General features: G+C 40.4%; 1 protein-coding gene, 1 long non-coding RNA gene, 1 other non-coding gene and 2 pseudogenes across 4 annotated transcripts; 2 read left to right on the top strand and 3 right to left on the bottom strand.

The window, feature by feature from the left end:
* Positions 1 to 28,932: 28,932 nt before the first annotated feature.
* On the bottom strand, positions 28,933 to 29,004 carry trnap-agg (transfer RNA proline (anticodon AGG)). Its single transcript has one exon. It is a non-coding gene; the product is annotated as a tRNA-Pro (tRNA).
* Positions 29,005 to 30,395: 1,391 nt separating this feature from the next.
* On the top strand, positions 30,396 to 34,599 carry LOC138205916 (zona pellucida sperm-binding protein 3-like; annotated as a pseudogene).
* Positions 34,600 to 34,649: 50 nt separating this feature from the next.
* On the bottom strand, positions 34,650 to 36,430 carry LOC138206249 (uncharacterized). The gene is made up of 3 exons (XR_011178925.1): positions 36,377 to 36,430; positions 35,783 to 35,922; positions 34,650 to 34,741 (listed from the first exon to the last, which is right to left on the bottom strand). It is a non-coding gene; the product is annotated as an uncharacterized lncRNA (long non-coding RNA).
* Positions 36,431 to 36,432: 2 nt separating this feature from the next.
* On the bottom strand, positions 36,433 to 38,607 carry LOC138205912 (piggyBac transposable element-derived protein 4-like; annotated as a pseudogene).
* Positions 38,608 to 43,330: 4,723 nt separating this feature from the next.
* LOC138205997 (ceramide kinase-like) lies at positions 43,331 to 61,810 on the top strand. Of its 2 annotated transcripts, XM_069162407.1 has the most exons (14): positions 43,331 to 43,667; positions 47,753 to 47,791; positions 49,737 to 49,874; positions 51,186 to 51,308; positions 51,404 to 51,529; positions 52,555 to 52,621; positions 52,786 to 52,931; positions 54,066 to 54,140; positions 54,317 to 54,469; positions 54,559 to 54,664; positions 54,893 to 54,972; positions 55,978 to 56,183; positions 56,306 to 56,526; positions 56,636 to 61,810. In XM_069162407.1, exons 1-14 carry the CDS (start codon positions 43,532 to 43,534, stop codon positions 56,721 to 56,723), a joined length of 1,704 nt encoding a protein of 567 aa, XP_069018508.1. In that variant the 5' UTR covers positions 43,331 to 43,531; the 3' UTR covers positions 56,724 to 61,810. The 2 variants fall into 2 exon arrangements, with proteins under 2 accessions (XP_069018508.1, XP_069018509.1); XM_069162408.1 differs by lacking the exon at positions 47,753 to 47,791.
* The last annotated feature ends 10,279 nt before the right edge of the window (positions 61,811 to 72,089 follow it).

The raw sequence follows: 72,089 nt of genomic DNA, 5'->3' as shown, positions 1-72,089 counted from the left end.
CCAGTCACCCGTCTGTCCATCCGTCCATCCGTCCATCTGTCTGTTCCGGTACCGGTACCCTGTTTCTGCTTCTAGTCTGTGCAATCAGTCAGTGCTCCCAATCTAGGCTGATTGCTGAAGTTAAGCAGGTTTGGGCCTGGTTAGTACTTGGATGGGAGACCACCTGGGAGTACCAGGTGCTGTAGAGCCACCAGTCAGAGCTGCCCGGTCACTCCTGTACCAGAGTCTGTTGCCGCTAGCTGTGGAGGACCTTGGGATTTCCCCAACCTGTCCCCCAGTGAGAGTCAATGGAGTTTCCCTGCTGACTTGGGAATCAGACATTGACTTTAGGTACCGGCCTGTGTTGAACAAAAAATACTGGTTTTGCACTATATCCTGCCTGTCACCTGAGTCTGTGTGCCTGTGATTGGTTCCAGAAACACCTCACCTCATAACATTAATTAGCACAGATTTTTTTTTTTTAGATGGTTTTCTGAACTTCAGCTGTCCACACTGATCCACTCAGGTTAATTATTGCACTTTGATCTGTAGTAAACAGAATCATAGGCACCATTTCCACTTCAAAATTTGAAGTGTCTCAGGTCCAGATAAAATCAATGTGTTATCTAACGTTTATTTTTTTACTCCTCTACTCACAAATTGGATCTGTCGCAGTTTGGTCTGGCGTTTTAGTGTTGGATTGGTCTTTTAGATAAATATGTCCAATATTCTGTGGTGCTTTAGTCCTGTTCATTTACAATATTCTTTAGCCCCATATGTTTGTATGGTATAATCTGGTATTATATTCTGGTTTGGTCCAGTAATCTCTGGTGTTTTTCTTTCTGGATTTAAGCAATAGTCTATGACTTTCGAGCCACAATTTAGTCCGATATGCTCCAATGATTTAGCCCCTCTTTTGCCTCACTGTCTCTGATGTTTAAACCCTGGATTAGTCCAGTATCTTGTAGCATCTAAATTCCTTGAACTGCAATACTACTGAAGTCAGGTTTCTGCTCTGAGGGGGTGGGCGTAGTGTCCTCAGAATTTTAGTCAGCTCGAGTCAGATTCACCACATTTAAATGTCCAATATTCTCCCATTTTTTTAATTTTTTTTTTATTATTCTTCTCTCACATTTAGTTATTCTTTCATATTTTAGCACTTTTTTGGCTGATATTTTTTGTTCTTAGCCTCACATTTGTTAAATTTTCTCTGGGGCTTAGCGTTGGATTTCTCCAATATTCTGTGGTTTATGGTCAGGATAGGTCTCTTCTTCACACATGCACACACTAACCCTTATCCTTCTGTCTATCTATTGATTAATGGCTTACAACCCACCCCTTCACTCCCCCTTTCTGATCCACTGTCTAACCCTTCTTCATTTGCAGCATTTGACCTTTGACCTTTTTATGGAGTCAGACCTCTTCTGTTCATTTTGTCCTCAATGAGACTCTGATCCCAGCAAACATTAACCCCTCCTTCAGACAAGGATGCATAGGTTAGTGGGATCACGAGCTTGTTAGTAGTATCATTTTGTCTTATAATCTGTGGTGACATTTATCATTACAGATGAAATGGACTGTGAAAAACACAGATGAAGAAAATACAGAAACACATCTGACAGTCCCTGGAGACAAATTAACACCAAAATGTTGATGCATGTTCAATTTGCCCTGGATTATCTCTCCAAATCACTGTGATCAATATCTGGCGAGGGTAAAGAATGTTTCACTAAACTCTACTCGAAGCCACAGAGACACTGTTTTCCTAAAACGTGGCTCTAAGTCCACTTGGCAGACATAAAGTGTTAAAATATGAAAGACACTTGCAGAAGAAAATTAAATTAATAGAAACTACATTGCCTGTTAGAAATACCTTTTTGTCAGCATTATTCCTGGCTTGTGGTATTGCTATGTCACTTTCTCAACCCCCCCCCCCCCCCCGTTGTCCTAGGGTCAAAATGACCCGCAGCTGTGTTCAACCAAGTTCTATTTTATTTTAATATTTTTTATTTTTATTTTTATAGGAGGCTGTGAAGGTTTCTTTAAAGAAGCTGTGGGTCATTTTGACTCTAGGACAATGGGAGGGATAAGAACGCTGTGGACGTAGGTGAATACACACTTCACTATGTCACCAGATATTCTATTTTATGTAATTTTATTATTTATAAGAGGAAATGAAGAGACTTCACAGCCGGCATGTGATGTTGGCTACCTCAGCCAAAAAGAGGACCATGGGCAGGTCGAAAATAATTGGGTGAACCTATGCACTTTTAACCAGTAATAATGCTAACATTAGTACTTAACAACAGGTCATGTAAATTAAATGTGACTTAACTAAGAAAATCGAATTTTATATTCAAACTATTCAGTACATATTCAACTTGTCAAAGCAGTATGCCAGGTTTGCTTTTTTCACGCATTCTGCAGTCAGCTTTTTATGAATGCAGAGATGCACTCCAGTCTTTTCCTTCTTTGAAATTTAAGTAGGTCTCAGTAAGCATCTGCGATTACGTTATTCCGTTGTACTTTTTTTGGTGAGTCTGCAGATTGAAATCCTGCAGATTTATCCATGAACAACCAATGAACTGCTCAGGTGGAATTTTGTGTGGCATTGCCATTTAACTCTGTCTCGAGTGAATGAAAGCAAGTGCAGCGTGTGTTCAATCGTCTCATCGTCTCACCTTGCTGTTTCTGAGCTGCGACTCGTCGTCGACACACAGAGGTGTGTCTAGACCATACGAGGTGTGTTTAGTCATGCATAGTGCATTTTCTGCTTCACATCACATATCTCCAACGGTGAACAGCTCAGAGGAGGTCTGACACTGGTTCTGCTAAACACATGGCAGTGGTGTCCATTCATAATACATCACAGCTGTCTGTTTGAGAATTCACGCAGGCTTGTTTCTGCTTTAACAGCTGGCGTGATGTCACAGCTTTCATTAAGCTGCTGGGGGCAAAACTGAGGCAGTTAGCAGAGGTCAGTACAAGTTTGACCAATCAGCTTCCATTATTCACGTTTGTAAGGAGAAAACCATGTCGTCTGCTCTCTGCCGTAATGTTGAATTTAACTTTTGGCTCATCTCCATGTCGGTTTTCTCTGCAGCCATCTCGTCTTCGCTGAGAGGAGGAAACGGAGAATACGAGTCGATTCCCACCATGGTCGAAGAAACATCAGGAGGGTTTGAGGAGTGAATCAGTCTTCAGGACGAATGTATATTCACAGGAATTACTGTTTCCAGGAACTTCCAGAACCCAATAATCGATCGCACGGGTTCCTCCAGCACAATGTGATTTGTAATTTTCCACAGCCGGGCCAAGGCCCATAAAGATTAAGCAAACATATCACAGTTGCCTCAAAATGACAACTGAATGTTGTCTTCTGCACAAATGGACCACCAAGCCTGGACAGAAGACTTTTTTCAGACCTCTCCAGAACCTAATTAATGCGGCGGTTCCTTCAGTGGAAACACAGTAAAGGGGAATTGTCTTCAGGACATGTTCAAAAGCCTGCCGACTTACATGTTTCTTTCAGTTATGTCTCATTTAGCAGATGAATTGTCAGGTCAGAGGTTTGTCCAATCACCTCCAAACCCATCCGCACCTCTGGCTCTTACTCCCTAATAGCCGCTAAGGATTTACAGCCTCTTCTTTCTGGATTGTGAATGCGATGGTGCATAGGGGATAATTTAGATGATGAATGAACAGTTTATTCTTGCAGGTGAGAGTTGTTGGGTGCAGGAGAAATGAGCAGGTGTGAATTTTATTAGCCAAAACGAACAAACAGGAGCATCTCCAAAGCGGCAAAGGTTGTGGTTTGCTCACGGTCAGCAGGAACTGACAGACAACGAAGGAACAAACCATGAACCAGCCACACAGTGTTGGTAGGTGTTGGAGTTTTGTGGAGTCCATACCTCTGTATAATAAACTCAACGGTTAATTGCTTTGCATAGTTTGAGGATGTTCATTCATTAGAATGGAAATAATCCTGACATCTATCTGAAAACAAGTTCATTGCATTTGTGTTCTGCGTTCTAAACTTTTCCTGCATCTGTGTCCTCAGTCTGGCTTGCAGTTACACCTCAGATTTGTTTAACCTGGTTGAACTTGGTCACCATGTACATACATGTAAAATAAGCTTGTTATGAATGTAGTTACATGCACTGAATGCTTTTTTTCCCCCTTAATTCTTCCTCTTCATGTCTTGTTTGATGTGGACGCTCATCTTATTGGCACTATTTTTTGTGAGAGTATGTTTTAATTTTGTTCAATGTTTTAGTGGCACAACATTCCATTAGGCAGGATTGTTTGTAATGTATTGGCTCATCAGTGTGTTGTCCCAGTTATCTCTTTAACTGTGTGGGCATGTGTCTTGTCTGCTATTTCTTTGTGGGGCTAACAACTTTTAAGTTTATAAAGTATAGTATAAAGTATTAGTGTAAAGTCAGTCTTTTACTTCTCCAACACCCAAGAGGTTTATTATTCATGTCATCTGTTTCACTGTTGATTTGTCTGTCACCTTTTCTTCCCACGAAATCCTCAGAAGTTTATTGATTATTATGGAATGCTCCAGTCATTGTATTTCCCGACCTGTCCACAAGGGCCACCTCGGTGAGGTTGCCACCTTTGTTCATCCCCGGATCTGTTCCTACCTCTAAACAGGGCTTTGACCAAGCACCAGCCAGCCGCAAAGTCACTCACTGGTTTGTGAACCACCGTTCTGAAGCCTTGAGTTTGGCATTTCAGCCGTCGACATCTTTGGAGCCAGAAGACACTATGCCTGCCACAGGAACATGACTGTACCACAGGCCTGTCAATCAAACAGATCCGCCCCCAAACATACCACTTTTTGAGGCCTAATGTCTAATTAATGACGGGATTATTTTCACCTGGGCAGCCAGAAGTCTAATAAAAAGGAGTAATTTTAGTTAATGAACCCATTAAAATGTGTAGAAAGGATGTCTTGATTTTGTATTTCATGTGGTTTTGCAGTTTAAGGCACTTCCGCGCTGGCCTCACTTTTCAGACCCCAAAGCTGCATCCACTTTTATGTACAGTCTATGGACAAGACACTCTGATTGGTCATTTCATGTTTACACACTGATGATTAATTAGGAAACCAAGTAGAGCCCTTTGAATCATCTATTGTTAGACAACCAAATATGCACATGTACACTGAAGTATCATCTGTACGATATAACAGCTGATGTTGATATGAAAGCGTTTCAGTGTATCTGATCTGTCACCATATCTGTACACGTCATCTCTGTCTTTGTCTCTCAGACTGAACACCTTTTTATTTCCTTTGACACACATCCTCATTAGTTCTTCATACCACAGTCCCGTTGGCAAGGTCAATGTTGTCACAGCATTGCTTTGCTGCCAAAATGATGCTGAGAATAATGAGGCCAATCTGAGCAACATCAGCAGCATTAGGCAAAAGAACAAAAATCGAGGAATCCAAGGATCCAAGGAACTTTTTCAGGAGGACAGCATGTTGGTTTTAGCAGTTTGAGTTTGAACTTGTGTATTTCACACAGTAACGTCTTATTGAACTCTTGGAGGAGGACAGTGTGTGTGGATTATGAAACCCAATGAATACTGAAAACTGTCTGGACCCATGACACCCTTTTTCCTTCTTTGTGTTGGAGAGAAAGATTTGTTGATCCCGCCTCAAGTTTCCTCTGGGTTTCTCTTTTTATTTCAGGTTTTCATTGACTTTCCTTTTGTCTTTGAATCTTCTCTCTGCAACTTCTCCTCTTCACCTGCTCTGGTTTCTGTCAGCCTGAATCATTTGATTAATTATTGATCAGTCAGATCAAGGTAGGTTGGCTTTTTTTTAAAACTGCTTTGAAACAAATAATTTCCTACCGTGAGAGGGGGCGATATCTCTGCCAACACCTGACGTGTGTCTGAATCATTATTCAAAGAAGAAGGTTTGCAACTTTTGACACAAAGTTATCCGGTCGGTTGCTGAAGGTAAATGCAGTTTGAACCTGCAGATCTGCTTCCTTCTCTTCAGCGGATGAACACTATATTTTTATGAACCCATGACAAACAGAACATCTACAGAACAAACTCATAGCTTAAATCATTTTGGTGCAAATTTTGGTAAGACAAAAACATTTTTGTCGAAGTTTGCATCAAACTTTTTGAAACTTTGTGTGGAATATTCCAGCGTGTCTACACAGGAGGCATTTCACTCACATCTTTTAAATGCATCATGACAGAAAAGTTTCTATTTTCATCAATAAAGCTGTCTAAGCAGAGCACACTATGTCTTACATTGGACTTCATGCATGTAACTGTGATTCAAAGCATTTATTTATGCTTTTTTAAAACACTTTTTAGGTAGTTGTGCGCTGCGTTGAAAATGTGAGTGGCCTGTCGGTAGTGTTCTTGAATGTACCCTCTGCAAACATTGATGAAGCAGAGGCTGTCTATAGTTGCATTGTGTTTCCCTGTGGTCTTTTTTTTTTGTCTTTTTAAAGTTGCTTTATGTGTCTTTATGTTCTACTTCTTTATTGTCTTTTTTTGTCAGTTAATGGTCAGTTTTTGGCCCATTTTTTTGTGTGTGTCTGTGGTCATTTTGTGCAAATCTGTGGTTGCTTTGAGTCTGTTTGTGGACATATTTCATCTCCTTCTGGTCTTTTTGTGTCTACTTGTTGTCAGTCCGTGTTACTTTGTGGCTATTTCCTTTCTCTTTTTTGTCATTTTGTGCTTCTTTGAGGTCATCTCATGTTTCTTTGAGTTTATGCTTCTTTGTAGTCATTTTATGTATTTTGTAATTTATTTTTTTATGTTGTTGTTTTGAGTCTCATTGTAGTCATTTCAAGGATCTTAAATGTGGGTTTATGCCTCTTTGTAGTCATTTTGTGTTACTTTGTGGTTGATCTGTCTTAGTCTATAGTTGCATTGTGTCTCTTTGTGGTATTTTTTTTGTCTCTTTTCAGTCGTTTTATGTCTCTTATGATTATGTTTTACTTTATTATCTTTTGGGTCTGTTTATGGTCAATTTCTTGCCTATTTGTTGTTGTTTTAATGTCTCCGTGGCTGTTTTTAGTGTCTGCGTGGCCATGTTAAGTCTCTTAGAGGTAATTTCATGGCTCTTTCCTGTTCGTTTGTGTTTCTTTCTGGTTGAATCAAACCTCTCTGAATCTTTGTGTCGCCTTGTTGCTGCTTTGAGTCTCTTTGTAGTCATGTTGCATATCTTAGTTGTCAACTTGTGTCTTTCTCGTCCTTTCCGGTCCTTGTGGCCAATTTGTGTCTCTTTCTGGTCATCTCATGCCTCTTTGAAGTAATTTTTAGTTTCGTTGTAGTTACTTTATGTCTTTGAGGCTGTTCCACGTCTCTAAGATTGTTTCAAGTCATTACAAAGAGCAAAATATGCCTGAAGAAGTCACTCGCATTTGTGCATTAAAATTAATGATTACAGTTAATATTCCACTCACTCTGGCTCACAGGATCAACTCTTCGCCCTCTGAGGTTTTCTGTGTTTAATAAACCAAACCGTCATTTATCATTTATCACACGCTGACGATAGAGCGGCTCCTGGTTGATGCATAAATTCAGACTCCTCCTCTGTAATCTGCTGATCTGCTTGAGTCAACTGTGCTAACAGCCTGAACAAACTCCAATAAACCTCTGAATTATTGATCAGGACCCCCTGTTTCCTCCTGTCAGCTGTAGTTTCCTCTGATATCAGATCAATATGTTTCAGACCACACATTTGCTCGGCAACAGCAGTGTTTAAACACAGCTTGGATGTTTGTCTCAGGGTTTAATCTCGGAAGGGTTTTCTTTTTCATTCTAGATGTTTACTCTGTGGATGCAGGTGCAAATCTACTGCTCCTTTACAAGAGGAAGAAACAGTTGCTGTCAAACTAATTTAACGTAAGACAAATATAAGGGTGCATGTTCTTCAGTTTAACATGATATTTCCATTTTCAATTACCTGGCTGGAGTGAAAGACATGGATGAAGACAATTGTCTACAAACTTTAAAAGTCTTACGTTTGTTTATTAAGTTTGTTTAAGTCCATTCACAAGTGTTGCCAGATGAAGATCCCCAATGAGTCTTACAGAATGGTCATTCAAGGCGGCTAATTTCTGTGTTTACTCAGACAATCACTTAAATGATTAAAGTAAAAATGAGGTTTTTTTTGGAAAATTGTTCAAAGCTTGTGCTTTTACCAAAAAAATAAATGTAAAAAAAATGAACTTGTGTCTCCCAAAAAACACATTCAGTAAAGCTATTCATATTGATTAGTAAGCTGTGTAGGCATATTTTCGTGCCAGTTTTTTTTTAACTTCACATCCTTCAAAACTTTCTTTTTTTTTTTTTTAATCTAAAACAACATTCTACTTAGATCCAACTTCCATTGTCTAATTTGTAATTTATTCTGTAAGGGTTGATTAAATGTAAATTGATGATGCAGTCATGGTAGTGTAGGATCTGAATTTGCTGTCAAAGAAGGAATTTGAGCAAAGCTAGTTAATGCTTTCCTCCCTTGAAGTTATATCTGTTACTAAAACACAACATATTTTATATTATTATATGTTTTTGAATGTGGGAGTCATTCCTATTTTCACAGGGTCGTATGATGCCCTGATTTATATTGCACATAATAGACAATATAGATATATAACGGAGAGGCAAGGCAGAAAGGTACATTATACAGTATAACATAGTCCTTCACAGGTTTACTGTTCACTTGTACAATTAAAAGGATGGGGCTGAGTGTTGGCAGGAGGTGCTGGAGATGTAGACAATATTCTCCTTCACGCATTGTCAAACTCCTCCATGATGAAACCTCTATGAGAGAGAACACAGAGGACGGTTGGTGGATTGATACCTTCAGTTATGTTTATTATGTGATTTCTTGCATCTAGCGGGCTGATCATGATCAAAACTACATGTCATTTTATTATCTGATGCCACTAAAGATCATCATGGGTTCATGAAAACTCATTTTAGCCACCTGTCTCTTATTGTTTCAGTCATGAGAGCTCATGGCGTTGACATGGATCAACTGGTAAATTGAGTCCTTTGCTTTAAGGCACAGTTTCCTCTTCCAGTACTGCAACACCGCAGATGTGCCTGCCATCCGCATGCCGTTTTTGTGCTTCTGTCCACCCTCGCTTGTGAATATAGGACCCCAAGATACTTACATACTATTTATTTTTACTTTTAGTACATAATTGAGCTACCCTTAAAAAGTATGTACTGTTGCATGTAATATGTATACAATTGGGACATACTACTTCATCATAAATATGACCCTTGAACTTTGACCCTCTTGGTCATATGCGTTGCAATCCATAGCGCGATATTTGGACTTGGAACGAGTACGCTTCTTTTTAATGCCTCTTCCTCTTTTTCTTCTTCTATTTGCAGGCGGAGCTCAGTTGATGTGACGTATCTTTCCCCACACAAAGGATTGTGGGTTAGAACAACTTCCAGAGTAGCATGCTGGCCTGAATACTGTGAAATACGAGTGGCTGTAGCAGGACATCCTGGTGCTTTTGGCACAATATGTTTAACATATAATGTATTGGGACATACTAAATCTTTTTTCTGGCATACTAAATAGTATGATAGTGTAGATATTGGAACGCAGGGGTCATTTTCACACAGACAACGATGGCAGCATGCAGTGCACTATGAGTACATGGATGGTGTACTCATAATGGTCAAATAGTTGAGTGTGAAACGCTGGAAACTTATCAGCCTTAACGTTTGCCATCTTGGCAACGTAGCAGAAGTGGAGAGACCACCAACCTATTTTTAAACTGCTGAAAAATGAAGCTGCAGCTGCTGCAGGGAACACTGGACTATAAAAATGGAAGTTGTACATGTCTACATACATGTTTTTTGTATTAAATTGAGCAAACAAAGCTGGCTGATATTTGGACAGGTTTAGGAGTCAAATATTGAGGTTGTCTTTTAGGGTAAATGCTACTGTGTGATTTATACGCTACCCGGTCAAAATTCACACACTGTTCATGTAAGTATACTAATAAGATGTAGTGTACTACATGTGAGTGTGCCCACATAAGTATCTCCAATTTAACAGCTTTGACATGACATCTAAGTAGCTAAAGTTAATTTAGCCAGTTTTTGTCACCTTAAGAATGAAATCTGTTGAATTCTACCTCATATTTAAGAAAACAGCAACATCAGATAAAGCAGTTATTGTTAATCTACTAAGAGTAAGCAACGTAGACACATGCAAGCGAGCTGCAGCAGTACAGCTAGTTAACCCTCACACCATGAAGGCAGTACGTCCTGGGATGTAAAGCTTGCTCATAATGGTATCATATGATTTTAAAGAAAAAAATGTGCTGCATCCTCCCACATGTTAGACTCTTCGTTGTGTCTTGAGTCAATATTTCATCATCATCTGTTTGATTCATGCTCTGCAATCTGGTTGGTGGTGACGGCTGACGTTAGTCTGCTCGCTGAAGAAACCCGACACCCTCTAAGGACGGGGTGTCGGAGAGATGAAGTGTCTGATGGGGTTTGTTGTGTCGCCGTCTGTGTTTACGCCTGTTAATGTCACATCAAACATCGATGAGACACAACGGATGATGGGAGGGGAAACAGCAGGGAAATAGAGTGCTCACTGCTCCATGATCAGCTGGAAATGAGAGCAGTACATGACCATTTCTTCACCCATCAGGGGTCAGTCAGGCGATATTTGATTGACAGGTCTTATTAAAAAAAAACATCTACATCCAGAAACAACTTTCCATCACATCCTGTGTCTTTACTGGGGAAAAACTTTTCGTCACAATTTGTCAAATGTCATCAGTGGATGTGAGTCACCTGATGTGTTCACGCCTCTTGGAGCTACGTCTTAGCCAATCACAGGCGTCCTGCTGGCAGGTTGTCAGCTGTCGTCATAATTTCAGACAGCAGGAAGAGTCACCTGCTGCCAAGATCGTGTGACACGGGGACAGACAGATAGACGTGCAGTGAATTTGGTTCTGACAAAGTCTTAACTGGAGAATGACACTGCTGTAAGGACATGGTGATGATGATGGTCAGCCAAGACACCTGCTGCAACCTGATTGGCTAAGAAAATAACTGATGTTTAAAACAAAAGTCAATCGATCAATAACTGAAAAATATCATTATTATCTATCATTAAAAAAATGTCCAGGTATTTTGTCATTCTTGAAACAGATCTAAAATGGGAATCAGAGGAGTGGAAGTACTAGTTTTAAAACATCCTCACCTAAAATTTCCAGCCAATTGCTTGAAAACTTTCCCCATAATTGTATTTCCTTCCCACTTATCTGAACAATAGTTAGTTTCCTTGGAATATCAAGTGCTTTTGTGACAAAAAAAAAAAAACCTTTGTTTCACCGATACAGATGCAGTAACTAAAATCCTTTGGTGTGATAACAGTCACATCTCTGCTGAGCAGGTTCTCTAGCAGATTTGGGTGTTGATATTGTGGCATTAAAGCTAACATTACTAAAGGAAAAATTATTTTAGAAATCAAAACTCCCCTGGATGTGAACTGTCAATGAAGTGATCTATAGTAACTGTGACCTGTAATTGTGTAAGACTGCACAGAAAGGACCAGGCCCGGATTCAAACCCAGAACCTTTTCACTGTGAGGCGACAATGCTAACCACTGTACCGCCCCCAAATGAACAACCTACAAATCTATAAATATAATACACTTTTATTCATTTTAAAATACAATAAATCTCCTTGTCCTCATCACCAGGCCAGAGGGAGATCTAAAGAAAATCAGAAAAGGGACATTTTTACCTTTGTTTAATCAAACTGTAAACTACCAAACTCAGTTCAAACCATTTTAGGAGGGTTTAGCACAGATTAAACTGGGCTAGGATGACACTTGTTTTGTTTTTTACTGGTTTTAGACCAGGTTAAACTGGATTTAAACTGGGTTAGATTGTATTTCACATTGAGTTAGATTAGATTATGTTTAAATGAAATTATGTTTTGCATTAAACTGGGTTCAATGCCATGTTTTACTGGGTTTAAAACAGATTATATGTGGTTTACGCCACATTCGACTGGGTTAAAACCATAATAAGAAATTATTCTTATTTTAATATCAATATTTCTATTCAGGACTATATGTCTTTGATCAGTTATATACCAGCCTATTACTGGGTTTGGACGCTATAATTACATTTTAATGATATTTATCACATTTAATCTCACCCCTGACTGTCCCAGACGGATCTGAGGCTGAGTGACAGACATTAAAACTACAGTACTGGAATAATACATATTATTACACTGCAAAAACGTGGTACTATTTTTTTCCTTACTTTTAATAATGAAATAAAAGAAGAAAACTCATGAAACAAATTATATATTGTTGGCACATGGTGTCAGTAGTTTGTTCTACATGACTGTATTTTGTTGTGTGTGCAGGTGTTTCCTCCTCAGTCTCTGTCAGCGGTGTCGTGGATAAAGTGATCAGCTTGACAACGGCAAAAGATATTTATGACGGTCGTCATCCAGTCAGCAGCAGGAAACACATCACTTTTATGGAGGGGGGGTCTTAATACGACAGTTATTCAGGGATTTATAGGCCCATCCTGCAGCAGCCGTTTGTCCCCGCAGGTAGTAAAACGCACGACAGTGTGATAACACAAATAAGATGTTCAACAGCAGACTGTAAAACCCTGCATGTGCTGATCCTGTTTTTACAGACCTTCATCCCACGAATGTCTGATGGAATAAATATACTACATTTTTTCGAGTGTAACTAATGTAAATTAAACCCTGAATTTCTTCTTCCTTCTGTTGTTAAAGATCAGCTGCATCATCTTTCTCCAGGTTTGATTGTTTTGTGTTCACAAGAAATTCATCAGTGGAGTTCTTTCCAAAAAACCCAATATGGAGAATACCTGTATAATAATCCGCACAGCAACTCTGTGACTGTCTCAAATCATGTACTTATGTTCTTGCACTTAAAGTACATAAGTGATTTCACACTGTGAACAATGGCAACATGCAGTGCACTTGTTTATATGATTACCTACATGCGGCTGAAATGAGTTTCCTCCATAGGGTGGCTGGGCTCAGCCTTAGAGATTGGGTAAGGAGCTCAGACATCAGAAGGGAGCTTGGAGTAGAACCGCTACTCCTTCGCATCGAAAGGAGTCAGCTGAGGGGGTGTGGGCATCTGATCAGGATGCCTCCTGGGCGCCTCCCACTGGAGGTTTTCCAGGCACGCCCAACTGGCAGGAGACCCCGGGGAAGACCCAGAACACACTGGAGGGATTATATCTCCCAGCTGCCATAGGAACGCCTCGGGATCCCCCAGAATGAGCAGGAAAATATTGCGGGGGAGAGGGAAGTCTGGGCCGACTTGTTTGGTCTGCTGCCACCGCAACCCGATCCCGGATAAGCGGAAGAAAATGGATGGATGGATCAGAAGGTAACATAAAAAAAAAAAATCTTGTTTCAATTATGTATTTAAGTGGGATTAAAGATATCTGCCAAACCTGTCATGAAAGCCACAAAAAATAGTCCTCCATACCCAAAATAACAATGCTGACATGTGGGTTTAGTCCATTTTATACTGGGTTTGTACAGGATTAAACTCAGTTCAAGCCATTTTTGTCAGGATTCTGTGTCTGTCTCTGTGGTCTCTGTTTTGTCTGTCCTGTGTTTTTGTTTCAGTCTGTGTCTGGAGGGCGTGGACTCGTTCACTGCTCACCTCCAGACACCTCCCACATTTCACACCTAATCAGGTCAGCACAGCTGTCTCCATTCCAGTAATCATCACCTGGCAGTATATGAACCCCAATCCTGCACTCACTTCACCTGCGTCAGTCCGTACAATACCCTCACTTGGTACTATGCTGCAGTTCAGTAAGTCAGTTTGCATATGTTTGCAATTCCCGTTCTGACCCTCCTGTCTGTTTCCCGCCTGCAGCAGTACCTACCACTGTGCCTGCCTGCCTGTGATCCTGCCTGCTGTCCTGTGTCGGGCCACAGGTACCATGTAGTTGATCCTGCCTGCTGTCCTGTGTCGGGCCACAGGTACCACATAGTCGATCCCGCTTGCTGTCCTGTGTTGGGCCACGGGCGCCACACAGCCTATCCTGCCTGATATCCTGTGTTTTGGGAAATAAATATTCTTACCTGATGTCCTGCTGTTGTCTGTGCTGCATTTGGGTCCACTCACACCACATATCGTGACAATTTTAGACTGTTTAGCACTGGTTAAAATAGTTTTAGACCGGGTTAAACTGGGTTTAGACCAGAATAGACTAGGTTTTCACCTGATTGGACTTGGCTAGGTTAAGGATAGTTTGGACTAGGTTTTAACCAGAATAGACTGAGGTTTGGCCAGTTTAATTGGATTAAACTAGATTTTGACCACATCAAACTGGCTGACAAACAGCATTTTGGCTGGTATGGACTGGATTAATACCAGATTAGATTGTTATGAAATCAGGTTAGGCTGTGTTTAGACTAGGTTCAAGTCAAATTAGACTGGGTTTTGACCAAATTAGTCAACTTTAAACTCTATTATTGCCACATTAGACTAAAGTCAGATTAGACCACGATGGACCAGATATAGGCCAGATTTACCTGGGTTTAAACCAAAGTTAAACAACATCAGATCAGAAATACTTTTTCATCCCAGTGGGAACGTACAGACTGCATTCAAAAAACATTCTCTTCACATTTTTTATGTTGCAGCCTTATGCTAAACTTCTTTCGATGACAAATCAGTCTACACTCAGTACCCTATTGTGACAAAGTGAAAACACAATTTTAGATTTTGTTTTTGCAAATTTATTTAAAAAGAAAGAAAACTGAAATACCAGATTAGTCAAGTGCTGCAGAGATGGCAGTTATTTTGATAGTTTCACAAAGACTGACCATCAGGGTTTTGATATCCGCTCTCTAACAGAGGCTGTTCCCCCAATTGCTCAGTTTGGGAAGCGTGAGGCTGCAATGTAACAAAATGTGTATAAACTGAAGGGGTCTGACTTTTCTGAATGTATACACAACTCGAATGCGATTCTAAAGTGCCAGAGGATTTTGGAGTAATTAAAAAATGAAAGATGAAAACCAGATGTTCAAAGGAGGTTCAAATTAATTAAGATATCCAAGCTGAATAAAACAGTTAAACAATGTTGGACTTACTGTTCACTAGTTTTGCACATATGGTTAAAACAAGCATCTGTGCATTGGGAACCACAAAGGTTATTTGTTATACAGTATTATGGAGGTATTATTTTTTTTCCCTATGACCTAGGATTTGGTTTATCCGTGTATTTGACAGGGTTGATGTTTCAGATCAGATTAGACCACTGTTTTCTGTCTGCCTATCTGCCTGCTGTAGGAAGTTTGAGCTGAAAAATTATTGGTCTTACAATAAATTTCAAAGCAGTTTAAAAAAAAAAAAGTCCTAGTGAACTTTGACCAGAAAAAGGAGTTTGAGTTTTTCCTCTGTGGATGGTTAAAATATTTATAATAAGATCAGATTCTACTAAAAGTCTGTTAGTGAATCCGTCAACTGGAATTAACTCATTTTCAAGCAGTGAGACTTTCAATTAGTGCCTGATTTGAGAACACACAGCGAAATGCAGATCAGTAATCGTCAATATAATTTCCATCAAAATTAAAGCTTGTCACTCAACTCCTGCCTTACATGCTAAATGTTCTCTGCTCTCCATCCTTCATCAGGAACGGTAGATGATCTGAATGTTAATCACCTCGCTAATGACTGAAGACTCATGTCGGTTCACAAACAAACTATTCCGTTGGAAATCCGTTGGTGTTTGGAGGGTTTGTGTGTGTGTGTGTATGTGTGTGTGTGTGTGTGTGTGTGTGTGTGTGTGTGTGTGTGTGTGTGTGTGTGTGTGTGTGTGTGTGTGTGTGTGTGCTTGAACACATGCTGTGTATCAGCGATCAGACAGGAGCATCATGGGAAATGTCAGTTTGAAAAATGAACTGTGACAGACGGTTGAGGGTTCTGGAGGCTTGTGTGCAGCCAGTGAAATGCAGTGACATTTCTAAACTGTTCATCTGCCTGTTGAGACAGATGTCTGTTTACATATCAGGGCTGTCTGACATAAACCTCGTATCTTCTTTCAAATCCTGCACGTGGTACATTCAAGCTTTCACAGGTCAAATATGTTCTTTTACTTGTGCAGTGTCTGACAGTCACATGAGCAGACAGGTGAATTTGATCCTATAAATTGGTTATCTGTTATCAACAACTGAGAAAAAACTTTTTAACACTTTGCACTTTTGCAAAATAAATAACACGGTTCTTTAAAGTTTGCTCCCCCCAACTGTCACAGTTTGACTCCAAGACAATAGATCTTAAAGTGAAAAGGAAGCTTCTCATCTAATATATCACCATGTTCAGGAACCCGAGGTGTTCCTTGTGACAGCATTTTCAACGAGCCAACGCACCGCTGCAATCACAGCCGTGGCCTTGAAGAAACGTTTCCAGAGCGAGAGGTGTTTTATTGCAGGCGGAGGGCGCAGCCTCTCCCGCCACTTCAGACGTCACCGTGTACAGACTTCTGATGGAAACGTCCAACGTTTGTCTCCGCTCCACCTTTCAATCTGTGTCCTGACACCACGCCGCTGTCACGGCCTCACCTCGGCTGTCCATCAACGCCGGCAGCGATATTATTGTTCTGATGCAGGTGGAGTCAAGTCGTTGTGATGACAGATGGGGTGTCCTGATCACAGAGTACCAGGGGAAAAGAAGACGAACGCAGCCCTGGAGAAATGAAGGCGTGGAAGAACGGCTGTCTGCTGTCTGTCTACTGTCAGACACTTCAACATCTGAGAGCTGAGAGGAAGCTTTGACCTGAAACTGCAGAGACGCAACATAGAACACTTCACCTCCGTCTAGTGACAGATCGAGAAAAATGTACCATGCTGTGGAAATAGGTTTTGGCAGTGTGAAATGGGGCCTTGTTTGGGAGTCCTTGTAAAAAATGCAATTCTACTTAGGTAACTATTGTCTCATTTGTCCTACTGCAGTGTCCCCAGTGGAATCTTTTATGTTAAACGAGGACAGGGGGAACAACCCAGGGGCGTATGGAACACATTTATTTTAAATAAAGCTTCTTCTTTGCCCCCTGCAACCTTCTGAAAGGATAAGTGGGTTCAGCTAATGGACAGATGTATTTTTACAAGTTGAGAACAGTGGGTCATAAAAATGTTGTATGAATGAAAATTTGGATAACAATATTTTGGTTTCTGTAGGTAATTGGTTGGAAATTGTTTCAGTATATCCAAATACATTTTTATTCAGCCGCTGGAACCATAATGTCAAAGTAAATCCATTATTTTTTTAATCGAATCGAATCGAAACTGAAGACTCTCATTTACGAAAGTAATCAGACCCCTCTGTTATCCAGATAGTGATGAGGTGCATCTCGTTTGCTTTAATTGTATTTGAGATGTGCACCCATGATTGAACTGATCAGACAGTTTAGGAAGTGACAGATTTCTATATCAGGTCCCACAAATCACATGTCAGAACACAAACCAACCCATGAAGTCCAAGGAACTTTCTGTAAACCTTCGTAATGAAACTGGCATTTATCATGGCAAGGGTGTATAAAACCATCCCTAAAGTTTGGAGTGTTCCCTGAATAGTGGCTTCAATAACCGTGTAATGGAAGAAGTTTGGAATAAAGGACTCTTCTTAGACTTAACTGTCCAGCAAAGTAAAGCGGCGGAGCATGAAGGTCACGGAGGTGATCAGGAATACAACGATCACTCTAACAGAGCTTCAGACGTCCTCAGCCAAAAGGATGACCCATCTCAGTAGCAGAGACCTAGCCAAGAAGACTCACTAGAATTGCTGACAAGCAGCTTCTACAAACTACTGGGTCTGAACACTTTTGTAAATAAGAGTTTTTAGTTTTCGATTTTCCTTAAATTTGCATACATTTCTAAAAACAAATTTTCTCTTAGCCATTGTGGGTAATTAAGTGTAGATTGGTGGTAAAATGGCAATTTCAAACTAAACGTGAAACACCATAAAGTGTGCTACAAGTGAAGGGATCTGAATACTTTCTAGATCCACAGTGTCTCTCTGTGTCTTTACTGTCTAAAATCTGAGAAATCAGTTACTACAGTCAGACATTTTAACGAGCCGGTGTCTCAGTCTGAATTTTTGATGGTTTCTCAACACTTTTGGGACTCAGCAGTTAAAGCAGATGATGTGGCCTCAAGTTCTTTAATAAGAAGGAGCTTTCTAATAAATTAGTGCTAATAGCTCACTATTTATATCAGACTAATGTGGCATAATGAGCTACGCCCTCAATTACAGCAAGTTCCATTATATAATTGAATGTTCACCCTCATTTTATTTAATTCAGAAACATGAGGATACAGAGGAGAGCTCAAGCCTGTGGGTGGAAAAATGTTGCAAGTTTAAAGAATCATATGCAAACATCAAGATTCACAGAGAGAGAAGCCTCAGGTTACTGAATTAACAACACATGTATGGATCCAGTTTTTTTACAATTTGTGTGGGTGTGTGCATTTAAAGTGTGTATTAGTGACTAACAATTCCCCAACCTCTAAAGGGGAAAAGACAATCTTCAACATTGAGAAACAAACACTGCACGTCATCATACAGAACACTTACTAATGATAAAGTACCAATAATTCAGCAGGAGGAAGCAGGGATTTATTCTGATACAAACATTTCTACAGGCAGGTCTGACTATAATCTGATAAAACCTACAGCAGAAAACAGTCAGCCTTCTTTGAGCGTCTTGTTTTTTTTTTTTATCAGCAGCTCCCTCAATGACCGGCATCACTTTCTACCTACAATCCTTCTGCAGCGCTTCCAAACGGGCCTGATTCAGCAGACCGAGATCTGCTCTGTCAGATCTTCTTCCAGCTGACAGAAAAGATGCCAAAAAGATCAGACACAAAGAGAGATGCGGTTCTGAGTTCAGGTCTAGTCTGAACCTCCAAATCTGCCTAAAGGTTCACAGACCAGCATCCAAAAATCCAGCATGAACAATATGCTTCAGCAGACACAGGTCAACAACGTGCAGACAGCTGATCAGGAATCAGAAACCCTTCTGCTAATTGCATTTGAACAGGTTCACAGGAGGATATTCATTTAACCCTCCTATTGTCCTAGGGTCAAAATGACCCGCAGCTGTGTTCAACCAAGTTCTATTTTCTTTCATTTTCTTTTTGTATTTTTATTTTTATAGGAGGCTGTGAGGGTTTCTTTAAAGAAACCCTCACAGCCTCCTTGTCACCAATGATCCCCAAAAATATAAAAATAAAATAGCTGCAGGTCATTTTGACCCTAGGACAACGGGAGGGATAAGAGCGAAATGCCGCATTTAACATTGGAGAGTGTGGAGAGACAGAAGAAGCCTGGCAGAAAACTCTCAGGGAAAAACAACCCAAAACATCTCTGTGAAACTGAATCCTAGATCTTCATTTTTATTACCTTTTATAGTACCATCAATTTACCCATCAAGCTTCAGCTGTTAATTAAAGTGTCTTCAAGACGTCTCACGTCAGCAGCTGTCAACTAAACCCACATAAAGAACAGTGATTGACACAAGTTTTAGGATCATCAAAGCCTTTTTCTGGAATGAGTTGATGGAACATTATTTCATGCTAACCATTTAAAAAGGTTTCAGGGAGACTGCAGCTCATTGCATTAATTCCATAAACATTGCCATAAAGTCTTTACATAACACATGTTAACTAGATTTCCAAAAAGTTTCTTTATGGTAATTATACAAATCTCTGCCATTCAGGGATCTATAAATGTTAAAGGAAGTTCAGAGATATTAAAGGTCCTTAAAGCCCTGTGTGTTCATTATGTGAAGCGAATTCTCACGTGAAGCAAGAATGGTATCGAACCTGCAGTGATTTGTCATTTGGCTTTTTGGGGGCTGCAGAAACACATTTTAAACACAACATTAACATACTTGTTTCATCAGCTTTATAGTTTGTGTAAAATTGTTAGCAGATAGTTGCATATTTAAACATCCAGCAGCAGGAGTCTTCCTTTAAAAAAAAAAAAAACGACCAATTATGTTGTACATGTGCAATCCAGTAGTGTTTATTTGTGACAACATTTACTGGTTGTCACAGTAATTAGGAAAAGAAGGTTTTTATAAAGTCTATGTGGGTGGAGGTCAGAGTGGATGATGGAATTTAACACAGTAACCCGCTGTTTGTTTCTCGTTTAAGACCGACAATTAACCATCACCGACCTATAACTTTAACCTTGTGTTTATGATTGTTGCCATGACAATGAAAGATTACTGTTCGTTTGCCAATTCAAGTTCGAAGTTAGTGTTGTTGTTTTTTAACCATGAACGTTCCATAACCTTGACTTTAGAGCAGATCCTCTATCTAAATCCACCCAATTTTTTCCTGAACTTATTGTTTTTGTGCCTGAAGCTAAAGAAACCTTTACGTTATTATTACTATTTTATTACCAGATATTTGTCTCCTACTGCCAACATGCTTCTCCCACCTCGTGTTGTATTGGAGTGTAAAACCAACCAACCTATAGTGTCATTCCGAATCAGGAAGATGAATTTAAGGCCAATATTTGCTGTCTTTTAGCTTTGTTTTTGGTCTCTACCACATACTGCAGGAAACATCTGTCTCTTTACCTGCTAAATGTTCCACTGTGTTCACCATTTCATTATATATTTCATGATAAAACTAAAACCTTCATTGTCCTCTGAACACAGAGTTGGTTTCTACTTGTTTCCCTCAGTGTTAGATTTGTTTGCTCCAGAAATGAATAATAAAGTTGAGCTGAAACATATTTCGACTCCTGAGGGATCCTCGAAGAAGCTTCCAGCTCTCCGAGTCGATGTAGGAGAGTAAAGAGCTGAGGGCCGCCGAGTCCTCAGAAGCTAAACATCCCGCTCTTCTTCTTCTGCCTCTCTTGGAGTTCCTGTCTCTTTCCATCTGCTCGCCCTGAGCTGCTCGCCTGTTTATCCCACACGTGTCAGACCTGTCTGTGTTGTGTGTGTCCCCCCCCCCCCTCGCGCTGCAGCAAAGAGGATCCGAAGGTGAGGATCTAATGTTAGAAAGCTTTCAGACAGAAAGCAGCGCATGAGGTTTCTGCTTCTGATGACACATCAAGATGATGATAATCACAGGAGTCATGCAGATGCTCGGTGAGCGATTCTCCCTGCAAGAGATATACTGTTTAGATTTAGATTTAACACACAGTCCTGTGAAAAAATAGGTACGTCCCATAGAAATTGTCAAGCAAATCTTTGAAAGAGTGACTGTTGGTAAAGGCGATATGCTTGGACACAACCAAATAGAAAATGAGCATTTTTCAATCATTTATTCAACAAAAGATATAAAAGTAATATTCTTCTGTGGAAAAAGTAAGTACACCATTTTCCACAAAAGCGAATATTGGCTTTAGCAGAAACAGCTTCTTGTTATTTTCTCATAACTGTCCACCGGTCTCTAGTTTTCTTGCATGTTCTACCCATTTCAAAACCCCCACAATATTAAAATGAGATTTAAATTTGGTCAGATCTTCCATTAGCCTCCATTTTTTTCTTTCTGAGTTGTTCTTGAATTATCTGAGTACCATTACAAGTCAACTTCCAGTATAATTTTCACTTTTTAACAGATGTCCTCACATTATCTTCAAGCACTCTTTTATATGATGCACAATTTATAGTTGAATCACTGGGTGCACGGTGCACAGTCCCTAAAGCTGCAAAACAATCCCAAACCATAACATTTCCACCACCATGCTTCACAGCTGGTATGAGGTTCATCTCCTGAAAATCTGCCTTTGGAATGTGCCAAACATTTTGACTGTTACTGAGGCCAAGCATCTATTACTAACACTACCTTTGATTCATCTGTATGGAGCACATTATTTCAAAAGGCCTAATCTTTACTTATATCTTCACTGGCAAATTGTAGCTTTACTCGAATGTTCTTTTCTGACAGAAGAGTATTTTCCTGATAAACCTCCCATACAGGTTCAATTTTGTGCAATCTCTTTTTGATAGTAGATGCTTAACTCTGACACCAACAGCTGCAATAGTTACCTTCAGATGCAGTGCTGAAACTTCGAGACTTCTTTTTCCATCAAACTGTCTGCTCTTGGGCTGAATTTCCTGGTGCAGCCAGCCCTGGACAGATTGTCAGTAGGTTGAAATCCACGCCTTTTGAAGAACGTTTTTTTTTCTTTTTTTACAGTGCAATGATTTATTTTAAATAATTTAGACACCTTTTTAAATCCTTTGCCAGACTCACAGATATGCACTGCCCCTCGGAGAGGTCTTTAGATCTTGGCATGAAACCACACACTTTAATAGCAAAGGGAACACCGGACCCTTAATGTTGGAGGTTTAAATAAGACAGGTTCCACTTTGGTGCCTAATATCCAACCCGATTCATTTTATGGGTTTAAAGGCGTGATAAATCTTTTCTAAGTGACTGATCTTTTTTTTATTATTATTTATTTATTTATTTAAAAGTATTAAAATTACAACAAAGTCAATTGTACGTGTCATTTGTTTCAGTATATTGCCTATAATAATAGGCAGTTTTAAAAAGAGGATCAATTGTTTGCCTGTTATCTGGGAAAAGTCAACTTCCATGAGACTTACTTTTCACTTTCGTGAGTGTGTGTTATGTCATCTGTCTAGTAGGCAGAGTGTCCAAAGAAGTTACATTTTATTAGTCGAGCAGCTACTCTGACATCTCTGTTGAAAACACGTTGTCCTTCGACACTAAACTGTACCTGTTTGTTTTGGATTACTGAAGTTAATTGTGAGGACGCTGGTAACTCTGAGTTAAATGTTTTTTTATTGATAAAAGCAGCGGCGTCTGCTGTGTTTCTGATTCGGTGGGACCGTAGGAGTCAGACGGCGGGGAGAAAGGACGAAGGGAGCAACAAGGTGATTATGGAATGGATGCTCAAGGTCAGAGGTCAAGCAGGAAGTGCCTCGCTCAGCAGATTCTACAACAGTGCTCGCTTGTCTTCTGATGACCCCCGACCCCTTCTATGCGAGCAACTGCATCCACCGTGTCCCCAAAATGTCTCCCATCACACATAAATTGCAACGACGTAAGCAAACACCACAGTATAGTACACGCAAGTATAAAATTTGAAAACAGAAACCCAATCTGTGTCTTTGTGTCCTTCAGATGTTCTTGAAGGGAAGTTTCAAGTCTTAAATTTGAGATTAGAGTTCACTGAGTTTTGTAGTTTTGAACACAATGATCACAGGAATAAATGTATTATCGCGATCTTCAACTCTTACGTACAAAATCAGTTTAGTGAACTGTAAATACTGAAAGAGCCTATTTTAATTGGTTTTTAAACCTAAAATTTTAAATAAAAAATGATTGCACTTTATTACAGGTTTATATTCAAAACACTCCTTTTTGCTTGCAGTATACTACCAGTCCAAACTTTGGACACCCACTCAGGAGATGCTTTTTATTCATTTGTACTATTTTAGATTCCTCAAAGAAGCCACTATTTTCCTTTGTGACAGCTTTGGACTCCATGAGTTCGTCACCTGGAATGGTTTTCAGTTAACAGGTTAACAGTTAACAGGAGTTAAATCTGTAATTTGCACGAATTAAATCCCGTTCTGTAAAACCATGTTGTACATTAGGGGGCAGTAGTGAGTCACAGTAGCGTTAAGGCTGTCTGCCCTCATTTCGATGTTACACTGAAACCTGTGACCCATCAGATTTGGTGACGACAGTGTTGGTTAGGTTGATCAGTTTTAGTGTGAGGGTGCGAAAATCAGAGCAGATCACAGAATCTGTTGTTTTATAATTATTGACTATGAAGTTAAATTATATTCACCTAATCCATGATCGACCAAAAAGCCTGTAGTTTATGTTTTAACTTGTTTATCTTTATTTTCAGGAAGACCACAATAGCAAAAAAAAACAGTGACTGCAAAAATACATATAAGTATTTCATTGAGAGTATTTTTCAGTACAACTTATATTGTCATTTGCTAAACTAAAGATCTGTTTTGAATTGTTCAAAAGTAAGCTTGGTTTATTTTCTCCAAAACAAATACCTCAACTTGGTAGACAGATGGATGATGAGGTGATTGAGCTCATCACATACAGCCATCGTAACTGGTCTTAACCATATATCAACAAACAGCCAACTAAGCATTGTAAACACTGTCGGCAACATTATACAGAGTTGTTCTGCGTAAAGATATTCAGCCCTGAATTTCATCAGCTGGACTGGATCGCTCGAAGCACTCTCTGATGTGCGCCTTGAATGACAGACACAGTGAGGACCACCATCAGCCGCAGATGTGGCAGCCCACCGGGATTTGTCCTGCGTATACAAAGGTCAGATACCCGCCGACGTTATTCTATTAGTTGCCTTTATGAGCCATCACCATAGCTACCGTGAGCATTACCAGCTGTTTACTCATCATAAACATATCAAATGTCATTCTTCTCCTCTCTAAGAGCTCCCCGGGGCAGTGGATGTTCACTCTTGTTCATCTTATCTTTTGGTGTACAACAAATAGTATATAACTACTGTAATAATCCACATTACGGCATCAAGTGCTCAACTAAGTTAAAACAAGCAACGGCCTATTATTACCTCATGAAAAATGAGCTAAAACACCTCTTACAGAGCAGTCTCACCAAGAAGCAGAGCGATGCAGTGCTGCATCAGATCACTCCACGATCACCCGACCTAAACCCACCGGAGATGGTTTAGGATGAGTCACACTGCAGAGTGACGGAAAAGCATATATACATGCAGTTGAATCTGTTTAGAATCACACTGTATGTGTTAAGTGTTGTTAATATTATGTTTTTACCGCTAACTGTGACTGGGCCCCGTTGCAGCAGTTTATTTTTGTCTAAAAAAACCTCTCCTCCATCAAGGTCATCTCCCAAACTTGCTGCCGTCATCATCATTAACAAACTGCTTAGTTTTCTATAAATGAAAAAAAACAAAAAAACAACCATGTCTGCAAAAAAATAACACAACATTAAACTTAAACGACTGAACCTTTTACACACACACACACACACACACACACACACACACACACACACACACACACACACATGCACACTCATTTTTCCTTTGGCTGTTAGCAGTTAATAAATAAAGGCAATAAGCATTGAGAGCTCATTAATATCAGTGAAGGTGAGCGGCTAACAGCCCCGCGAGGCTGCTGCAGTTGACACAGGAAATGAAAGGAGAAAGCCGACCGCAGCTAACGCTAATGCTAACACAAAGACACACTCATGCAGATTGTGGTTTTCCTTATGGTCAAACTCCCTTTTGTCCCTCCATACTATATATATTAAATAATATTGTGTTGTGTTGTTGAATAAACGATACACTGCTAATTTGTACAAAACAGACCAAGACGGTTGCATTTATGTTAAAAAATAAAATTAAAAAAAATTAAAAAATGCTACTGAAGATGCCAGATAATTGGAAAATAAATGCGGGAACTTAAAACATGAAAATGTTTCATCACGTGAAGCCTTCAGTATTTCAGGAATTATCAGAGTGTATAGATAAGAAATGGGACCCCCTTTAATAAGTTTCCATATCAATAATCATATAAAGACATCTTACTGTATGTATGTACAACATTGATTACGCTGCACCGTGAGGTGCATAAAGCAGGGTGATGTTATGAACTGTTTCTGAAGCCTTTCAAGGGTCTCCTATTGCAGATTTCCCAAGTTTGACATATGTCCATACCTAATACGTCAGCATTATGTGATACCAATAACAAACACATATTTGGTCACACCTACTTTTTCAAGGGTTTTTATTCATTTTTGTAAACAAAATCAAACATTAAACAAAGAAATGTAGGATTCATATTTTAGATTCTTTACAGTAACCACTGGTTACCACGCAGACAGCATCTATTGGCAGCATCTTTGTATTTTATACCAACACAACTGATGCTCTGCAACTGATTGTGAAGATCAGAAATTCACCCAGATATCTCTTGACAGGACTCACCTGATAACTGAAAACCGTTACAGCTGAGGACCTCAGCTGGTTAACATTTTACCAACAGTGTGCACAACTGTCATCAGGGCAAACAGTGGCAACTTTCAGGAGTCTATATAATTAAATGTTTTGCCTTGTTTAACTCTTTAGTTACAACATACATACAACACACGTTACACACACACACACACACACACACACATACACACACACACACAGTTTTCTTGGTCTTATTTTACTTTCTCCTCTCTCCTCTCTCCTCGCTTCTCTTCTCTCTCAGGACTCTCCATCACCAGGAATCCAGACCGTACATGTGTGTGTGTCCCAGTGTGTGTGTGTCAGTGTGTGTGTGTGTCTGTGTGTCAGCATCAATGTTACCCTCAGTGTTAGTGTGACCTTGGCTGGACTAATTATTTCAGTGGAGAACACAGGAGGAGAGCACATTCCTTTGCTTCTAATGATTCATAAACAGTTTTAACAGTGTACTCCATCAGGACGTTAATTAGTGTGTGACACAAACACACACATGCGCACACACACAAAAGTTACAACCAAGGAAACAAAACTATCATCTTATACAAATCATTTGTATATTTTATATTTCTACACAACACAAAAATGTTTGATGGAATATATAACAGATGGCGTGCAACTACAGAACACCTTTTCACTTTAGCCCTTTACAATATTAGCCACCCATTCACACACACACTGACACACTAATAGCAACGAAGGTGCCATAGAAGTAGCTCACCTGCCATTGGGGGCAACTTTGTGTTCAATGTCTTGCCCAAGGACCCTTCAGCTTGAGGACAGGAGGAATTAAACTGCCAACCCTACAATTGAAGGGCAACCCACTCCACCATCTGAGGCTCAGACATCTAGATGTTCATAGATGAGAAATGTCCATTTTTGTGCACCGGGCCGGCTGGTGGATGGTGTCTTGCAAATTTCTGACGAGCAACAGAAGTAACCACTGAACCACTTTAAGAAGGAATATCCCCCAAAACATGTTTTGGTGATTATTTCTTTATTGAGCTTTTATGTGGCTTAACAATAGGCAGTAGGCTCAATAGGTATGAGCACTGTAATAAAGGATGGATTGAGGGACTGTAGTACAGCTTCTGTGACCACAAGAATGTTTCTTTTACCCATAAACAACAACTAAATTCTTCAAGTTTAGATGTACTCTGTGTTTTGGCAAATAGATTTACAAAACATATTTTTATCATCTGCTGTCGAGGTGTTTGTATTTAAACCGCAGGGGTGTCATATTTTCAAGATATGGAATATCAAAAACAATAAAAGAGTCAATCAATGAGAGCCGTTCTACAGGAATCATAATAAAAGAGAGAAATCACACACAGAGAACTAAAAGAAAGAAGGGGGGGAAAGGATGAAATTTGGGCTTGGATTTGGAGTCACACTGGGCACATTTTCTGGGTCTGAGGCTGGTGATCTGCGCTGAGCCGAGCTGAACCAGGATAAGTCTGGAGGTAGCGTTGATGCCACAGCTTTGATCTGCATCCTTCCTGTCTGGGAGCGTTTTCAGGACAGCAGTGAGCCGCGCTGACGAGGGGCTGATTCGTTGAAATTAAATGAGCCTGTTCAATGCTGACCTCAGCTGGACTGACGGGTTTAAATAAAAGTAACATTGGTCAGGTTAGTGTGTAAGTAATAAATGCATTGTTTTGTGTAAAAGACACATTTACTCATTTTATTTACTGGGTTGTAACTAAATTAAATTTAAATTGAAAAATGTCCCCTTGGGGATTAATAAAGTAACTACCTAACCTAAATAGCAGATACACAGATTTTTTTTTCATCATTTTCATGGATGGTGTAGAGAAGAAATTCACTAAGAAGTTTATCGTTAAGTGTAAAGTTGTTCATATTTTAAGTCAAGCATCTGAATTGGATTTACTGATGTCAATGCCTTTTCCTGAGTTTTGATAATCTACTAAAATGGTATAAACATTAAATACACACATGTATATTTATAAGTAACCTTGAGAGTTTAGTACTTATGTAGGCATTAGGGTGGACATTTGATATTGGGGCCACTGAGATTGAGATTCAGCGTCAGTGTTGGTGGGTCCACCCGTCACCATTGTAGCAGTGCTTGATGCCATTTAACTCTCAGGAATTTTTTTATGAATGTCACGGAAAGGTATATGGTAACTTGTGAGGTTTTCAGTGATTCAACTTTTCACTCGATACTACAATGGAAAAAAAAAGTATACTGTGTGTTGTCAGACTTTTGGGTTATGCTGTATAACTTTGTTACAACGGCAAACTATTTTAACACCTGTCTTCCGTTTCGTGTGGAATGCAGTGAGTTATCCCATATGCGACAATGTTTCCCTGTTTGCAGTGATGTCAGCTGGACATAAAGGTCATATTATAAGGCTTGTCAAGGATTTGAACCCAGGACCTCTTGCACCCTAAGTGAGAATCATACCCCTAGACCTTGGAGCCAACACCAATAAGGAGGTGATACAGCCCAAACAGGTGGTGGTTCATCTTAACTCTAAACAGGTCATCTAGGCCTCCACATCCTTAAATGGCTTGTGGAATACCAATATCAATAGGCTCCAGAAATCTGACACCACATTGGAAAAATTGTGTAATAAATTGTACTTGATTGTAAAACAGATGTACTTTTGGACTGCACCAATGTAAGGTAGGCTATATTTTATACATTTAATGTAACTTTAACCTGTGCCACTGAAGAAATTCTTAACTTGTGTGTATTCACTGATTATGAGACTGATCTAACCTTCTGGCTGGGTGATGAAACTTCAGACTCGCGATGTAGTTTTGCCTTTTTCTGCCAATGTGACATAAGATTCAGGTGTTTTCTTAAACATAAAATGATTTTTGCATTCTTACCTCAGACATCATCTTCATTGGAGTAACTCTCCTGAATGTGACCTGATAATGTAAAAGGGCTCATCCGGGATTTGAACCCGGGACCTCTCGCACCCTAAGCGAGAATCATACCCCTAGACCAACGAGCCGACGTATAAATTCCTACACATCTGTCATTTTCAGCAAAGACCTGTCATTTAACTGTTTCAGCTGGTGATGTGGCAATTTGAGGCTACAGATTTTATTAAATTCAACAGCACCCTCTGGTGGTGGAGATTATGAGTTCATCTTGCTGCACATTACGAGCAGTACGGAACCCTAAAACGTCCTGCCCTGACGTGTACACATCCTTAAATATCTACTGTGGGTCCAGAAGTCTGAGACCACATTGTAAAAAATGAACTTCAAGAAATCACTTTTGGATCCCATTGCATGTTTTCTGTAATCAAGTAATGTAATCAAGACAATGAGTTCTTGACCTTCTTGGTTCATTTAATTTCAATCCATTAGTTATCCTTTGTCCTCCCAACTTCACCCATTATGTCTTTCAGCCCTCCACCACCCCCTCCCTGGTCCTCCTCTCTCTGCAGGTTCCAACCGGCAGGAAGAGGAGGAGGACAAATAAAATAAGAAAGAAGAGAAACTGAAATTTGTAAACACGTTAACACAGATGAGATTATCTCAAACAGTTTAAACTAAACCAGTGAAACACAAAAGGTCCTTCACTGTTAAAGTAGATGTCTCCTCAGTGGTGTGATTCGACACATGGCTATGGGAATCATCATCAGTGGGTCGGGGGCTTTCTTTCATCGTATAACTTTCAGAAGGTTTCAAATGGAAGACTTTTACATAAATTATTATTCTGTGTAGTTAATAGTTCAGGCTTTGAAAGACAGGATGGAGACAGGCCTACTTATTCCACAATTGTACATTGAACTATATGCGAGTTCCCTGGTCACTCCTGCACAAACTCTCGCTCCAGACAGCAGCTCACATATCCGCCGTATTAGCTTCACTTTTGTTCAGCGGGAGGAAGTGGTGGGGTGACATTTATCTTTGGGCTGTTTACACTTTATGGTTCAAACATCTTTGCAGTTTCCAATATAAAAATTCAGTCAGATTGAATTTTTGTCAGATTGCTAAATTCATACACAAGTACTGAAAGGGTCTTACTTAGCAAGTATTTAGCAAGGTCATAGGTCATGTTTAAAGTGCACTTCAACACAGGTGTGTTTCCTTCATATATATATCGTATATTGAATTGGAAAAACCGTAATGTACATGTGAACAAGTGTATCTTTAACACTAATTTCCCCAAAAAGCAGTCTGTCAGATTTTTCAGTTGAAAATAAAGTTAAGTGTGTTTGAACGAGGCTGAGATGAATCTGTGGTGAGGGCAGGTAAACGAGGCCCAGCTGGAGAACCATCAGGTCAATCAGGCTGTGGGCGGGGCCAAAGTTCAGCCCCGCAAAGCCACAAGTTTGCACAGGTGAGCATGTTTCAAACGGAGATATAACAGAGTGACCACATACTAGACATAATGCTGGCCATCTGAATCACTCTCTGCCTGTTCTGCAGTGTTTTGACTGTAACATCTGCTGCTAAAGAGTTCAACCAGGACGTCCATCCCACATCCACCAGGTTTGGACACCAGAGACCAGACCGGCCTGAAGTTCAGCGAGCAGCAGGAAGACCTGATCCACACAGGAATGAATACAACACTGATCATTTTCATATGAAAAGGTCTCACTCAATACTCAAACTCTTTTAGTTTTCTGGATCAGTGATAAATATTCAGAGCTTTGAGTCAACATACCAGGTAATACCTATAAATGGGCATTGTAGCTGATGATTCTCTTACTTTTGAGTCACATGTATGATGCTTGGTAAAAAGAAAAACAATCACTTGAGGCTTCAATTAAGTTTCAAATGGAGATTTGGGAAAAGACTGCAATCTCTTACAACAAGTTTTAAAAGTCTGATTTGAGCTCATCAAATGCTTTTAAATCCATTTTGAAAGAACAGGAGATTAAGTTGTTGGCAAGTCAATATTTGACTGCTGTTGTTGGATACATGGCTCGTATAGCACTTATCTTTTGGGATCATATATATTGTAATTTGTGTGGATCTGTGATCCTCATGGCAGGTTTATAGATTACCTCCATAGTATTCCATTATTTTACATGGAACCATCTGTTTACTGCTGTATATCTGTGATTACATTACATGCATGATGCATTGCTCTGAAACTAGATTGTTTTGAGGAAACTTAAAAACCTTAAACATTAGTCTAAATACATGCGAAGAATGAAGATAGTAACCTTTATGATCTGCCACTGTTTAGACCTTCAAGTTTACATGTTGATTGGAACTGTCTGTAAAAAAAAAGATGAATGGCCTCTCTGAATCATAACAGTCACGATCAAGCACACAATCTGTGAACTGGATAAACTTTTTTTTTTGTGCTTAAGCAAAGTTGTTTCTATAAAACATCACATTTATGATGTCTTTGATTGGCTCATTTGGACAAACTATAAAGAGGTGTGGAAGGGTTTAAAAATGATACGTTTTGGTTTTCTAAAATGACCACCTCCATGATTAGGTGTTAATGGTTGTTGTCTTTTGAAAAGCAATTTTTCTTCTTGTCAATTAAAAAAAATAATTAAATAAACTGAACAAATAAAGAACACCCCTCTATCCAAGCTGTCCAGCAGGAATCACAATCTTTTGAAGAACCCTTGACTTGGAGGTATCCGGAGCCGGCAGCTGAAGGGGAGCCTCGTTTCCCTCCAAACTTTGAAGTGAAGGTCCCGACACCGGCTGGCAGCATCAGCGCCGTCTGCGGAGAGAATGCCGTTCGAGTGGAGGTCAAGAGAGACCTTCTAGGGATCGGCCAAGCGGTCCGGACTGCTGACGTCACGCTGGGAGGATGTGCTGCCACAGGGGAGGAGACCGAGGTCCTGGTCTGAGCTGTACGGTTGTGACAGCCAACTGGTGGTGAGTGTTGAATGTTCAGATGAGTTTATATTTTCAGTAAGTTTGGAGACTGGTTGGGTTGTTCCAATCGTCAAAAAAATTTTTTTATAGAGGTCTACGCAATTTGGATGCAGGGACTAGAAACAATTCCAAGACGTGTGGACAAACATATTTATGCAGGGATTTGGGCCCAGTAAAACCAGGCCGGTCTATACCAACTCATGAATGTGCTGATTATAGACTTGACGAAGTCATAACACTTTTAACACCAGTGGCTTGCGACTTCACTCAGTCTTCAGGCCTCTATCAACGGCTGCTGCAAACACGGTGACTAAACCCAGACAGTAAATGTGCTTTGAAACCAAAACTAGGAGTAAAAACAGGCTGAAAAGCTCAGTAGTGCTGAAGAGGTTACTTCTAGTATTTGTGTGAAATATCCAGGTCAAAGGAATTTAACTTGTCACAAAACTGTTTCAGATGTATGAGGACTCGTTCGTGTATTTTTTTTACACTGGTCTACTCGTCCAGTCCTCTGGGGGACAGTCCCATCGTTCGAACCACAGACGTTTCCATCAGCATCCAGTGTCACTATGAGAGGTCAGAGTCTGTTCGAATCTAAACCAAAAAAGGCAACTTTTTTTGTTTCCAGGAAAATCTTTTTCTTACTTTTTTTTTTTTTTTTTACTTTTTTTTTTTTTTTTACTTGATTATATATAGGAAGCATGACGTGAGCAGTGGTCTGATGAAGCCGACCTGTATTCCGCTTAGTGACAGGAAAGTTCCACAGAAAAATCTCAACTTCTCCCTCAGAGTCATTACTGGTGGGTCTTTGTGATATATGGACTGGAACAAAGGATTTCTTCCAACTGGTTTCATTTTGGCAAATTACAACTATTTAATTACCTTTTTTTTGTTTTTAAAGTTCCAAGTCTTTTTGTCCCATGTCTCTCAGACGAGTTTCCTCGTTTGTCTGCTCAGTTCCTGCTGGGAGACGTGATGAAGTTCGAAGCGTCTGTGAAACAGTTCCATCACGTCCCTCTCAGAGTGACTGTGGACAGCTGTGTGGCGACTGTGGTCCTGAATGTCGACACTGTCCCTCGATATGCCTTCCTGGGAAACACTGGGTCAGTTTATTTTTAAAGCACCCCTGAAGTCCAAAAATATGCCATTTATGAATTCACTTGGATGTTTGAGCTTCACTGTGCAGAACGATTTATATGCAGAGTTCGACACAAGAAGGCATTTGGCTGCTGAGGAGTAGAAAGATTCTGCTCACCTTAAATCTCAGTGTACAAGCAGCATGTGTGACATCACAACTGGTTTAAATGGGATTGAGGTCAGGTGTTGATGTAGGAAAGTCTGACAGTCAGTCACTCCTTGGTCTCTGGTCTTAGTTCTTCAAAGCTTTGAGGTGAAATGCTGGAATGTCATATCCCTCTGTAAAGGTTGATCTATTAATGGTCTGGTCACTTTTTGTCTGACTGACTGCGTTACATCAACTGATCTGGTTTCCAGTGTTTTAGAACGCCATGTACTGTCTGTTTAGAGACCTTCACCTATCTGTGATTTAACAGAGAAAGACATTCTCTGCTTTTGAATAACAATCTGACTTCTAATGCCAACTATGATGATGCTTTTTGGTCAGCAATGTTCTGCTGGAAACTGAAGGCAAATCCATGAACAATGACAGCAAGCTGATTCACTGTAAAAATCTCTCCCACGCTGCTTCAGTGGAAGGATACAAGTTAAGGAAATCTGACCCTTTGGACAAAGGAGTTGGAATGAAACCTGCTGCCGTTTGACTGCTGCCTGAGAAATGGAGCAGAATTTTAATGATTTTTTATTTTATTTTACATTTCAGGACTGTTTTTTGTTTCCAAATCCATGAATGTGACATTCGTATTTGATTTGTATCTCCAATTGTAGGACCTTATTGTACAGTGTTGAATTTTCTAAATGTTATACCTTTCTCCCTTTAACATTCTGCTGGTCCTCTGTGCTGTGTTCAGATGTCTGTTTGACAGTCAGCTGACAGGCTCCAGTTCCAAGTTCCTGCCTCAGGATGACAAACTGCAATTTGAGGTGGAGGCATTCAGGTTCCAGCAGGACAACAATGGAGTGGTAAGACATATCTGATGTCCTACCAGACAGCTGCTGGCTTCAGTTTATGTCTCTTAAAAATAAATAACTTTTTTTTGTTCTTCCTGTTTCTCTTCAGATCTACATCACCTGCAATCTGAGAGCTACAGCAGCTGCTGCACCTGTCGATGCCACAAACGAGGCCTGTTCATTCTCCAATGGGTGAGACACTGCCAACACTACAACTCCCGTCAACCTCTGCAGCAAACACAAAAATGATATAATCCTTAACTGGTTGATTAGATTTAGAGTTCTGACTTTGTTAATCGTATTTCTGCACCAAAAAACAGAGATCATTACTTTATTGTTTTAGATACATTAAAATGTTCCACTAAGATTGCTGATAAACCAACTTAATGCATTTAGTATATTCCACTGAGTCAATATTTATAATGGCAACAATTTGTAAAATTATTATCATATCTAATAGGTTGGAAATTATAGAAGATTGGCAAAAAAAAAAAAAATTTTGAGTTGACTTATTAGTACTGTAAGAGAAACATTTAATTGACAGGTGGAGGGAAGCCAGTGGCCGCCATCACGCCTGTTCCTGCTGTGACGCAGACTGTGAGAAAGGTGGCAAGAATGACCTGACCACAACAGGTATGGCGGTTGCAATAGGAACCTGACTAGTTTCTTTTTTTTTTTTTTTTTTTTTTTTTAATAAAAGGTACCCGTTTCATGAATGTTGATGTCATGCTGTTCTGTGTTGCAGGTACTCCCTGGGAACAAGAAGTGTTTGTTGGACCACTTGCAGTGAAGGAGAGACTGCTGAAGTGAAGAGAGAGGGGGGAAAAAAAAGAAAAAATTCAGAATTACATGTAATATAATAAAGCTCTTTTACACTAATCAGACCTCCGTGTGGCTTGTTCTTCTGGTAATATTGAACCAAATAAGACTGCATATCTGAGAAAAATGGAAACTGTGAATGGCTGTTATAAATTGTTACATTACTAATCTCTGAAGTGGTTGTTTCATTTGTTTATTTTTTTTCCTGCAAAGTTTCATAAGTGTCCCAACAAGCCTGAAACCAAGAGGCTAACATACAAGCTAACAAATGGAGCCAAAAATTAACCATAGAAACAAGGATGCTCATATGTTGGAACACAAACTACCCTTTCAACAGAAAGCCCAAACTAGGTGGCTGATTAGGTGCTGACGGTGCAGAAAGGACTCCTATAAAGCTTTCATGGTGGACAATTTTATGGCATCAATTCTATAGTTGGTGTACAGTCATTTAGCCATAACACAACCAACTCTGTGGTCCAAACTGTCTTGGCTTGTCTGAACTCTGGATTATCTTGTTAGCCAGCTGTTTGCAATCTGGACCTTTGGAAAACATGCCTGAACCCGATGTGCTTAAATTAATTGCCAGTAAGTTTATGGAACTACTATTCGGTTCTGGAAACACTGCAGTGCAACATATTTGGGCTCTATGGAGGACCTGCTTCTTCTATATGAAGGGCTTATTCTGAGGGTGATAAACTCGAAACATTTATGAGAATCAGGTGATTATACACCAGTTTAAACATAATTATGGATGTTGTTCCATTTCATCCTAAATCCTACACACTGGTCCAGTGGTGGCAACCGTGGTCCAAAATGTCAACACTGTCCCTCGATATGCCTTCCTGGCAAACACTGGGTCAGTTTACTTTACCTTGTGGTTTTAAAAACACCCTTGAAGTCCAAAAATATGCTGTTTATGAATTCTCTTGGATGGTTGAGCTTTTCTGTGCAGAACAATTTATATGCAGAGTTTGACGCTAGAAGGCATTTATGGCTGCTGAGGAGTAGAAAGATTCTGCTTACCATGTGTGACATCACCACTGGTTTAAATGGGATTGAAGTCAAGTGATGATGTAGGAAAGTCTATAACAGTCAGTCACCCCTTGGTCTCTGGTCTTGGTTCTTCAAAGTTTTGAGGTGAAATGCTGGAATGTCTTATCCCTCTGTAAAAGTTAATGTATTGATGTATTAATGGTCTGGTCACAAAACATAATTATGAATGTTATTCTATTTTGCCCTAAATCCTAAATCCTTTAAATTCGCTGTAACCACAGTAACTAAGGGTTTTGCCCAATCAACCAAAGATCCTCCTTTCTTTCATTCCTCCATCAGTCTCAGTCATGCTGACAGCTGATGGTTGTCTTGCTGTCACTCTCTGTCTTCGACTGATGACCTTTGACCTCCGGTTTGAGTGGTGCACTTTCCGGCTCCAGGTCTGTATCGGATCGGTCGGCAGTGCTCGATGCTGTGTGGGGCCAGCTGCTCTGCTCTTCCACCATCGTCCATTTCAGATGACATCACATATGTGGACACAGCTGGGGAGGCCGTGTCGCCATGTATCATAGAGGTCTGTTTTCTATATATAATCCTGACCTACACCCTCCTCCTCCTCCTCACCATTGAGCCGCCGTGTTCCCTCTCCACGGCCTGAGCTTCAGGAGCATCAGCATCCATCACGGGCCGCAGAGGAGCCTCATGTCGGACTCATCCGTCTCTGTTCTCCGTCTCCCAGGGGAGGAGAAGACGACTGCTGGCTGGATGACCTTCACCCTCCCGTTGTCCTCACAATGTTTATACACCCCATGCCCTGCGGGGTCACTTTGACCCCTTATTGATTAACCGTACCTGTGTCCTCACAATGTCTATATACTCTGTTCCCTGCCGGGTCACTTTGACCCCTTATTGATTTAAATCCCCCAGATTGGCACATGTAGGGCAGTATGAAAGTGCGCAACCTTTGCAGACATATTTCTCACATCTGCAGCACACAGTGTGTGTTTCGCAGTCCTTCTTCGGTGGGCAGATCTGACACCTCTTCCTCTTACTTGGCCCAGCTCGGACAGACGCTAGGGCAACCGGGACCTCTGGTTGATCAAGTGATCTAGCCATCCGAACAGCTTTCACAACTGCTGCAGAGGCTTCTGTGCGTGGGAGACGTCGTCTTCTTTCAATTAACGGTGTCACAAGTGCCTTTCCCAACTGCTCCAGGAACAACCTCCTTGTGTTCCGCTTACCAGGCATCCAGGCAGTGTTGATCTCTCTCCATATCGCGAACGCGTTGTAGGAGGAAACATCAATGATGTTGTGGAATATGATCCTTCTGCAGCTGTGCGTTCCAATCACCTTATCTAGGTTGTCAAGGCCTCCTTTGTTGCAGTTGTAGTCCAGGATGATGACTGGCTTCCTGTTGTCCAGACCGCTGATGTCAGCCTCTGTGTGCAGTGTGCTCAGAAGTACTACATTCTTGTTTTTCTTTGGTACGTACGACACTACAGTTGTAGTGGGCATGAATGTGAACTTTGATGAGAACACCTCTCTTTCTTTTACCATAAGCAATGAAGGTGGGAGCTTAGGCTTGTTCTTTCTAACTCTGCCAACCATGGTGAGATCCCTCGTCAGAAGCTGTTGTCCCAACTGGTATTAGGTGAAGAAATTGTCACGTGACATTGTGGTGACCCACAAGCCCCTCTGTGACATCAAGCACAACCCTCGTCCCCTGGTTTTTCTCCGAGACACCACTGATTGGCTTCCCGGTGTACACTTGCATCTTCCAAGCGTAGCTCGATTTCGCGTCGCAGGCCACCCATGACTTGATGCCATATTTTGCTGGCTTGCTGGGCATATACTGCCGGAATGGACATCGACCTTGAGACCAGAAGGGATTGGTTAGCATCGGTGGGTACTGTCAGTGTCACAGAGCAAAAAAAAGAAAAAAAATCCACTCATAGCAATCGCTGGTGAACTATCACTTTTATTACAGATGTGAATATGTATGTACATGGACCAACCTCTGAATGAAACCAGTTGCTCATCCACTGTCACCTCAGCCCCTGGGTTGTAAAGGTATGGCAACCGTTCCACCCACGTGTCCCAGACCTCTCTTATGGCTGCCAGTTTGTCTGTCTTGTGTCTCGCGTTCGTCACAGCGCAACAGTCTTGAGTAAGTGTGAATGAGTTTGAGTGGCATTGTAGCACGGAAAATCACTCTTCCGCTCTCTGCGTCCCATAGACTAGCTGCAGCCTCACCTCAGGACCTGTATACACCTGCTAAGATTAGCAGTCCTATGTGGGCATGGAGGTCAGTCTCGTCCATGTGTTTCCAGCTGTCTTTGTATTTTTGTAATCCCTCGAGATTTGTCATCGCCAGGATGATTTTTTTGTATCTCTGACGTGATGAACAAAAAGAATGTAGAGACAATGTCATGCGTGTGGGAAACGGCATAGGCTGTGGGTCCTGGGGTGACACTTGTTGGCCCATTGCATTGTTGCACACTGCCATGTTTGTCATACACTGTTGAAGACCATGCTATTTCCCCGTTTTTCGACAAGAATGTCTCTCTTTCAACTTCAGGGATAGGTTCTTCGTCTTCTTCTGACAATGGCACATCGTGCTCCGTGTTATGTTCTTCACCATCTTCTTCTTCAGACACATCCTCAACCTTGTATTCACAATCAGAGTGGTCTTGTTGCACGTTTGAAAAAATCTGTTCTCTGTTGAGCAGTAAAACGTGCAGTCATGGCTTCAGCACGTGATACGAGCTCTTAATCGCCATACATTTACCCAAGACAATATTAGTATCTCCTTTATGCAGTACCGCTTACACGGAGATAAAAAAGAAAGCCACCATTGTGTCATTGTGGGGGTTTATATTTCATAATGGTGTACTCACTATATGTAAAATGACATCTCATTTCAACTTCAATAATCGATCCAAAAGGGGGACATGTAAGCGAGCAGCACGGGACTGTGGGTCAGAATTACCCGAGGACAACGGGAGGGTTAAACCGAGGTCACAGAGTCGAACTCGACAACAAAGTCTTCAAAATAAAAGTCTACAACACTCAATGAATTAGAACACAGTGATGAACTTCGGCTGGTGTCTCAGTGATAGATTTATTTGATGTATTTTTACATTAAACTTAGTCATTTTAAAGAGAAATCCATAACTTAAAAAAAAATACTTCTGTCTTGTTTTCTTTTACTTAGTTCCTCTGAGGATGACCCATAATTCTTTAGTTTATTCTTAGTATAGTCTAATAACAGAAGGTGCTGTTGTTTCATTTGGGAAGATTAATTTATTCATTAGCACTGGCTGCAGCATTTCCCACAGGAATCAGGCAATTTGCACTTGTGGCAACTTCAACTACAGATTCAGTAGGAAAAAGTTTTTACTTTGGGTATTACACTCCAGCCATGTCTTTGCAAATTAAGAAAAAAAACATGTTCTGAAAATGAATGGGTCTAAAACAGATTTTCCATAAAAAGAATATAGTAGAAATCTTTTTTTTAATTTTTTTTTTTAAGAAGCTTATATATTTCTTTTTCATCTTTGATAATTAAAAAGAGATTATATAGTTTTCATTTAAAATGTATTTTCATCTTTAACAACCATACATTTCTAATTATACATCTCTACTTCTAAACTCATAAAGAGTTACTCTGAATGTCATTCCCCTGGCCTCTAGCTTTACTATGAGGTTATTTTTTAACTCAAACATTAAACAAGTCTCTTAAACTGCAGTTTTTCATCAGTGCAATATTGTCAAATCAGGAACGTCCTGTCCTGTCCTATGCAATGTTAAAAAAATTAATCCATGTATTTATGACTTCCAGGCTAGATTATGTTATTTCCTTACTATCAGGATGTCCCAAAAACTCAGAAATGCAGCAGTTAGATTAATAATAATAATAATAATAATAATAATAACGTAATAATACTCTTTATTTGTATGGCGCCTTTCAAACAGGAAATGCAGCTGAAAGTGCTTCACAGCAAGATAATTACATGCAGTGTTCCACATAAAAACAGACACAGAGGAACACCCAAAAATACAGAAAAGAAAAAACAGAGGGAAAACAGATAAAATGCGTAAGAACAGATTAAATTCATAAGAAAAGATTAAATGCATGAGAAACAGATCAAATGCATAAATTGAATACAAGTATATCAAAATATATAGGCAAAATATGAAATGGGCAATATGCATTTCAAAGGGGCGGCAGTTCAAGTGCATAGCAGGTGCAAGAGAGCAGATAGATAGAGAGTACCGACCAGATTTAGTAGGAGAGATCATATTTCTCCTATTTTGGCTTCTCTTCATTGGCTTCCTGAAAACAAGAATATCATTTTAAATCCTTCTTACTTACAAAGATCTCAGTGATCAAATGCCACTACATATCTTAAAGACCACATATTATCCTGATATCCTGATCCTAAAGAACACCTCGTGCAGGCTTACTTGTGGTTACTAGTAGAATAGGAAGCAGAGCCTTTAGCTTTCAGACTTCTCTTCTGTGAAATTAGCTCCCAGTTTGGGTTCAGGAGGCAGACAGCCTCTCTACTTTTTAAGTTGATGCTTAAAACTTTCTAATCTGATAAATCGTATTATTAGGGATAGTTCAGATTACCCTGAATCATCCATATCCATCCCAGTGTAGTCATGCCTAACAATGAGATGTAGTCGTGCTGTCTTTGGCCATATGGGTATTATGAGTGATTTTTAACAGTTTACCTGTGGCTTATATCCTACAACAAAAGCAAACCCACATTTGCATCTACAACGATCTATCTATCATCTTTATGATAATGTCGGATCCCCTCACTAAATTTTTCAGGACAGGATGCTTGTAGGCAGGTTTTACACCCAAGAGTTTAGGACACTGGTAAGGAGGAAAGAAGGAGTGGATTTATTGTTAAGCTGTGGAAGGGAAATAGGTGGATAGATGAAGGTTTTACAGATGGCTGATGGAGCTGGCCAGAGTGAAGCGCTGGCTGGCGATGAGCAAAATGACTGGAGACTAGTGGCTGGAAGAGGTTGATGTAATAATAATAATAATAAACTTTATTTGTATAGTACAAGACATGCAGCTCTTTACAGCAAGATAATTACATGCAGTGTTTGACATAAAAAAAAAAAGATATAAAAAAACATTTAAAAGTATAGAAAATAAATGAGATGCATAAAAAAAACAGATAAAATGCAAGAAATTAAACACAAATAGAGTTAAAATAAAAAATAAGCACTATGCATGTTAAAGGTGCAGTGGTTTAAGTGCAAGTGGTTATAGTGTGTGATGGAGGGACGTGCAGGGAAACAGGGAGGCAGGCAAGGATCCTAAACACATACGGACCAATGTTAGTCAAAATCTTACAAGGAACTTCAAATCTGCAGTATAACTCTAAGCAGCCTAGAATGAAATAGACTGGCTGACACAATGAGCCAGCACAAACATGGTTGCCAAACTGGGATTCATTAACTGTATGCTGGTGTGTAGATGAGCAGCAGGCCAGTAAATGCAGGAGAGCTGATAGGAGACAGGTTTGCAGGAGAGCAGGGAACAATGCACACAGCAGCATACCAACACACAGATCCACGCACAACACACACACAGACACACACACAGACACACACACACACACACACACACAAACACACACACACACACACACACACGCGCGCGCGCGCGCGAATACACCATTTCAGTCCAACCTCATATACGTAGTGAAGACTTTAAAGGAACCCATATGTGTTCACATGGCACAATACTTAAAAAATGGATGTTGCTCCACAGAAGCTACAAATTCTGAAACATGGTTGATTCACACACATTTGAAATCTTAGAGAACAGAAGATCTATACAATCACAGTAGTTTCAAGGTGGATACCCAAGTTAGGTATCACTACTTCAGTGTTAAAGTGATGCAAAATTGCTGGAAAAGTGTTTTTGCAGAACATTTGTTGACACTGTTTTGACCTTTGACATTTTGAATCTAAAATGTTATTACTTCATCATTATATCCTGTTTGACATTTGTGTGAAATGTTGGATCAATTAGCATATCGATTCTTGAGCTATGGCCACAAATATTTTGTGAGGAAGCAGTGACCTTTGGTGTTTGTCTTTCTATGTCCTGATCAAACTCAAACTCCGTGAGTTGCTGGCTGATTAGGGTTGAAAGAGAGCATGTGAGGAGCCTTCCTCACATGATAAACTCATTATATTACAGAACAACTGAAGCCTGAAAGAGGGGGGGAAGCTCCTTCACAGAAAAATAAGTGTGACAGCAGCTCCCCCTGCTGGTACTGAATACAGGTTTCTGGTTTACAATCCAGCTGGAGGAAAACACATCTTGGAAAAACCTTCCACTGTCTTTTCCATTAATAGTAACAACCGTGAACATGTGCTAATACACACAATATCTTTGAAAACTTTGAACTTTTATTGTCACTTATTATTTCTGTGATTTCAGTGAAAGTAAGACATTACTTGTGTATTTATGCTATTCTATTTTACTTCACTGCATCTCAGATGAAAATTTTCTGACTTGTGACATCGAATAATCAGTCACATTGGACATTTAACTGCAGAATAATTGACTTTGATCCTTACTGATAATCCTTTTACATGTTCACACTCTGGATGCAGGACTTTTGCTTGTAGGAGTATTTTTGTTGCCTTGCTCTGCCAGACTGTTGATCACAGCTTCAGTTGATTCACGCACTAAATCTAGGTCTGATAACACCAGGCTGGTATTTTTAAGTTTGAAAATTTACAGTGAGTAAATCATTTTTTCAAGACACATGTTGTATATAGCTAATGAATTATATAGAATGAAGTGTTGCTCCTGTTAAAAAGAAAAAAAAGAACAGAAAAAACATACAGACACAAACATGTTTTATGTTTTAATTCCACAATTCCACAAAATACAAACAGCTGAGGGTATTACAAGATATCATATCATAAGATATGAAACTATCATCAGATATGCTCAGCTCAGAGGGAATTTATTCATCATTTGAATACTGATGATCATAAATTCCCTTTGCAGAGCTTTTTATATACTGATTCCTCCTCCAATCAAGATCAGTCAGAGAACGTGATGACGACAGACGCAATAGCTTTCTGATGCCTTCCAATGCTGTGTTTATTGTTGGAATTATGGGAATATTACACAAATACTAATGAAACAGAGAGATGGAGGGTACATAATTTAAATTATTTTATAAAGATTTTGAACCTGGTTGTTTATGTAATGTTAAAAAAGAGATGAACGTCAAAAAAAAATTGTTTATACTGACAATTCATCTGACAGTTGGTGTTTAAGGTTTAGGGGGAAAAAAGCAACCACGTTTCAATTATCTTCATCAGACATTCTTTTATAAAGTTTGGGTTTACAGTTTTTGTCCAATCTTCATTGATCAAAAATTATTTGCTGTATGATTTAGGGTTAGTTGACCGTACAATTACAAACTCAAGTATGTGCACCACGAAAGTGATGTCGAGTTTTCTGGAAGTACCTGAATGCAACACATTAGCACCTCCTACATCCGGTGAAAAACCGCTATCTATCAGGGAAAAACATCCCGAGCTGGAATCCGCTACATGGACACACAGTTGTTGATGCTGTTACGGTGTGATTAGTGTTTATTTTGAGAGGTTTGGAGCTGCTCCAGAAGCGCAAACAGAACATGCCCGGACGGAGGTAACCGTTCCCGAACTGCTGCTGCCTCCTCAGCCGGCTGAAGGACGGAGCAGGACGGACAAACGCAGATGGAGAGACCGAGCAGGTTGCTGCTGGTGTCCGAGCTCCGCGTCAGAAACACCGCGTATGATGTGAGCCTGAGCCGGTCCCTGCTCACCTGGAAGAGACGGGTCTCCAGCCCGGTGTACCACCCGTTCAGACCCAGTAAGACCCGGTTGATATGTCTTGTGTGTGTGTGTGTGTGTGTGTGTGTGTGTGAGGGGGGGGGGGGGGCTTCATCTTTTACGTTGGCCTTAAAGGCACCGCGGACATCCCGTGATAAACAAAAGGACAGACAGAACTCAAGACAGGACATGTTGGGGGGGGGGGGGCAGACACACACACTGTTTGGACCTGCAGATGACACACAGAACACAACATGGTTTAATCCAGACTGGAGTAACAAATTAGACATATCTGGTTACAACATCCAGAGTGACACACAATATGTAGAGGACACACTGAGGCTGCAGGCAGCGGGAGGAACAGTACCAACCAAACCTCATATATTCTCTACAGGATTCTAGATGCACAAAAATACTGAACAACGTCATGTCAAAGTTCTCGCAGCAGGATTACATTTAGTGATTTACCACACCACTCAGTTGGTGACGTGTTTGAGCCCACTTGTTGCGGCAAGTCCAACATTAACCCTCCACCAACCAACTCCTCATTGAACCATCTGACTCATATCTGCTAAATGCTCCAGTGTTCACCAGCCAGTGTCTCCTTGGGTCTGTCTGATGTTTGCTGCTGAGTAGGGAGAGTTCAGCAGCTTTTTCAGTGCTTTTTCTCTGATAACAACATTATGATAGAAAAGTAAAGTTGGTGGCAGATAGGTAAACACTAAAGTTGAAACGTATTTCATGCTTTTAAGCTATACATGTTGTGGATAAATCCCTATAGGCTCAACACTATTACCCCTTTTTATCATTATCATTGTTATTACCGACTGTCATCATGCAATCACGTACTATGTAATGCTTTTAATTATTTGATGTGTCATGGCTTTCTGGGAAACTTAATGGAACTGAGCCATCATGTGCTTTCCCTCCAATGACCAAAGTCTCGACCACATATTTGGTAGTTCCTCAATTCTCTACACCAAAGTCAATACCAGTGGAAAAAAATAGATCAAAAAATGTATTTCATTTTTTTATTTAGTAATGTAATCAGTACCCAGCTCACTTCATGAGCTCGCGGTGTGACCGTTGGGATACAGACGCTGTCGTTGCAGTTCACGAATAACAATGATGACGATTCAGGATGTGGACATTTTGCCGACACGTTCTTCATATGTAGTAAACAACTGAAACTATCCAAATGTCCGTCTTTGAGCAGCTTTGATACGTTTGAGGTGTTTCTTCTTTTCTTTCTATTTGTACTCTGGCTTTTAGTTGTCTATAAATTCACTGCTGATGATACAACTCAAGGTAAAATATCTCAACACACATGACTCTTTGCTGTATTTTGTTTTACGGGCCTCTTAACCATAAATACAAACAATGTACCACCATGTTCTCAGAACTTTGGCGTTGCCGTGGTACCGATGTAGCCGTCCTCATGACATAACTAATGTGTCTCTCCCCCCAGAAACCAGCCAGGACACAAAGCTAAAAAGGAATTAGCGTCTATGTGGCAATTAGTTGGCATATTTTCACTACACACAACACTAGGGGCCACAAGATGGATCAAGTAAACAGATGAGGACTTATTTAGAAACTTGCAGTCATTAAAACTCAAGATTTAACACAAAGACTTCATTTTTTGATTGTGATTGACACTATTTGAGGATATCGTCATGTCCGAATATACATAAATCTGCTTAGGAATGATAGGAAAAGAACCTGCCTGAGAATCATCACATGTTTTAGTTTTCCTCACTATTAAGGTGATCCGGTGATACGTGTCTGTACATCCGTGGGTACATTACCAAAAGGACCTGCTAATAGTCAACTCAGCATAGTTTCAATGAAGCCAACAAGCCAAAATGTCGACAAATATCAAGAAATATGGGGCTCAAGCGGCAGCCCACACCTGACTCCCTGACTCCATGGTGGCATTATGCTTTTTGAGTCTGGCAACTGCAGTGTCACATTTTTTAAAAAGTGTGATTTTGTTGATCAGGTTTGTGGTTTTAAAGCAGAACGTTCACTTTTTAGAGCAACTAGTTTGTAAATAATTAGGTATTCCAATTATTGTAGACTTTAGGTGTTATTTTAATGTGCATAGACTTAACGAAGACGTCGCTGTCCTTATCAGGTGACTTTAGTCCACAGTTTCAAGTCTGGTGAAGGAGCGGCCCATTGGACTGCAGTCTCACAGAAGGACCGCGTTTACGCTTGTCGAATGTTTCTAAAGTCAAGGTGAAGCTAAAGATTACACTTGACCGGAGGTTTTTGCTCTCACTGAAAGTGCAACTTGGGAGTCGTAGTTACCCGTTTATGTCCACGGTGCCGTGGCTTTCACTTTTCAATGAAAGAACTGAATATTTTCTGACCCATTGGATCATCGTCAGCACCGATGATTCACCCGTCTGTGTGCATATCCAGGATCCTGTTGCTGCAGGACATCTGCAGGACGCTTGAAATACAGCAACTGTCAGGGTTTGTTGTCAGCAGGTTCACGCTCCCTTCTGTCTCGTCTGTCTCAGGATCTCAGCTGATCACAGTTCAGATGTTTAGCCTTAGTCGGTACCAACAGAAACAGCTGGTGTGTGTGTGTGTGTGTGTGTGTGTGTGTGTGCGTGTGCGTGTGCCTGAAACAGACAGCGGTGTGTGTTTGTGTTGAGATTGGGTTTCACTTGTGAATCTTTAATGTCTGACCTGATTACTGTTTTCTGGAGCTGCTGCTATTTCTGTAACGTTCACTGACGACTGCAGAAGACGTTTCGTAGGAAAATAGCGAGACATTAAATGCACAGTGGACGTCACAAGATATTTAAACTCGAGTTTGAAACACCTGCTGGAGGTGAGTCCCTTGAGGCTACGTTAGCAGCGACAGCACTTGCATAACACATCTGACCGAACTGTCGGCAGACAAGTGGCATTGTGGGTAATGTAGGCGCAATATTTTTACAAGAAGGAAGAACACATGAAAAAAAGACGATATTTCTGGTTCTGGTGTCGCAGTTTTTTCAGCCGTCCATCCTAAAACAGTGTCGGTACTTCCTGTGATGACACGCAGAACAATGACAGTCAGAAGTCTATTTAATATTAGCTCACCATGTCTTTATTACCTATTCTACACTAGACGACACATTTTCTTTAGCCTTTCTGCTTGGACAGAACCTGTGACCTGGTGGTTCTTATAAAGTTTGTTCAAACAGGATGTCTGTGTCCTCAGCAATGGAAAAAAAAAAAGACGGCGTTATTTTTTTTGCAATTCTAAACCTGAAACCACGCTGCGGCTTTAGTGGTTGATTTTTGTTAATTAGGAATATGTTGCAGTTGTCTTAATGGACGTTATGTTATTTATTTCTGTAGAGTTATTGACAGTATGAGCGTCTTCACTAAATTATTGTAAGTGAGACACTTTTTTTCCGCAGACAATTTTTCTAAATAAATGACAACATTGCTAATCAATCCATTTCTTTTTATTTCATTTCAAGTTCCTTCAGAACCATGAATTGTCTGGTTTAAAGAGCATTCAGGGCACAATGTCTAAATCCACTTTAGTTTAACGACGGATAATCTGAGTGCAAAGTAAGGGTGGATGGTTCAGAGGGGTTCTGCTTCATCTCCTAATGAATCATACATGTAAGGTATACATTTTTTTTTTTTTTTTTTTTTTTTTAAACACCCATCAGAGTGTCACCTCCCTTTCCCTTTAAAAGTCAGCAGCACTTGCTATTATAACGGCAGATTTTCCCAATCTTTCACATTTGCACATTTGTACACAGCTGGATGTCCCTGTGCGTATAACAAGCAGCGTGTACGTGCACTGTGCGTCCACCTATGTAAGCAAGTACTACTACGGGCCATTAACTTAAAACCAAATCGTGCATTCACTCTCTGCTGCCTCATTTTGAGACCCACACTGACCTGATCTATAGGAAATTATAACATGCTTGTTCTTCTATAGTATAACATTTTTATCTCTAATAATAGGCAGGTTAATCAATAATGGATATAGATGCAGCCCTACGCTGCTCCACAGTTGACATCACAGACAGTTGACCCGCTGTTGTTTTGGACTGTTGAGGGATGGGTGCTGCTCTGTGAGGTGTTAACTGTGTCCTTCTCCTGCAGGGTTTTGTTTTCCTTCATTTCCTGGTCGACCAGACTCAGGTAGGACATTCAGTTCCCACAATGCAGTGGTCCACCTCCACCTGCTGACAGGAGGGTTAGTGATTGTGGTGCTGCTGCTGGACCATGTTTCTGTGTTTTGATGGCAAAATTATAAACTCAACCAGTGGTTTTGCTCCAAAATGAATGTTATTAATTAGTCTCAATTGGTGTAAATATTCTGTACCATCAGAAATCACATTTTGGAATAAAGCGTGTCTTATCAGAGGAGTATTAGTGTCAGATTTGATCTTGTGTCCATCAGATCCAGCAGAAACATGCCGTCCTCCCTGTAGCTCCTGGTTCAGTGTTTGATGTGTAGTTTGGCTGAATAGTTGTTGTAACTCTGCTGGCCTGTTGTAGTCTGTTCAGTTTGTAGATCTACATGCTGCAGCTTTTACAAAAAAACAACAACTGCACAATCAAATGATCTTAAAGGAGCAGGGTATTAGGAAATCTTGTTCCTTTTCTTTCTGATATTGAGATGCTGAATTGGATATCGTTCTCATGCTTGTGTGTTAAATATGCATATGGACTCTTAGCGTAGCTCCAGCACATCCAGTAGGCCCAACTCAGCCTAACTGCTGCTATAATTTAAGGAAAAGTGCAATACTATTTAAAGTGTTAATGGTTTCTGTACAGAGACATGCATATCTATGTATTTTTGATTTTCTATTTTATGTTGCTAAGACGACTGCTGCCAAACAAAATTTCGTTGTGTATTTATATACTATGACACTAAAGATAGATCTATCTATCTATCTATCTATCTATCTATCTATCTATCTATCTATCTATCTATCTATCTATCTATCTATCTATCTATCTATCTATCTATCTCTTTCTCTCTCTCTCTCTCTCTCTCTCTCTCTCTCTCTCTCTCTCTTCTTTTTCTCTTTCTTTCTCTCTCTCCCTCTCTCTCTGTGTCTCTGTCTCTGTCTGTCTGTCTGTCTGTCTGTCTGTATCTATCCTGAAACATTGCAAAGTTGTAAAAAAAGTATGTCAGCCCTTTCAAATGACTTGGTTTTCAGCATCTTCATCTAACTTGCAATATAGACAAAAACAATGTGCTTAAGCTAATACTACACAGAAAAATGTATATTTTATGTGTCAACATATTCATTAAATATTAACAGTGCGGGTGGAAGAAGTAAGTGCATCCATAGATTTACTGGTTGAACCTCCATCAAGCAACGTTTCTTGTCTGAGGTCCTTCCACAGCATCTCTGTGTCCCTGGCGGGAAACCACGTTTAATGATGTTGACCATCTCCAGTGATTCCTACAAGCTTTTAGCTGTTACTGTATATCAGACCGGTTGTTATGTTGCCTTCAGGTGGAAACAGAAAAGCAGTAAAGCGATGATGGTCGGCGGCACCCTCTTATATCTCCTGTTTTCTCAGTTTTGCTCCCGGTCGTCTCCGTGGAAACCGTGGGCATCCATTTCTGAAAGTTGATCTGTGCACCAGAGCTCCCTCCCCATCCTCAGGGCTAACATTATGTAATATGTTCATGCAAGCAGCTCTCAATGCATGACACGCCTATGAGTCATGTGATCGACCGGTAAACGAAAGTCTCAGGTGGGCTGTTACTAAAACGTAGCACTGACTTCAAAAGTGTAAGTTACATTTACATCATAGTTTGAACATTTGAATCCAAAAAACAGAAATCCACTTTGATCTTTTCTTTGTATTCTTCACATTTGATTCTCGGTTTATTTCTTATTTTCCAGGAAACCACTGCTTTCAGTTCATTTCTTTAAATATCATGTGCCTGTGACTATGTAGTTTTTTTGTGTGTGTTTTTTTTTAAGTTATTCTAGATAGTGAAAGTGTAAATAACATGGTGTCCAATGGTGCCTTCACATGCTGCAAAGAGGCTCTAAAATCTGAGCGTAGCCCCTGTGTTTTGAAGCTTAAAAAACTGTGTATGTGTGTGGTTTTTGTTTAGGTGTGTGTCACAGTGTGTCAGTGTCAGAGATCATCTCTGTCAGAGAGGAAGAGGAGAACGGCAGCGGACGAAGAGATGATAGCAACTGGAAGAAGATCAAGGAGAGAGAAGGGAAGGACTACAGGCGGGCCTTCACAGGTAAACACATGGCTGAAAAACAAAGCCTAAAAACTGCACTTCTTTAAAGGGCCACTTGAAACTCACTCCAAAATTGGGCAGGGAGCGAGCGGTGGATCTGACTCCATCTGCGTCCTACCAATAGCCGTGACCTGACTGCACCACAGGCCTGTCAGTCAAACAACCCCCCCCCCCCCCCTCCCACCACCCCACCCCCCCACCCTAATTTTTGTATTTTTGTATTTTCTAATTAATGACGGAATTATTTTCAGATGGACCTCCAAAAAACTAACTAGAAAAAATGTTGACTGATAATTTGATGGGACTAGTTGAATGTGAGTCTATGGAGCTGGAGGCTTTTTGGAGCCATCCTCTAGTGGCACTCAGTGGTATTGCAGCTTCTGGCACTTCCGCATCGGCCTCATTTTTCAGAGCTGGAAGCTACGTCCACTTCTATATACAGTCAATGGTTAAGGCTTAAAGTTATGCATCATCAAGGGTGAAACTGCTCTGAGTGACAGGTGGGTGCTGTCACTGTTGTCTCACTGCCTGCAGGTTTCAGCTACCAGGCTGGACACTACGCCTTTGCCCATGTTTAGATTAGACATTGTTTTTCCATTTTTAAAACAATACATAGACTGAATATTGCTCTTTGTCTCCATCTGGTGGTGAGAAACGCCACCGCCCCAGCTTTTATTTTGAAAGTAGATAGAAGTATCAAAGAGGATGACTCTTCCCGGTCAACTTGAGCAGGAGACTCTCAGTCTTGGTCACAGACGGTTTCTCCCTCTGAAGCATGTGTTCTCCGAGCATCCGTCCTAGCAACTGAGCAAATGTCTTAGCAACCGGAGAACACATGATGCATGCAAGTGTGCAGGGACCATGGATGCATCCTTACGATTGAGAAACAGCCTGAAAGATCTCCAGAAGTCGAGTCAAAGCTTCACCAGCACAAGATGGCAGAGTCCATTTCCGCAATATTGTGGCTTCACTGTAGTTCAGTGGGGAAAGTGGTGACGTGTCATCTGTCTTTGTGCACAGGCTGTAACTTGAGTTCATGCTCAGCAGATTCAGACTGCCAACACTGAGAAGCTTTAATTTCGTCAACATTTCTGTTGATCCAGTTAATTAAACTGGAACACAGCTGTATGTTCACTTCGTGGCTTTAAACTTCCAGTACATTTTCACAGTGAAATCATCCCATGAGACAAAACCTTTTCATGTGAAACAGCTCATCAAAACGAAATTATTTTGATGATATTCATGATGAGGTCTTATTTATCAATCACGGAGTCAATTCTAATGATTGTTTTTGACTTGTGTCTGTTTCAGTGTTGTATGTGGAAAGGGGTCGGCAGCACCGCTGGCGGTGTGCCGAGGTCACCTTCACGTGTTCGGACGGGGCGCTGGGTCAATGCTGGGTCAGCAGCATCAGAGAGCAGCTCACCACCATCAGTACGACTTTTACACCGACACACAACGACTGAACATGACACACTGCTGCCTGAAGCTACCTGTAACACAGTTGTCGTTGCTTTTTGTGTCGACAGCCAGCCGACCCAAACAGCTGCTGGTCTACATCAACCCGTACAGCGGGAAGCGACAGGGGAAACAGATCTACGAGCAGAAGGTCGCCCCGCTGTTCGCCCAGGCCGGCATCTCCACGCAAGTCATCGGTATGTCCTGCATCGCTCACATCCCGCTCTCTAATGTGGCCCTTTCCTTCGTTCAGGAAGGCCCTCTCGCTTGTGGCCCTTCAGAACGGAGCTAGAAGGTGAAGGGCTTAAAATCTTAAACTAAGGAAAATGGGACACCAATCGCATCCCAAATTCGCCTAAATTATTTTATTAATATATCAGTAAGTCTCAGGAATTTGATTCCTAAATTTATGGAAATATTCAGTATGATGACAAAAAAAGTGTATCTCAAAGAGGGGAGCCTTTGTCAGATTTCGTGCTTCTGAAACACATCCGGGAAGTTTGACATGCAGCACTTCTCCACAACTTTTTGTGGGAAAACAAAGGACACTCGCCATAGACTTTAATGTAAAATGACAGTACAAAACCCAACTATTTAAAAAATAAATAAATAAAACACCAAAGTTAAATAAGCTTCCAAATGATCCAAAGACACCCTGTTAAGTAAAGATACATCCACTCTGTGTGCCATAGAAGACACTCGGTAGAGCAAAAAGTTTCACTTTAACCCTCTTCAGTCACAGAAGGGACTTCTGTCTCCCAGCCGGCACCGGGTTAATGCTGTAACTCAACTCTGGTAAAACCCAACCAGAGGTGCTCAAATCTATTTTTACCTTACCGAGTCTCCAGGGAAGCAAATTGCCTGTGAAATATTTTACTTTTCATTCCTGCTCTCCAAATAGTATTCGAACTCACCTCAGCACTGTGATCTGACATCTGACTGAGCTGCATCATAACCGCAGCCTCCCGTTGTCTTCCTTTAGTGCAGCTCAGCGCTGTATAGCCGTTCTATCAGGATTGTTTTTTAAGGCATGTCAGGGGAAGAAATTGGATGTGAACAATTTTGAAGAAATGGCATGACTTCATTAATTTAGTCAAGTTTGGAGAAAAGTCTCAACTTCCTCCGGTTCACTGTTGCCGTAAATGCAGTATGTGGTATTGTTTTCCCCCAGAAAAGGGGCGTAGCACTGATGTCGGTCTGATCTATGTGTATGTTGTCATAGTGACGGAGTACGCCAATCATGCGAGGGATCACCTGAAGACGCAGGCGGAGCTGAAAAGGTTTGATGGGTGAGTTTTGTGTAATTGAATGAGCTCCTTCACAAAACCTCTACACGCATCAGAGAACAAACTGCCTGCTTGTATCGGTGAACCGCTAAAATAATAGCACCGCATGGGAAACATGTCAGACCTGCTGTCTTAAATGTTCACGTTTTCCTTTGACCCCATCTCAGCGTGGTGTGTGTCGGAGGGGACGGCATGTTCAGCGAGATCATCCACGGGCTGATCTGGAGGACACAGATCGACGGCGGCGTCGACCCAGACTGTCCAGATGAAACACTGTCTCCCTGCTCACTTCGCATCGGAATCATCCCTGCAGGTCCCAAACTCTCATGTGACCCAACAAATATAAAAATACAGATTTTAGTTTTGTTGCCGTTGCCATTGTAGATTGTATAAAATGTTGGCAATGTTGCTTCCATCCTTCGGGGTAGCGGCATAGTGTCAATGTCGTAAATTCCCCTGAGCAGGTTAAAGAGGTCCATGACACGACTTGTTTGCAGACGGGGGTTGGAGAGATCCTTGACGAGGCTTCAGGGATTGTTTAGTGAAGTAACATGGCCTGTAGCATCAGCTGTATCGCTATGGATACCTGCAATTAAACTCTCTGGAGTCTGGAGTTTATTTTTACTGTGCAGTTGTACTAATTGCTGTCCTTGTTTAGCTTTTAAACTGTCCTTACCCTACATGCATCGTATCTATTCTTCAGTATAAACTCTTGTTATAAGTTTAACTTCTCATATTGTCAATTTAACAAAACTCCTCTAAACCCAAAATACATAAAAGAATGACTCGGGTCCCACAAAAATGTACAAATCTTTAGTTAAAGTAATTCTGTGTTAAAATAATTTTTTCTACACAAAAATTCAGACATAAATTGTGAGTGACTTGTGAAAGCCCCACATTTCTACATGATGTATAAATACAGTTATGTTACTGTTTATAAAACATAGACAGACGCACTCCTGATTTAGAACTGATGTTAAACTGCTGAGCTGAACAATGTTTGAGGTGAATACTGATATGACGTTAATAGACTGCTCACAGCCAATCAGAGAACAGGAGTCTTTGTTATCTGGGAGTAAATGCAGGTGCTGATTGTGACCCTGTTTCTCTGTAATATTTGTTTGTGTCCTCTGTGTTTTCTGTTGTTCTGCTCTGTGAACACACACACCATCATCAGGGAGACTTTACCTCTCTCTGCAGCAGCAGTATCGCTGGTTAATTTATGGCCTCTGTGATTGGTGCAGGGGTTTGTGTGCTGCTCCCTGCAGCAATGTTGTTGTTGGAAAATATGCAGTTTAAAAATCTTGCACCAAAACAATTATGGAAATATTCAGAATGTTTGACAACCATAGTTCTGGATTTTATCTCTTTGGGACTTTCTACACTGATAAACTTCAGGTGTCACGGTCAGCTTTGTTTCTTCTGACAGACAATCTGTTTGTTTCAGGTTCAACAGACTGCATCTGCTTCGCCACTGTGGGCGCCAACGACCCCGTGACCTCTGCACTGCACATCATAGTGGGTCAGTCACATGGTCTCCTACTAAAGTGTCAGTGTATGCCTGCTTACATGTCTCATTTTTGATTGTGTATCTTTGGAAACAAAGATTTTGGTCTCTTAACACAAAAGTATTTCAGGTTAGTATGTTGATAGTGTGTCCGTGTGTGTGTCCGTGTGTGTGTCCGTGTGTGTCTTCAGGAGACTCTCAGCCGATGGACGTGTGCTCAGTTCACCACAACAACACGTTCCTGCGATACTCTGTCTCCCTGTTGGGATACGGTTTCTATGGCGATGTGCTTACTGACAGTGAGAGGAAGAGATGGATGGGACCCGCCAGATACGACCTCTCAGGTAGAAAAAGACCATGTATGGCAATGTTGAGACCATCTATAACCTTTCGTTGTCCCAGATTATTGACATTGATGTTCTGGATCCGGCAGGCTTGAAGATGTTCCTGACTCATCATTACTATGAAGGGACGGTGTCCTACCTGCCGGCCAGAGGCATCATGGGAACGCCACGAGATGCAGCGAGGTGTAGATCCGGGTGAGTGAGATGTGAAAATGAGTTTTAAGTAATACAAGAATTCACCAACAACTTACAGGTGTTTGATTTGTACTTTACCACCTCGTATTTGACCTTTTGACAGCCGTGACCTTACTTATAACTTGGCTAACTTAGTTTACCACTCTGCTATGGTTGAATAATGATTTAATTTGTATGTGCAGCCGTGTGTTTCTTAGAAATAACATTGGTGTGTCTGTAAATCTCCAGCTGTGCGGTTTGTCAGCACAACGGGCAGCTACTTTCAGAGAGAGCTGAGAGGTACGAGATGGACGAGGCGTCAGACTGTGGTGAGTACAGAAAAATAGCCATCCAGAGCTTCTAAACACTAAATAAGGAAATTACTGAAATGTATTTGGTATCTTGGGAATCTGGCTTCATCATGTTGTATCTTGTTTTATCACCGTAAATATTTATACTTTATTTCTGAATAAAAGTGGTCCGTGAATACAGCCGTGGGGGACGCCAAAGGATAGAGATGTACACAAGAACTAAAATGAGCGGCATTAACATGACTACAAGACTAACCATTCCTTTAATACCTTCTTAAAGTTTAAACGATAATCTTAATCTCAATCCACCCATCACTGTTCTGTCAATCAATAATCCATCCATCCATCATCTATACCAGCTTTATCCTGAACAGGGTCACGGGGGGCTGGAGCCTATCCCAGCTCACTTCGGGTGAAGGCAGGGTTCACCCTGGACAGGTTGCCAGTCCATCACAGGGCCACATAGAGACAGATGGAAACAAAGACCATTCACACCTAAGGGCAATTTGTAGAACCACCAATGAACCTGAGGTGCATGTTTTTGGATGGTGGGAGGGAGCTGGAGTACCCGGACAGAACCCACGCAGACACATGGAGAACATGCAAACTCCCCACAGAAAGGCCCAGGCCCGGATTCTGGGCCCGGAACCTTTTTGCTGTGAGGCGACCATGCTAACCACTGCAGCACTCTGCCGCCCTCAATCAATAATATTGGAGTATATTTATTTAACTGACAGATTTGGTCAAGTTTTCATGGGATTGCAGATGTTCTGAAATCGAGTATTTCAAGAACTTTTTCACCAAGTTGACTTAAAGTTTCTCCAAGTTTATTCTTGATCTTAGAAACAGCAGTTGACACAACAATCTCCCCTCAAGTAGCTTTTCCGTTCAATTACATTTTCAAAGTCTGAAAAAAAACTTACAATTCAACTCTTTAAAGTTATTGGATATGTCACGTGTTTAACGTGTTAACATTCCCTCTCCATCCTGTTATCTGATTGGTCCGTGTGGTTCTGTTTTCAGAGAGTGATGGCGAGTGGAAGACGATCCGAGGGAAGTTCCTCGCTATAAACGCCGCCAGTATGAGCTGTGCTTGTCCTCGCAGCCCCAAAGGCCTCTCGCCTGCCGCACACCTGGCCGACGGCACCACTGACCTCATCCTGGTCCGAAAATGTTCCCGCTTTGACTTCCTCAGGCACCTCCTCAGACACACCAGCAAAGATGACCAGGTTTGTTGCCAGGCGGGATAATAAATCCCCATTATCATTCGTGGTCTGTCCACATGATGGCAAGATGTCAGTCAACAAAAGACTGAATCGTCTCCTTCTTCTTCTCTTGTTCTCTCGATCAGTTCGACCTAACTTTCGTTCAGGTCCACCGGGTGCGGCGGTTCCGCTTCACGCCGCGTCACTGCCAGAGCGACTCGGACCTGGAGTTGGACCTGCTGGAGAACGGCAAGCGGCAGATCTTCAGCCAGATCTGCCGAGACCACCCGGCTTGCGGCTGCGCGCCCGCCTACAGCAGCTGGAACTGCGATGGCGAGATCCTGACCCACACGGCCATCGACGTCAGGTACCGAGACGCTTTGGTTTGGTTTCCAACTTACAAATATTCAAACTGGGTTTATATTTCTCTTAAAAAAAAAAAAAAAAAAAACACACATTCTCCTTTATTTTCTCAGAGCGCACTGCCAGTTGATCAAACTGTTTGCACGAGGGATCGAAGAACCGACGGTGTTCGAGGATCTCGCCAACCCGTGTGCAATATAGACCCGTCACTCCCCGTCACACACGGGAGTCGTCTCTCCTCTTCCAGCCGCTGCCTACGTCACTGCTGCTCACTTTAACCGTCATCACACCCGTCATTAGGAGACTCCACAGGATTTACTGACTCCGCAATGAGTTGTGCTGTTACTCAACAAATGTCAGCAATACGGACCGAAACAAAACTTTACTTTCTGGATCTGAAAGTTCAAAGTGATTTCCTCACAGGTGGGAAGTGATGAGTGCTTTTCACTGTTGGAAATTAGTAACTTATAGATCCACAGAGAAACACTGCACGACTCACTTGGCCTTGGTGCTTGAAATGGTTGGTTGGTGTCTGGTACCTTCAGCCCTGAAACGGTGACCTGCCCTGTTTGGTAACTTTTCATCCGCTGAAGGTCGAAGCAACATTGACGTGTGCGTGTCTGCGCTGCTCAGAAAGTTGCCCGATGTGTCACTGCCCATAGAATGACCTGTAAATCTCAAATCCAGTTTTAATCCTACATTCTGTCTCTTTTTCTCTCTACTCAGACTTGTTTCTGGTTACAGAGGTGTTTTCACTGGGATTTTTCTCGGGGGACATTTTCTCCTTCTCATTGCGGTTTAAATTCGGACTACAGGTCAGACTTGTAACGACTTGCCTCTGTCTTATTGGTCTTTTGATGCGGACTTGTCATGACTGGAATGTGTCTCGGCATCGGGAGTGTTGAGACTCTTGACATGTTACGTCTTGGACTTGTCTCAGCCTCATTGCTGTCTGGACACAGACTTCTAATGCATCGGTCCGGCCTCAGAATGTGAATGTTCTGACCAGGACTTGTAGCGACTCTGATTTGCCGTGGACTCGTAGGTGTCTGCATTTGGACTTTCCCGTGTCCGTCTTGTGGGTGGATTTGACTTGACCTTTACTGAGACTTGTATTGGGTGTTGTGGGGTTTTTGACTCTGACTTGTTTTGGTATTAGCAACCAGTCTCACCTGTTAATACCTTTTTGCTTTTACCAGCTCCAAAGGTTTTGAGTGGACTGCAGAAGCTTGTCAGTCAGACATTAATTTGACTTGATCATGAAACTGATTGGATACCTTTTTTTCTATTATGTTGGACTTGCTTCTGCTTTGTGACTGTTGACTCAAATCTCTCTTGGACTCAACTTGACGGTGATGAGAACAGACTGCTGAGAGATTTTGTATTCATTCAGCATATTAGTATGTTTGCAATTGTTACATAACGTCCACTTATTTACACTTTTTGTATCTGGTCAATTATTTCAAAAAGTATCCTGGATTTGTAATTATCTGTTACATGTATGCGGGATACCAGACACCTCCCAGTCATTCCCAGGGTCATGTGATTTTAAATCACATTTATGAAAATGAAAAGAAAGAACATTCATAGAAAAGAATAATGCTGACAGGAAATGTGTTTTATAACTTTAGACAATCCCCGTCTTTTCTCATCAGCTGTGCGAAAGTTTCTGCTCCTCAATCAGGTCCGTTATAATCATCTCCAGCGCCCCATATTTCTGACTCTTCTCCAGAACACCTGAGCTCAATGGTAGCTTTGAAATTTCATTTTTACATATTTTATTTCCCCCAAATTCAGATAAAAATATTAAAAACCTCAAATTTTTGATTTTAGTCAAGACGATTGTTGTCAGTTCAGCTGGTTGTGGCTGTGGAAGCTGAACATGATACGCATGATGGTTTTTAATCCTCCATTCCTGCTCATTATGCAAATGAACTCGGTCTGAGCAAAGATGTAACACAAAGGAAAACCTTGGAAGAATTACTGCTTTAACACCAGTTTCACACACACCACCTGTTCGGATAACTTCAATCCAAACGGAACTGTAGCGGTTCATTTAGTCTCATAAAACCTCAAGATAATCATCTCGACCTACAAATCAACTGAGATTTACAGGCAGCACAAATATATTTTCTACAACAACAACAACAAAAAAAATGCCTTTTTTAAATTTATTTTCTTCCACTTTTCAAAGTTTTTCCTCACAACAAGGTGCACTCCATGGTCAAAAGTATGTGGACAGCCGGACATTGCAGCCACATGTGGGAGTGGCATCATGGACACTAACTATAACAGCCTCGGAAAACAAATTTTGGAAAACCTTTATTGTATGGTTTCCCTCCTTTGACCTTAAGTGGCTCGAAGACAAAATCAAGAAAACTGACCAAAACAAAAGGACACTAAAAGTAACGACGCCAGAAAACGAATTTCTGCAACACAAACCTAGATTTGATTTTGTTACGGGTGTAACGTTACACAAAATTCAGTTAGGTTTGCGTTTGGTTTCTGAGCGTCCTGTACTGAATAATTTGGGTTCAGTTACGACAGTTTGAAGTCACGTGATGCCATGGCATGGCCAGAGACGGCATTGCTGTCAAAATGTTCCAAGTGGAACTTGTGCTGTTGAAACTCTGTTTCGGAAGTGCATTCAAGACAAGACATGAATAGACCTCTGATGTGAACTGTTTGGATCATGGGTGTACAAAACAGAAGTCTCATACCAAAACAAACCTGTAGCACCGAAGATTGAATGGCACGCCTGTTTTTTTTTTATAAACGGTCGTGAAGTGGCTGCAGTGACAGAATTGAGTGCCTTGGATAAATTAGGCTTAAAAAAAATCAGACATCTGCAGCCCCAACAAAGATTCATACTCTTGATAAAGCCTTCTTTCAGGAGGGCACAAAGCAAAAAGGTTGGGAACCACTGCAATGAAGACAATGCTGTCTACAAACTTTTGGCCGCAAATGTTTATCTACAAATACTTTTATTTTCTTGGCTTTGTCTTAAAAAACAGTTTGCGCACGAATGAATTCATCTCGCTGTGAGAAATGTGATCGTTGTGAATCGTGGCTGTTAAAGAAAGCCGCTCTGTGAAGTCCAGTGTTGATAATCAACCATCTGCTGACAAAGACGACACCGATTTTGTAGGCAATGCAAGTTACATGTAGCAGAATCTTTCCATGGTCTTTCTGAATTATATTCACAATGAAGGTCTTCCCCAAGCCACAGAAGGATGATGTCGGTCTGTCCCATTCCACATCCAAAGATATCTGTTCCTATAATCATCACGTCTCATTCCTCCTCCCCAGAAAATGAACTCTGTAAGTCAGTCATGTGGAAAATAATTGAACTTGGCAGGAAGTTGAGCATCAGCACTGGACTGTCAGAATGTAAATGTTTGTTTGTTTGTTTGTCTGTCGTGTGTTTGTTGACCAGCAGTCCTGTTTCCTGCTGACGTCGAGCTGGACTTAAACTGAAGGATGAGGGAACCAGTAGCATCTCACGGTGTTCTGAAGCACCAACCAATCAGTTTTCAGCTCTATCGTGATTTTAATCTGACCAAATACCAGCCAGGGTTTACTGATGTAGCCGTCTGTCTGTCTGTCTGTCTGTCTGTCTGTCTGTCTGTCTGCCTGCGTCTGAGACTGCTGTAGTTCAGCACGGAGGTCTTCACAGGTTCAAAGTTTTGAGCCAAAGCAGATCCATGAAAATTCTGCATTCATTTTTAGGAGAACTGGTGTGAAGTATACCCAAGGATGAATACAAATCAAAAATTCTGATTGCAGTGACTATAATGTGAACTTGACCCAACTTGGGTCCCAGCTGGAGCCTCTGCTGTTTCCAACCAGGTGGACCGGTGAAGACTTGTAGCTGAACCATCTGTCTGGTGTCCATTTATCTCTTAAAGTCATATCAGATTCTGCTGTAAATCCCCCAATCAGCAAACCAAATGTGTTCAACTTGTGCACACGGAGGTCGACTGATGACAGATGACTGAAGTAGAATTATTTTTAGGAGAACACAACAAACATGTATTCACATTTAGCTGGCTCTAGTTATTAATCTTGATGTAGAACCTGGATAAACCAGGAACAGGCAAATTTATTAGTGTATTTTTTTGTGAAATAGCTGGAATGATATTGTAAATTAGCTACCGGAGCTGGTTTGTTAACTGCTAACATGCTAAACAGGCCAGGAAAATGCGAGAAGCATTCTAGTTCATCCGAAAACGGTAAATGTACGATGGACTATTGTTGGTCACTAAACCACGCGTTAATCATTTAGCAGTTCAGACTCGGACGGAGAAAGAAACTGAATGGAGGCACACATTTTAAGTTCAGCTTGCTCTTGAGGAAACGCAACTTTTTTCAAAGTTCACCAAAGCTAAACGAGACATGGAAATCCTCTCAGATTTCCTGCACCCTGTTGGTCATTGATCCAAACAGTTGCACTGGAAATTACTGATTTAACTGCAGCCTTTCTTACTTTCAGCTAATCATTGGTAACACTGTTCATGTCTGCCTGATTTTATTTTTTTGTGTGTTAATTCTAGGCTGGGAAACATCAGGAATTAAACTACGACACCGTGATATCCCTCCCTTGGTAAAATCGGGGGGGGGGGGGGGGGGGAGGGGGGGGGATGGGGTTTTCTTGTTCCTCGCATTATTACATTCTAGCAGCTAAAAACTTGGCTATGTTGCAAACTGAACAATAACACAGTTATTGACTTGATTTTACAGCAGAGCAGCTTTATATGGCGACACGCAGATGGTATGATGGCTTCCTCAACTTTAGGCTTTCCAGCTCCTCATTCCCTGAACATTGTTAAGACTGTTTGAATGCGATCATGATAACAACTGATAGAAATGCCGGCGTGGCCAGGGCCTCCGAGAGAAGGAAATGGGTAAAAACCCAGATGATAACTGAACACGTAGAATTACAGATGTAACCAAATCATCTCGAGTGTTGTGTTTAAGATTTAGAACATAACGAATAAACGGAACTTTATTTGTAGCATTGATTAGTCGTCTATATTTTTCTGATCATGTAGTTTTTAAGTTGATACCAAATGTAAATTTCCATCTTTGATTTGTATCAGTTAAATTAAAACCTCCCCTGCCTCCAGGAATGTTTTTTTATTATTATTATTTTCAACACCGGTTTCATCTGAAACAGAAAACTAGTTTGATCTAGTGAATCAGTCGACCTCTAGCTGTAACCTCAACTGTAACTATTACCTTCTGCTGTAGCTATTGCATTATCAGGAATTAAAGACAGTTCAACTCTTTGTCTGTGTACACAGTGATGATGACTGTTATGTGCAGCCAGCATCAGCTGTCTTACTTCTTTTAGAAAATTAGCTCCTGCTCCAAACAAGTTTAAATCAAGCTAAAATTAGACTTTTAAGACTTTGTGAAACTTTGATGATGATGACACTACTAAAAATAATATAAATGCTGCTTGTGATCATGATTTGTGTCAAGGTCCAGGACATAAAATAGACAATATAAACACAACTAATGTCAGAAAAATAACGTTAAATATAATTCTGTTTTTGTACCTACTACATTTCAAAATAGTTTGCTCTTTGTTATACTGTACATCATCTATCCAGGCCAGGAACATGATGGAAATATGAGCATATTGTCAGCTGTTTTGCACAAGAATGATGCATTTAGACCAAAACTGGATTATAAATGGAAAACTGCCCACAAGCCTCCAAACTCCATCTGATTTGAGTCGAAATATTGATCTCATATTTGTCAAAAATGAACGTTGAAAATCAGCGAAGATGCAACCGTCCTCCAGCTATGATCAGACCTTCAGAGTTTTAATTAATGTTGGGTTTTATTTTGTATAATAAAAAACTGCTTCTATTTTATTTATTTTTTGGAAGCATCATAGAAGTATTGTAAGTCTGCAAACAAGTAATTTCATCACTGTTTTTTTCTAAAGTAATAACTTTACTGTCACAGACCTTTTGTCACTTTTGCTGGACATTTACTTAAAGTAAAAACCTAAAGTTTCTACTTCAGGTTTTATCAAAACCCACTAATTAATCTTATTGAAAGTCAAAAGTCATGAGTGTTAAAATCTGATATCCGGCAGCAAAGTTTAGGAAACGTATCAACACCCAGTTTGTACCTGAATAGATTTTGCTTGAAGCTGCAGTTAATGATTGTTTTCATTGTTAATTAATCTGATGATTATGTTTGAATTGTTTCCTATTTCCAGAAGATGTTCAAGTGTAGTTCTCTTCTTCTGTCCAGGCAAATTGTTGGTGTGTAACTATTCCTGCAGTCCCGACTTTGTTGGAAACAGGGTTGTACGTTTGTAATGAAATGTCCACTAGTTCGTGAAGTACAAAGAGTTTTAATTATACGTTAATCATTTATCTGTAGTGTTTAATTCTCGATTTCATCAAATCATCGAATCACTTTCTGTCAAACTTTTTGAATAACTCCCTGAGAAATCATCTGAACTCATGTTCAGTTGTTGGTTATATTGTAGAAAGTAGGTTTTCCTCCTCAGTTTAAAAAGAAGAGGATAACAGCCCTGAGTCAAATGTCTGGTGGCTGCAGTGCATTCAGAGGCTGCTGTCAGTAGTAAAACTGTCGTCTTTGGCTTTTCTGCAATGAAATGTACCCTCTGAAACTGTTGACCATCAGTGCATCCATCCACAGGGCGCACACCAAAACCTGACAAGTTCTGCTGGAAACTCAACTGAAGCTGTAAATGAAACCTGGCCCGATATAAAAGCTGCAAGAAGCTGTTTTTCTAAGGTTGCAGAGCATCAGGTCAACTCTCTTGTGGTTTAGAAATTGTGTCTTTTATGTCTAAAAATAAACTGTAAAATGAAAACTGACACAGAGGAAGGTTTGTTCCTTTACGTAAAACAGCAAATGCCTGTTGTTTCTGGGTCCAGCGGCCTCGAAGACCCCGACACTAAACTACTGAGCAGTACTGTTCTGGCTGCTTGCATGTACAGGTTCCAGATGATGGTGCTACACCACTGCTGCAGAATGAACAGCACTAATGAGGGTCCGGACGATAGAGGGGGCAGCTTGGGACCAGACGGTCGGTTCTTAAATTCCTGGACTTGCAGGATAAGTTTTGGTGTGAAAGAGAATGAGTGTGGTTTTTTTGGGTTGTTTTTTTTTAAATTGAGTGACATCAGTTTGAGAATATTTCAGTTCTGCTGTCCATGACGACGATGACATCACAATGGACCATGTTCATTCTCTGCAGGAGGATAGAATTCCAACCACATTTCACAAATCAATCTTTGACAAGGTAAGACATCTTGTGCTTTTCTGCTGAGATCAAACTCATTTGTTCTTCAACCTTTCTGTTTAGTTGTTCTGTGTTGTGTTGTGTAAAGACTACATTTATTTTCCAGCATTACTTTCACAAGTAAATGACTTTTTTCATGAGTTAAACTTCAAATAACATTGAAGTAAGATGTGAATCTGTTGGTGTGATGATGAGGTGTAAATGCACTTTTTGTCTTGTACAACATCATTTTCACGTGTGAACTTTGCTTTACTTGTGGCCTACACTGCATGAGTGCAGAATTAACTGTTTTCATATTTTTTCTTGCCAATAAAGTGAAATTTACATTCCCTGAGAGGTTTGCAGTCTCTGCATTTGAGATCCTCTGCAATTTATTTTTACAGTTTACATGAGAATTCAAGTCTATTTCATGGGTTTCTTTGATCAAATATGACTCTAAATATGACTGAATGCTTTTCTCAAATCCCTGTACTGTTTGTTGACAACAAAAACGTGATCTCGCCAAGTTACAGAAAACTCTTTCTTGAACTAATTGTGGGGAACAAAGCTTTTACTGTAGCTTCGAGATTAATTGTATGTTTTAATCTTCCTGATTTTTATCACCAACATTGGTGGTTATTATTACCAATATTAAATGTATTGTAACTCAATTTGGTAACAGTGGGAGTTCAGTATCATTTGTTCAATTAACTGTACTTGTTGCAACGATGCTATGATAATGAATATGATTAAATTCGATGGGTATTGTTACAGTTGTTCATCTATACTTGATTAAAAATTGAGCATCAATTCATTATTTTGACATTTTTGGTGGACCATGAGTGTATTTTAAAAAGCGGACTCACTGAAAAGCTGAATGAGTGTCCTAAATGTTTTAAAGAAATGAAACATTTTAGTGGAAACATGTTAAAACGTGAATTTGTTTTCTCCTGACTGAGCCTATGACTGTCCCGATGGCCCTTTCTAATCCACCCTGTCAATATCAAACTCTCTTCAAGTCTGTAAATAAAGTTGCATAATCTGCTCATGTTGAAGGCAGGAGGGGACATGAAGTAGCATTGCTATAGCAGTAAATAACAAGCATGTTATCAACACATGATGTTTCAGGTCAACGACATTGATCAGGTTTCTTGCTGTTAAAAGGAAGGTTTTTCCTTCCAGCTGTCACTCGTGGGAAATTGTTGAATTGCTGGCTTCCTCTCTATAATGATGATAATCATGAAGCTGTCAGGATGCTGAACTCTGAACGTTTACACTATGGACCTGTGTTTGCACTACATAGTAGTGTTATATATTGAGCATCACTATATATATGTATATTAAGCATCACTGTGGTTCTTGTCTGTTTTATTGTTTTTATTGTTACATATTTATACTTTTCAGGTTTTATCTTTTTATTTTGCACACGTGGGACTGTGAGAAACAATATTTTAATCTCTATCTTTCTTGTACATATGGTGGATTAACATTAAAGTTGACTTTGACTTGACTTTGATAATGTGGTTCTGTTGGAAGGACTTCACTATGCAAAGATCTCTGAGATGACTTTTGTTTTGATTTGACACACCATGGATAAAAATGTAATTTAATTGAAGTGAATCAGCACTCGACTCTGAAAAACAACATGATGTCATTTCTCTGATGCAGGGAATTAAATAAATATTGTTTACTAGAAGTGGATGCTGAGAGCTAACTATACAGCAGTTTGATGTCCAGTTGTGGGATAATAACTTAAACATTAAATGACAATGATAAAAATGACAAAAAAAAAGCTAAAATAATAAATCACGCATTTATAAACACGAAGCAGCCGTGACTTTATTGGTTAATCTGGCACAACAGTCCGGTCAAAGTTGAATTTAATTCAGAGAGAACCTGCTCAGAGTTTATGAAACTAACTGTGATCAGTTTTATATCTCTGGTTTAGTTTACTCAGAGTCTGAGTTAACTGTTTGTGAAATCTATTTTTAGAACACACAGCAGCTTTTTATTTAAAAATAAGTTGGCTGAATGAATATTGTTGTTCTTAATGTGCAGTGTAATAAAAAGCAGTGACCAGAGTAATTCTGCTCAGTTATTTTGAGTACATTTATAAAGTTTAGTCAAAGTAGGAAGTCAGTAAAGAAAAAAATAATTTGCTCTGTGTGCTGTATGAAAAATAATGAATATCAGAGCACTGATTTCTGTGTGTTTGTGTGTGCAGTTACAACAAGAGAGCATGCATCGTAGACTACGTTCCTTTTTAAGACCTCTGTCTTCAGGAGACATCCGCTCTTCTTTTAAGACGTACGATGGAAGGGATGAGAGACCATCATCTCCTGGAGACCTCGACCCTCCCCAGATCGGGAAGGAGCATGGAAGAAAGGGTGAGTGCCCTTCGTCTCATGGAGGCACCAACACCATCAGCCTTTTTAACATCCTGAAGAGGCTCAGACGAAGGGGTGAGAGCCCTTCATCTGTTGAACACCAACCTTCAACAACTCAGAGGGGTGAGAGCCCTTCATCTGTTAAACACCAACCTTCAACAACTCAGAGGGGTGAGAGCCCTTCATCTGTTAAACACCAACCTACAACAACTCAGAGGGGTGAGAGCCCTTCATCTGTTGGATACCAGCCTTTTGAAGCTTGGGGGGAACTCACTCGGAGGGGTGAGAGCCCTTCCTCTGTTGAAGACCAGTCTTTAACCACTACAGGTTTCAAGAAAGACAGCAAACAATGGAAGAAAGAGGAAGAGAGAAGGAAGAAGTGGGAGAAGAAGGAGATTGAATTACAGGAGAAGGAGGAAAGGAAAAGAAAGAAAAGGACCGAGAATGAATTGAAGAGGAGGGAGAAAATAGAGAAACAAATTCAGGAAAAAGAGGAGAAGGAGAAGAAACAAAGCAAGAAAAGGGAGAGGAAGGAGAAAGAAAAACAGGAGAAGGAGGAGAAAGAAATGAATGGTCAGGAGGAGGAAGGACAAATTCAAAAGAGAGAGGACGAGGAGACCAACGGTCAGCACATACAAGAGGCAGACAGAAGTCAGTCCAAGTCTCCAAATGTTAGCTGGATTACAGGAGTTTACCTTCAGTGGTTGAAATGGAGGAGAAGGAAACTCATCAACGACATCAACAAGAGCCGTGAGGAGGATCACAACATTGAAGTTGGAGGTAAGAAAATCAATTGTCATACTTTCACATTAAGTGTCTTTAAGTATTCATACAGGCACATTTAATTGTTCATAATAACGTCTGATAGGTTGGATTTTTTTTTAGACATTTTGTTTTAAGATATCAAGTGAATTCACTAAAGAACATGACATGAATAGATCTCAGCAGATTAAAATGGAGCTTGGCTCAGGATTTGGTGTTCATGTACATGAATACAGAAGCTCAGTGACATCCTGAATTAAACTGCCAATCAGTTGTAAATGAAGTTTCAATAAACTTCTTAAATTTTGGACTTTCTTACCAGGAAATGACATTCTTTTGGTAGCAACAGGTGACTCTAAACTCCCCCTAAAACAAATTGTTTCTATTTGGATATGAATTAAACAATTATTGTTCTCAATAAGATCTAAACTAAGCCTGCCCTGAAGAGACACGGTGATCTGCCTCAGTTAAAAGTGAGCCAGTTCTGTGATATCAGAAAACCTGAGCTGAGCCCAAAGATAGCTAACGACACGTTTTCTGTTAACACACAACAAATTATACAATTGTGGTCTGTTTAATATTTCCTGTTGGTGAAATCTACAACTGGACTCCAGATTTAATCTTTCTTGTACTCTTATTTTCAGATGACAGTTATACCCAAAAGATTAAAAAACGGCAGAAACAGTATCACAGAGGAATACGACTCTTTGGGGAACGGACAAAAGTGGACGCCAGGCCAAAAGGTAGCAGGTTCGGGTTCGCAATGAACCTGAAGACTTTTAAAAGTTCATGCACTCGGGTGCAAAAATTTGAAAATAGTGAATGAGTAACATTAATTACAAAAAGTTGTCAAAGTAAATTTAGGAAATGTAAAAAAAAAAGTACAATAACAAAAACAAAACAAAAGACGAAAAATTCAGGAAGACAAAAAGAAAAAATTAGGTAGAAAAAAGTTGTCAGAAAGTAAAATTAGGAAATATAAAAAAGTATAAAAATATTAAAAAAATAGAAAAGACAAAAAATTCTGAAAGACAAAACAAAAAACACAGTTTGAAAATAGTTGTCAGAAAGTAAAATTAGGAAAGATAAAAAAGTATAAAAACAAAAAAAATAAAAGACAAAAAATTCAAAGACAAAAACAATAAAAATAGGTAGAAAAAAGTTGTCAGAAAGTAAAATTAGGAAATATAAAAAAAAGGATAAAAATATCTATTAGCTACACCGGGCAAGCAGTTTTCCGTACGTCACATTTGAGGGAGTATTTATAGAGCCTTCACCCAACCTTGTCAGTACTGTGTACCGTTGAGTACCGGCCCAATCCGGGCACAGAGCCTAACCTACCCTCACCTTGACTTTAAAAAGAGAAATGAGAAAAATGGTAAAATTGGGAAATGTAGAAAAAGTATAAAAACATGAAAAAATAAAAGACAAAAAATTCAGAAAGACAAAAAGAAAAAAAATAGGCAGAAAAAAGTTGTCAGGAAGTAAAATTAGGAAATATAAAAAAAAACATAAAAAAATAAAACAAATTAAATGCAGAAAGACAAAAAGAAAAAAAAATAGGTGGAAAAAAGTTCAAGCAAATTTCACCAAATCTAAAACTAAAGTATTTTGAAAAGTGAACATCAAAAGTGAAACAAAGAAAAATGGTTTCGAGCCCTCTTGAACTCTCTTTTCAACTTTTAAGTTACTTGTCGCTTGTCGATCTCATGCCAGTATTTAGTCTTAGATGGAGTTTAAATCCTCTTTCGGCTGCAGTCCAAAACAACCCGACCCAGAGAGGACCGGGCCCTGGTGTGACGGGGGCCGTTACAGGCTTCACTGTCCACAGGCTGAGCCTCGATTGGAGGGACTCGGGCCCCTTAGATACCGTTGAGTACCGGCCCAATCCGGGCACAGAGCCTAACCTACCCTCACCTTGACTTTAAAAAGAGAAATGAGAAAAATGGTAAAATTGGGATTTATAGAATAAGTATAAAAACATGAAAAAAATAAGAGAACAAATTCAGAAAGACAAACAAAAAGAAAATAGGTAGAAAAAAGTTGTCAGACAGTAAAATTAGGAAATGTAAAAAAAAGTATAAAAACATCTAAAAAAAAAAAAAAAAAAGTGTTTTCTGTGTGTGGGAAAAAAATATAACAAACTACGACATCAGTTTTGAGAGAGCGAGTCGGAGTCCAGTTAGGGAACCTGCATGTCAGTCACATGTTGGAGTTTCAATGGGAAGGAACTTGCTGCTTTTTCCTCCTGTTTACCCATCCAGGCCTGAATCCAGCTCATCACTGTTCAGGGGTGGATGTGGTTCAGGGTTGGTAGTTCAATTCCTGCTTATATGTTTAAAACTGTTCTTGATAAGTAAACTGAACGTGAAGTAATGTTTCAACATGACATACTCATGTAAGAACAAATGAATGTAAAAGCATTACAGAAAACCAGGCACATGTCTCTCTTTGATACATACGACCACTGAAGTAAGGAAGTAAGGCTGCTGGGGAGAATCCTAAGTCCCATAAGTATTCATTATGCACTGATCAGGTCGTCACAGATTCTCCTCAAAGCTGCTGTTGATATGTTCCTGGTTGTTCAGACGACACCAAATAGAGTAATATCACATCTGAAGGGTCAAGTATGGAAGACTGGTTCGCCTACGACGGGTAAGATCCCCTGAAGAAACTGGGGACAACCTAAGGCAGGCACAGCCACGAGTACTTGACCTGGTCGCCACTGTGAGCAGACACAGTGTGCATGAACGCTGTCACTGGTGTTTTTGTACAATGTGCAGAAACACCTGGTTTGACAGGAGATAGAAAGATTAAAATAAAACATTTAGAATATTTGAAAGAAAAATCAAAGCAGGCCAAGTATGGAAGACTAGTTCGCCGATGACGGGTAAGATCCCCCTGAAGAAACTGGGGACAACCTAAGGCAGGCACAGCCACGAGTACTTGGCCGAGTTGACACTGTGAGCAGACACAGTGTGCAACACAATGTCTCCTGTTCTTGAACAAGAACACAAGACCTGATTTGACAGATGAAACAGGACAGATATTATTGTCCAACACGCAGCTTTGAGGAGGACATGGTGGGTGCCTCACTTTAGATGGTGCATGATTATTGATACCTGGGACTGGGAGACACGCCGCATCACCGGCCTCTCTTCTTCAGGGTCGGATGTTCCCCTGAAAGTAAAATCTTAACAGAGAACATTGGGGATGGACAGACCTGACTGAAACTAAAGTTACATGTAAATAAGCTGCTCAGCCTGAACACAACACCCTACCAGCCCTTAAAATATGTTTAAAACATGGCAGTGTAGCCATCAAGGATAAGAAATGTGTCTGACATGCAGCTCCTCCGACATGGGATCAGCCGACCATCTCATAACTGCTCACTTTTAAAACGATCAGAATTTGTTGTTGTTGTGTGTTATTATTCTTTCTATTACCACTCCAGCTGCAGCTGCTGGTATGTTTGTTCATAAAGAGACAGTTTGAGACCAAATTATCTGATTCCATTCTGCACTCACTTTGAGAGCTTCCTAATACACCAGAAATGACAAAAAATATAAAATAGAGGAAATCATAAAAAAAAGCGGAGAGGGAAACAAAACAGAGAGATAACGATTCCAAGATAGACTCTTGACATGTCCAGGGTGTCCAGGGCTGGACTGACCTTTGGGCGTACCGGGCGTTTTCCCGGTGGACCGACTCAAGTAGAAGACTTCCTAATAGACCTGAAAAGACAAGTGTGTCAGTCCTCCTCTGCAGTGAAAAGTCGAAAAATAACAACTTCCGCCTCTCCATCCTCAATCTTCTGACAGAAAATGACACCATTTTTCTTTCCTCCTGAAACTATAAAAATCTGCTCTGATGTAGTTCAGGCAAGGAAACTCCTGACAAACACAAGTCTTGAAACATAATGACTGCACCTGTAAATGGATTCAGCCTGAAGCTGCAAAGGTCCCATCAAACTAAACCATGGTCTGACCTGCCTGTTAGATGCTGTTAATGTATCGCTCCATCCTGCCCTCCTGTCAGATTACACACTGACCACTGCAGGGACAAAACTTCACACCAACACTTCGGCTTTGCATCGAATGCCTTCAAATGTTTCTCCTGCTGTTACGTTATATCTGCAGTGGTAGATCAGTAGTTCGTCTTGAAGCCCTGCCTCCCCCTCCTCCATTATTTGACTGTTCACCTGAACCTGTTTGGAACCTCTTGTCCACCACATAAGCTGCAGTCTTTCAGTCTGTCAGCGTGGATGAAGCCCTGCCTCATATTCTGACTGCAGCCTCCTCAAACTTCTCCCTGCCAAGTTAAAGCTGCTCTCTTTCTCACTCTTTGATCCACAAGAAAACTCTGCTGGAGTTGATATGAGAAGCAAATTCTTAAAAAGTTGAATTTAAGCAAAAAACTAAATGTTGACCACAGTCATGTATCTCCAGTGTTTCTTTCTATCTGTGTTGGTCTTTCAGTGGAAACAGCTGAAAAAAGTAGACCATGGCCTGACTTAACTGGTAACTGAATATCTGGGTTCATTAGACACAGCTCTCACTTGACTGTATGGAGGTCAGTAGTTTTCCTGCCCTACTGACACCAACCTGGTTGAAGCCCCGTCTCCCACTCAGTCAGTTGACAGTTTGTCTTCCTGTTTACGACCTCCTTCACTTCCTACAAAGCCAGTTTTTACCTCTGAAACTACAGAAGCTGCAGTTCTTCTGGTCTGCTGAAACTCTGTGCAATAGTTAACCTCCTTTGTTGAAAACAGCCTGAACAAAGTCCTGCCTCTTCAGCTCCAGTGTTTTAACTCACTCTGGCCTCATCAAACTCATCTATCTGAAGTCCTTCTCTCCTCCTGACACCAACTGAAACTCTGTGTCTGTTAAGCTGCTGTAGTCGAGCCTCATCAAAGCCTCAGATGACCTCTGTTACCTGATGGTTTGCCTGCTCATCTTTGTTTCCTCTTTGAGCCCTCCTGGCTGATAACAATGAAACTTTCCTGTTTATGACGTGAAATTTGACCAAAACATTGTAAAAATGGCCTTTAGACATAAATCTGGCTCAACCATGTTTTAAAGTGAGCTGAGTAAGATCAGACTTGACAAAGTCCTGATTCCAACCTCTCAGTCATCTGGGAGTTTG

Source organism: Embiotoca jacksoni, unplaced genomic scaffold, assembly GCF_022577435.1.
Source record: "Embiotoca jacksoni isolate LCO1_2020_lvr unplaced genomic scaffold, fEmbJac1.0.p SCAF_3, whole genome shotgun sequence".
Classification (NCBI taxonomy): Eukaryota; Metazoa; Chordata; class Actinopteri; family Embiotocidae; genus Embiotoca; species Embiotoca jacksoni.
Note: the sequence above shows the minus strand (reverse complement) of the source record. Positions and strands in the feature narration are given on the sequence as shown.

Excerpts from the sequence above, each read along its gene's own strand:
- LOC138205997 (XM_069162407.1), top strand. The coding sequence starts at position 43,532 with ATGGAGAGACCGAGCAGGTTGCTGCTGGTGTCCGAGCTCCGCGTCAGA. Across the intron at positions 54,665-54,892 it reads GCAGCGAGGTGTAGATCCGG|CTGTGCGGTTTGTCAGCACA; the intron begins GTGAGTGAGATG and ends GTAAATCTCCAG. Across the intron at positions 56,527-56,635 it reads CACACGGCCATCGACGTCAG|AGCGCACTGCCAGTTGATCA; the intron begins GTACCGAGACGC and ends TTATTTTCTCAG.